We start from the raw sequence: 72,089 nt of genomic DNA, 5'->3' as shown, positions 1-72,089 counted from the left end.
TTCAGTGCCACTGAATGAGTTTAGCTCCGAAGGTAGATGTTGTATGGAAATCCCTGGAGAAACAGTTTCTTCATTTCATGCTTACAAGGGACTGTGGGGCAGAGGTACAGTCTGTTACAACCAATGAGCCCACACCTACCCTGAAGGGCGAGCACCTCAGCTTCCACGACTGCTCCCTCCTAAGCCAATGGAGGCTGCCAATGGCTTTGGTCGCACGGGCACTTGAATTAGGAGCTGGGCTGAGACCAGACGGGCAGCAGATTGGCTATAAAACAATGTGATTACTTTCAGCTATGATAGGATTGGACCATGGGAGCTGCCGGTGAGCCTCTCGATTTTATCCATTTTCCATATGAAGGTCTGGCTAGCTTTTAAAATTTTTTCCTTAAAGTATTACCTTCGCATTAATATTGTCTTTTTGAAAAAGTTTTATAACTTGTCTCATTTGCAGTAAACTTCATTTATGTTCTGGGGATGAGCATAATAATGCAGAATCAAATGGAAGGTAAGGATTATAATCTACCTCCAGGGCTCTTTTGAGTAACAGTCAAGATATATAGAGGAATAGGCTATTTTCACCCACAGAATTCATGCCCTGCTGGAAACAATATGAACTGGGCAATAACGTTCGCAATAACTATTTGTATTTTGGACATGTTCAATGCATAGAGATTAGAGAAGAAAAATATATTCCAATTGAGCAGCCCACAGCCATTAAAATAAAGTATTCTGTCTGAAAGTTGGCCTGAACTATTCTCCTCTATCTTATTTCCCCCAACGGCCCAAAAATCTAAGAGGGCAATTTAGAAAGTTAAGCTGGAGAGGGGCTAAAGTGAATTCAAGATCTTATGAAATAAATATTACAGGATACATGGACAAAGAAGCATGGGTGTGCTCTCATCAAGATGTAATTGTTTGTGTCCCAGAGAGAACATGACTCTTGCCAGCTTGAAAAGACAGCATTGGGTGTTGGGGGTCCATGAGCAGTTTTCTGAGGAGAGGATTCACAACTTCATCAGGCTCCCATCCGTGGATATAGTTTATTAGGTTATGAAGCATTGTTTTAGCAAAGTATTGAATTTTTCACACTATGACAACATCTGCCTTTTGGTCCTTTAACTAGGATGTCTGAAGGTTTAGATTCCCCAGGGCTCTCAATTGCTTCTAGGAAGAGAGTCAGACCTGGATCTGGGGTGAACAAACTATACCATGGGAGTAAAATGATCTCAAATGAGGCAACATATGTAAACTTCTCAGGCTGCTGTTGAACACACAGAAGAAAATGCATTGGATGGTAGCTGGTTGCCCTAAAAAAAAGTTTATCTCCTCATCTGATGAGCAGGTCACTCAGAGACACTTCCAAGTCTCATTCTGACTCTCCCTGGACAAAGTGCAAAGAACTCAAGAGTGAGGATGATTTCTCCTCCCAGCACCTCCAGCACTCTCCTGCCCAGCGATGGCGGCCCCATCATCTGCTGGATCTTCCAGGGCATCTTTCTTTGTTTCACTCATTACTTGGTCCAGTTTAAATCCCCCCAAAGTAGTTGAAGACATAAAACTTTGTGTAAGGAGCAGTTTCACTGGGTATTAAGACACAGCTAGAGTATGAAGACACAGATCAGCTATAGTTGATCTGAAACTATAGACCTCTCAGAGCATTTATTGACAGTCATGGACAACTGCCACAGAAAAGTGCACACTGGCCTCAAGTAGACCTTATAATGTTTAGGTGGGTTACTGGATCCTCACAGCCCATCTCTGAGTCCATGGTTCTCAGATTAAGAAGCCCTACTCTAAAACACAAATGCCATACGATATCACTTGTATGTGGAATCTAAAATATTATACAAATGAACTTATCTACGAGAAAGAAACAGACTCACAGACGTAGAGAACAGACTTGTGGTTGCCAAGGGGGAGGGGGTGGGGGAGGGAAGGATTGGGAGTTTGGGATTAGCAGATGCAAACTATTATATATAGGGTGGATAAATAACAAGGTCCTACTGTATAGCACAGGGAACTATATTCAATATCCTGTGATAAACCATAATGGAAATGAATATGAAAAAGAATCTATATCTCTGTCTATCCATCTATCTATATAACTGAATCACTTTGCTATACAGCAGAAATGGACACAACCTTGTAAATCAACTATACTTCAATAAAATAAATTTTAAAAAGACAAGCCCTACTCTAGAGCAGGAGTTCTCAACCTCGACACTCACATTTGGGGCTGGAAGAGTTTTTGTTGAGGGCTGTCCTGTGCATTGTGGGATGTTTGGCAGCGTCCCTGGTCTCTACTCACTAGATGCCAGGAGCCCCCTCCCTCCATCTGTGGCAACCAGAAGTGTCTCCAGACATTGTCTCTCCCCAGGTGAGAACCACTAGGGTGGACACATCCCAGTGGGACTCTATGAAATCATAATGTCGCCAGACTGTCTAGATTCACAAGGGGAACAGGAGCCCGCGTTCGTGTGATATTTTTACCTTCATGCACTCACTTAGCTACACAAACACCCAGTGAAATAGTGGCCACCAATGTAATAAGCAGCAAGTTCAGGTTTAAAGCCGAGTCTTCTGTTGCCAAATCCAGTGCTCTTTCCAGATGCACGATAAGGTAATTGGACTATAATTCAAAGTTCTAGTGGGGGGTCTGGCCCTTAATCAGCCACGTAAGCCCTTAAATTGTCTACGACTCAGGCTTGCGTGGCTCAGCTGCGTAACATGAAGGGCACCTCCGCCTGCTTCCCGGCAAAGTTAGAGGAACAGACTGCTGAGTGATAGCAATTAAAGACGACTCACACCAGTTTAAAGGTAAGGTGTTATTAAATTGAAAAGTATCCATTAGTCTATAAGAATTACATGGGCATCGGCGCTCTGAAATCTCCTTTATGAATAAAATCTTGAAAAATGATGATGCTTGTGGAATATTAAAAACTGAAATGGCCCAGGGATTGGCTGTCATACATGGCATTAATTTCCTTTTGTATGGTACTGTAGAGCAGGCATATTCAAAACCGGTTGTTCTGTGTTCCAAAAAGAAGCCACTGTAAGAAGAAATAAAATGAGCTAACAATAACTGACTATTATTTTTTTTTGTCGATTTCCAAACCCTTCATTGGATGTGCAGCCCAACAAGGATGCTATTTGAGTAGAATAAAAATACCCTGACTTGAATCTGTAAAGAATTATAAATGAGTTACGTCTTGCTCTTGCTTAAAAGCAGAAAGCCCACATGACTCTGAAAAATGGGTGTAAAGGAAGATGAACTGGTAGTGGTGGGTCTTGGCTACAATCACCTCACTGCTTGTTATGGAGCCGCCAGGGACAGTCACCCCATCATGAAGGTAATTGGTTCTTCCCCACAAAACGTGTGGGAGGGAGGCAGAAGAAATCACATCCCTTGTTAGCTTCTGGGATTCAGTGATGCAGGGCATCAGCAGCCCATCCGGGCATCAGCAGCTGTCCGGGCATCAGATGTTGGTCCCTCATCCTAGGGCTGCGGCATCTTCACAATGATAATTGGAATAATTCTTATTCAGTTGCTCTTGCGGGCCCATGAGGACAGAAAAATTATGCTTAGCCCCAGAGGTCACTTGCTTGGCTAATTTTTCACTAATTATTTCTTAGTTTCTTCTTTTTTTTCAGGACAGAGGGAAACAAAGCGTTCTCTTCTAGGGTTTTATGAAGAAGGGTTTAGAGCCTTTACAAAAGTGCAGGATTCATAGGAGTAGGGCTTTTATTTTATTTTTTAAATTTATTTATTTTATTTACTTATAATTTTTGGCTGCGTTGGGTCTTCGTTGCTGCGCGTGGGCTTCTCATTGCAGTGGCTTCTCTTGTTGTGGAGCCCAGGCTCTAGGCGCGTGGGCTTCACTAGTTGCAGCACACAGGCTCAGTAGTTGTGACTCGCAGGCTCTAGAGCACAGGCTCAGTAGTTGTGGTGCACGGGCTTAGTTGCTCCATGGCATGTGGGATCTTCCCGGACCAGGGGTCGAACCTGTGTCCCCTGCATTGGTAGGCGGGCTCTGAACTACTGCACCACAAGGGAAGTCCCAGGACTGGGGCTTTAAAAAAGAGGTCAGGACATATACGGTACACTGAAATTGGTCAAGACAGCACCACGCCTACAATATAATTTTTTAAAAGATGAAACTTGGCAGGGTGAGGCACGGCAGGTGAGGGATGATAAGTGATAGGGTGAGAGTAGGCGGACTTGGTCCAGAGATGGCTATGAGGCTAGTTAGGTAATAATAAAAGGACCCTGAGTGAGGCTGGATTCTGAGGTTTATTGAAACACAGATGGAGAAACACTTAGTAAGAACTAGCTAGTCTGAGCATCGCGCAAAGTGGACTGAGCTACTGATAGCTCTCATAAATTGCTATTTAAGACTTAACAACCCGGACTTTGCTACTTGTCCTGTTATCTGATTAGTGTGATTCTGTTGTTGGAAGCACAGGGTCAGAAGGAACCTGTAAGGAGTGAGGGTGAAGAGTTTCCTCCTAAGGGAATTGATGGTCTTGCTATCACTCACCCCGGACGGGTGCCTATCCCAGGGCAGAAAATGTGGTTGGAAGTAAACATAGGACCAGAGGGCGAAGATGAGTCTCTTCATCTCCCTGGGACCAGGGGTGAGTTTGGCACTGTGATGGGTGTGCAGCCGCGTGGCACTCAAGGTGGTGGAGACGGGCCGGGGGAGTCAGGGCCGAGGAGATGGGGTGGGTGTAAGTTAACCAGCGTCAGTCTCTTCTGCTGTTTTTGAAACTTCAGTAAAGTCTGATGGAAAGCATCGCAGGATCAAGTTCTGAGAAGATAAGAACTGTTTTTCCCCCACGTCATCTTTTGTGGTATTCACCCTCTATCCATTCCAGCAGTGACACCCACTGCTGCGAGGTGTCAGACACACCAAGAACAAAGACGTCAACTGAATGTTTGAATACGTTTTTTTTCACTGATAACAGAGGTGCCGAAGGCTGAGGATTTCTATTGCCAAGAGTTAGGCTGTGTGGATGCTGAGAAGGATTTATGAGCCTCCAAGGCTGCGACAAGTCAAAGAGAATGTAGGGTGACATTTTGGCAGTGCTTTTACCCAAAAGATAAAAAAGATCAAGCAACCGGTGGGAGGAAAGGTTCTAGAGCAGAGCACGGCCAGAGCGCATGTGGCAGGGGTGCCTCGGGAAGGCCCCTTCTCCCTGACCCTCTGGGCTAAGCACCAGGGGAAGAGAGAATAGCCCCCCAGAGGTTGGGGGCATCTCAGCAGTAGAGGCTGAGAAGCAGCAGGTCTTGAAGTAAAGGAGCAGCCTGCAGACAAGGTGTGGCTTGTAGAAACACATCAGGGGTTTTCAGCAGAGAGGAGCTGGACGTGTACCTCTTCTTTGCTCCAAGCCTCTCCCAGCTCCAGAGCAGTTAGAGAGTAAAGTCGATTGTGTTATTTGCACCCTTGTGCCTGGATCCCAGTGATACGAGGACATCAGTCAAAGCCGCAGCTGATAACCTTTATTGTTGCAAGCCAGTGGGATTTTAGTGGGGAGGTTGCTTGTCACAAGCTAATGCAGAAAGCCCATCCCAAAGCTTTCCAAGCCCACAAGAAGGACAGGGAAGGACTGGTGGGCAGGGGACCCTTGAAGAGGCCTTGTGATTCTGAGCAGGGCTAGGATGACACAGAGAGACATGGGTCGACCTGAAGACCAAAACACAGTAGAACATGGGACCCTCAGCGGTAGACCAAGCACGGGAGGATTCAATGAAGAAATGGATGGGACGTTGGCCATGGATGCAATATTGAACGGAGCCGAATAAAGAAGAAATGAATGCTCCCTGCTGTTGAAGCCACAGTGGTTCTTAGATTATGCATGGGGGAAGGTGCTGAGAAGGGAGAGGAAAACATCCCCAAGGATGTACACAAAATAGAGCGAGGAATCCTTAGAACATACTCTCTATTCATTCGGCAATAGCAAGTTTTCTGCCATCTGCGGAAATGGGGCTCAAGAGCTCCATTTATAGAGAAGTCAAGTCTCCCTTTTATACACTTGACTTGGTGACTATGGAATTCAGACCTGCGTGTGTGTGTGTTTTGCGCTGTGGGGATGAATCCCATTGGTGGCAGAGAGACGCAGACAAGAAAGAGGGTGGCGTTGCGGCTGCGCTCCTGGGGACACCTCTGACCTTGAGGCCACGGAGGCCACGTGCAGGGGTAGTGCCTGATCCATGTTCCCGGGACCCCTCACATCCCTGAGGAACGTCTTCAGAGACTAATTTCTAGCAATCAAGCTGCTGGGGCGGGTGCCACAGTTACTCATTGTAATCCGGTTTGCACAGGGACGGCAGCCATGCTTTATCAGGGGGTCTACTGAGCACCACCCACTTTGAATACAGAGAAGGTTTGCATCTTCTGGCCATTTCCTCACGTATGCAAGACATTAGAACAGGCTTCGTTGTTCTAGAACTCAAGCTCCATTTCAAGCCCCATTCTGCCCGATGGCAGAAAATGTAGTCTTAGGCAAGGACAGCTTTTCTCCATCCCTTCAGGCGTGAACTTCCCTCTGGGGTGGCAGTGGCCACAAGCATATCCCCACTTTGGAACCCTCTCTGATACGTCTCTCTGGGTTCCCTCACCACTTTTCTGCACATCATTTCTGCAGCCCTCTGCCCTCTCCACAAATTGTCTTTCTGGGGCAGGAAAATTTTTCAAACAATCCACCTTTCTTAGGGCACAGAAGATTCAGGGGGCTGTCCTGTGTCCTCTGCACCCAGACCCACCCAGCTACAACTTGACCTACATAGCTACCCCACGGGCATGCCCAGACAGGGAAGACGCTGGGTGGGGCAGGGCGGGGGGTGGGGGGGACTGGGGCCTCGATTGCTTCGAGGTAAAAAGGAGTCTGTGTGTGTATGTGTGTGTGTGTGCGTGTGCGTGTGTGTGTGTGTGTGTGTGTGTGTGTGTGAGAGAGAGAGAGAGAGAGAGAGAGAGAAAATCAACTAACACGTCTCAAAATAATCTTGCCATATATCATATCATTTAATCCTCACTGAAATGCCATACGGAAAATATTATTACCCTAATTTTACAGAAGAGAGAACTGAGGTTCAGAGATAGTAAATAGCATGTAAATAAATAGCGTGTGACTAAGTAGCATCTAAATAGCTCGTAAAGGTGGTCGATGGTTCATCCGGAGCCCAAGCGCAGATGTGTCAGATTCCAAAGCCTCTGTGTTTTCCACGTTAGCACATTTCAATTGTTCCCTTTCCTGGGAACTTTTCTTCCATGTTCCGGACAGGGTGCTGGTGTCTCATCTTCCTCCTCCTATTACCTTAGCTTCACCGGCTAGTAGATCGAACGTCCATTGCAGAGCTTACTACAGATGCCGTCAGAATGGCCAACAGGCTGCTCCGGGGAGGAGGACTGAGGATTCTCTCTACGGGGGTCACGTGTATTTTCTGCTTAGAACCTATAGCCCATCCTATAGATATATCCTGCAGGGTCCCATCAGCGACTATAACCGTGCTCCCATTTCGTAGCCCCAAACGTGTCCTAGCTCCCATCGGCGTCTGATGGTACACACAGGGGCATATCCAAACCCGGCAACCTTTCACTCTATAATCCATCCATTAGGCAATACTTTCTCCTGCAAGAGCAAAAAGACCATCTTAGGTGTGTTTTCGAGTCGCTGACACTGAGAGTAAATTGTCGCCTTGAAAGCTCTGGGGCACCCCAAGATGCCACCCGCCCGTCTGGAGCAAATGCGCACATTTACAGATGCCTGTGGTTTGCCTAATTACTTTTTCACAAGCCCTCAGAAACTACTGAGGGCTTCAGCTGCACCATGCGTGTGGTTTAATGAGGTTTCCGAACTCCGTGTTATGAAATTGTCACCAGTTATTTGTCAGGAAACAAGCTGCCTTGTGAATAGAGCAGACTTAAAACTTGGGGTACCCACATTTTAATAATAATTCTTTGTAATTACAAAAACATCACATGACTTCAGTTACACGCAACAGATATTTTCTGGGCATTTGTTTTTCATGCACCTGAGTTTTCCAGGTTTTGTGTTCCTCTGAGCGTCTTTGAGGGATTGAACGTGACAGGCACTGCTACCCTCATCCTTAAATTTGAGAAAGAAATAATGGTTTTCTCATGGAAATAGAGCTCTCCAGTTGATCAATGTTGATTTTCTTTCCTTGAAGATGGATTAACTACTGTACGCTATTATGTTTACCCTCTTCACAACTCATAGTATTTTATCATAGTCATTGCATTCATTTTTTTCTAAAGCGTATTTAATGTAAGTACTATCATCCCTTGGTTATTAAAGGGATTGATTGGTTATTAAGGGGGTGATGATCTGGTGAGTGGATTATTCTTGCCTTTGGCTGGTAGGTTATTTCTCCTTCCTTCTATCTCTTTGGGCTCCTTGCTATGTAACCCCGCTGTTGCTAATTACAAGTTCTCCACACCAGCTGGAGCATCACTACGGCCTCATCCATCCCTGCCCAGGTCTGATAACACCCCTGTGGCCAGGGGAGCCTCCCATCCCCTGGAGCCACCAGGCCTCCTCTCAGAGTCAGGGAGCTTAGTACCGGGGCCTCTTACCCGCTAGCAGGTGGGGTTTGGAAATAAACTTCTACCAGGGTTTGTCCTCAGGTCAAACTGCCTGAGCTTATTCAACTCTCACGATTCACAAAGCCCCCGTGTAGAACTTCTCCAGCCTTTGGGGGAGGGATATCTCGCTGTCCATATTCCTACTCCAGGAATCTCCCGGGTTTCTCTGTTCTGCTCTAGGGAGAATCCAGTCCATACTCCGGAAAGTAATTAAGTTAAATTACTAATACACGTTCACTGTACAACATTTGGAAAATGCAGAAAAATAAGCACACACAAAACAAGGGTAATGTCATGACCCAGAGATATCCCCAGTTTTTAATCTCCGTGTATATGTCTATGTCTATTTTATGAAAAGGGATTATATCATAATACTGTTTTGTTAACTGATTTCTTAAATTAACAATATCTTATTATTTTCACATTGCTAAGTAATGCATCATACGACTGCATCATTACTTACTTAACAAATCTTCTAATGCTGCCTATTTAGAGTGATTTCTTTTTTTATGACAGATAAGGGGCAATATAAAAAGATTTCCAAGGATATGGATGTATATCTTATTATTTCCTTATGATCAATTTCTAGAATTGGAATTGCTGTGTCAAAAGGTAAAGTGAGGGCTCTCTTCTTGACCTGGTTCTACCAGTTCTGCTTCCCACTCCTAGGTTTTCCTAGTCCTGTGTTTGTCAGTTCTGATACTCAGACCCCCTTCAGCAGAATTAGATGCAGATTCTTTTTTTAATTTTATCTTTTTTGGGGTATGCGGGCCTCTCACTGTTGTGGCGTCTCCCATTGAGGAGCACAGGCTCCGGATGCGCAGGCTCAGCGGCCATGGCTCACGGGCCCAGCCGCTCTGCGGCATGTGGGATCCTCCCGGACCGGGGCACGAACCCGTGTCCCCTGCATCGGCAGGCGGACTCTCAGCCACTGCGCCACCAGGGAAGCCTTAGGTGCAGATTCTTGATTGCCCCACCCCCGTGACAGGAGCTGCAGATCGAGTCTGCATACCTAACCCACGGCACAGTTTGGGAACAGGAAAATCAGGCTCCTCCAACCCGTCTCATGTGACTAGGAACCCTGTATGTTAAAAATGTACTGGGCTTTGTTTTATTTTTAGTTTTTATAAATTTATTTATTTATTTTTGGCTGTGTTGGGTCTCTGTTGCTATGCGTGGGCTTTCTCCAGTTGTGGCGAGTGGGGGCTACTTTTCGTTGCGGTGCGCGGGCTTCTCATCGCGGTGGCTTCTCTCGTTGTGGAGCACAGGCTCTAGATGCGGGCTTCAGTAGTTGTGGCACGTGGGCTCAGGAGTTGTGGCGCATGGGCTTTGTTGCTCCACAGCACATGGAATCTTTCTGGACCAGGGCTCGAACCAGTGTCCCCTGCATTGGCAGGTGGATTCTTAACCACTGCGCCACCAGGGAAGTCCCTGGGCTTTGCTTTAGTCACATATGGTAAGATGGCAGACGTGGAAATGAGTGTCACGAAGAAGTTTATACTCACAGATCCTTAGAAAAGGATGCACACCAAGCCACCAGGGTCACATGGGGAAGCACCAGGACCCATCCAGAGACAGAAGAGGACTGGAGAGAGCATGGCCCAGAGTCTGTATTGGGGTTTCCTTGGGAAGGAATGGCGAGGCGGGGTAGGCACACTGAGTAGACTTAGAATTGGACAGTTTGAACAATTTTGGCAGCCCAGGGGCTATAGGGGTGGTCACTAGCTGTCTGCTACCTGGTCCTGGACTAACTCAGGGCGAGGGGACTGTATGATGACAATCTCCTTTGGAAATAGGTATTTACTAGAATTGAATTAGAATTTTGCTAACCTCTTCAGACTTAATTACAGCTCCACCCTCCCAGATTTCCTAATGACTAGCCCTAGAATTCAGCTTCTAGTAACGCCCACCAAAGTCTCCTGACGCCCAGAATAGTCCCTAAATGAGCCTGCCTCCCACTGAAACAAGATCACCAGGACTCTGCTGAATTCTCCTCTGTGTCAGTTCACCCAACATCAGGCACAGCAAAGCTGAAGCACCCGAGCCCAAAACAGGTTAGCTTAGTTCAATGTTCTATATAGAGAGGTCTGCTTGGGGAGAGGCTGAAACTCTTGGCGAGATAATATTTACGAATTAGCTGTGAATTTCAAATATCCCTGCATCCATCTCACTTCATTAGTATGGAATCAAAAATTATAATTATGGAGTAAATGTTTTTCAAAGAGGAGAGAAAAAGCGTTTTTGCCACAATCCTTGTTATTTCTCTTTTGTAGGGAAATCTAAAATTGGACCAGAAAAAATGGGACTATGAGATTTCAAAACTCTCCTTGTGACGGGATTACTACATATTATTATTTCTATTCATAGTTTCATTGCTTCTGATAGAGCTGTTATTACTGGAAACAAAAACACAACAATAACCCTCTGAAATCTTTTCCAGCAAATTCTCTAAATAGGTAGGCATCTTCCTACTTCGTCTCAGTTCTTTTCTAGGGGGTCAGCTAATTTTACCTTTTAAAACCATTGATATTCAAATCCACTATTTCTTTAATATCGAGTTGCTTGCCAAGAATTGTCCAACCTCTTCTTGAGCACATAAGTGAAAATGTCCTTATCTATTGTTAAGGAAGCAACTGTTCTCTGTGATACCCACTGAGGAGGTGGGGACGACTTGCCCGCTTCATCAGCATCCTTCTGTTCATGGGCCGTTTGTTCCTGCCTCACCTGACTCTCCTCAGATGTGTGCAGGAGCTGTAAGTTCCCTGTGGCATCAGCCTGCAGCCTCTGTGCCCTTCCTCAGCATGACAGCCCTGGGCCGGGGAGAGACATCCTTAGCACAGCTGCAGGGAGGTTTGGTCCTCATTAGCCCTCCGAAAGCTGCCAGCTCATCCGCCTGCCCTTCCATGGACAGGCAACAGGTGACATCCTGCAGCAGCCGTGGCGCCGATAGAACTCCTTGCTCTGGGTCACTGTTGTCACCTGGCGTTTCACTGGTGTTGATCACGTGGGCACAGTTCGCCTTACTAAGACCCTAGGCATCCATTGTGCATTCTGGTCTAGCCCTGCAGGCCAGGCGCTGGGCTGGAGCCATTTTCCACCTCACTGCATGGAAATCAGGGCAGGAAGGAGCAGCAGAGACCCACTTTAAACAGTCTCTCAAAGCTAGGTTTGATGTAGCAACGTCATTGTCAGAGATCAGCTTCTCTGGTCCCTTTATGCACCAATGGAAAGTTCTGGAATGGTCACCGCAAGAAAGCTTTTCTCTCTCCTAGCCCCTGCCAATCATTGTGTGGATCCCTGGTGTTCTTCTAAGGCGGGCCTCCCACCGCTGGCTCCCTCTGTCCCTTTGATGGCCAACCTGGGTGTAGATGCCTGTCTATTCCAGCTGCCCTCCTTCTCAAGACTTTTTCTAAAATGTGAAATGCTGAACTCTAGCCAGCATGATGCCATCTCATTTTACTTCAGCCAGACCCCAATACTAAAGCTCTGACAAAGACACTCAGACTGTGTTTTAGAAATGAGAGGAGGAAATCCAAGTTTTAGAGCACCACGCAGGAGTGAACGTTAGCTCTTTGCAAAGTCAGTTTGGACTTGTACTTAGAATGGATTGAAAGACAATACAGACTGGATTCAGCTACAGAAAATGGTATGAAAAGTCCCAGACTCAACTTTATGCAGAATATCTAAACCTCACAGAGAGGGCTTCTAGTGGGATTTTCCCACTGCTTATAAAATGTGTACACTAATGCCAAGAGAAAGAAGACAAGTGGGACCACCTCTTCTGTCCGATGGGATAGCCCATTTCTTCACTCTCTTCTTGATAGTTGGCTCTGCAAACACCAGCATCATGTCAGCTGCTGGTTCTACAACGAGAAACGCTCTGTACGGATTTCAGTGGCAAACAGGTAATCAATCGTCCACGGGGGCAAAAGGGGGTGCTCTCCGAAATCTGCACATGACTTGTTTCTCTGTCTCCTTTGAAAGAATATCCGTGTTCAGAGACATCTCGGGTCTCATCTGCAGCCTATGTGGAAAGGTACACACGTGGAAACAACACATTTTCTCCAAACATGTGACAAAACTAAGTGATGCTCTGGGGACTGTGCTTGGGAGGGAAGGAGGGAGAGAGCTGTTCCCCGGGAGGCAGTTTGCTGAAACATTTCCTTTCCTGTTCTGTGGCTTGGGAGAAAGAGGAAGCAAAAGCCAGATTGCAGGAGGAAGCCTTCTTTTCTGGAGCCCGCTTGTTTGTCAGCCTTGCAATGCAGAATAATGTTTGTGACTTGGGGTAAGAAGCAAAGGCTGGGACATGTGACTTTTGCAGGCGTCTTTGGGTGGGTAGGTGGGGCTCTCCAGGGCTCTTTGCCCCCTGTTAGTGCCTTAAAGTTTGTCATCTTTGCCACCCAACCCGCCTGGCCCATCAGTCTTTTTTGATCTGAAGTCCTTATTATTTTATATTTTGTTTGGTTGATGGCTGTCTCCACACTCCTGGGGAAGCCGTGCTAAGGAATTCCGTGTCCTGGACTCCAGGAAATAGGGCAGGAACTTGCATTTTGCACAAAGGGTTTGAAAATGAAGCAAAAACAAAAACCCAAAACACGTATTTCCTAAAACTTTGCGGTCATGATGATTTCCATTACTGTAGCATATGTCAATTTGTTTCTTTTTTCTGTAAACAACAATAAATGTGTTGGAGAACCGTGTCATTTCTAGCATTGTTTAAAATTTTTCAAATTCAAAAATGGTGGGGGCTTCCTTGGTGGCGCAGTGGTTGAGAGTCCGCCTGCCGATGCAGGGGGCACGGGTTCGTGCCCCAGTCCGGGAAGATCCCACATGCCGCGGAGCGGCTGGGCCCATGAGCCATGGCCGCTGAGGCTGCGCATCCGGAGGCTGTGCTCCGCAACGAGAGAGGCCACAACAGTGAGAGGCCCGCGTACCACAAAAAAAAAAAAAGAAAAAAAAGATGAATATTTAAGCAATTAGATGGAATTGATGATACATATTTTGTCAGATGAAAGACGTGTGATTGAGTAAATGTGGTTTTCTCTAGGCAGTTGGTAAAGCACAACATTTCTAGCTGGGGAAAGCAGAGTCATTCACATCCCATGGTACCACCGCTGAGCGCAGTTCACTCTCTAGCCCAGGGCACATTACGGGGTCGGGGTGCCCACTTAGTAACTGGGGCTCTCACTCGGAGCTTGCAAATGAACACTCAAGGATGAGCTCCATCAGGTGGCTGGAGGCATGGGCTCAGGTGTGAGTGACGCACAGTTTGCAGCCAGAGTTAAAAAGTTTCATTCTAGGTCAATTACACCTCCATTAAAAAAAATTATAACCCAATACACCGGTAGGATTATGGAAAGAGTGAATGATGTTTGACTTATAAGGATGAATACCTAGAAGCTGGTAAAAATTTTAAGTTCTTAAGTTCACAGAAATCAAACTGAAATCATCCTTTCGTGACTTTGAAGGTGTAATCATAGCAACATAGTCTGTTATATGTTTTTAATGTCCAGGAAATAGTCCTTTGTGTGTTGTCAAAACAATCCAAATAAAAAACACTACAGTCGAGTTAAGTGTGATACGCTTTCTATGTATTTGTATTATTTTGTTTTGTTCCCACACATGGGGCAGAACGTATACCCAGAATAAAAATGACTGATACTTTTTAAGGATTTAGTTTTAAAAAAAAAAGAGTTTCAAAATGTTCAGCAGTGGATAGGAGAGACTCGCGTTTACAGCATCTTCATATCACCCTTCTCCCTTTCATGTTTCCTGATTCTCTCTAAATTTGGAATTGTATAAAGACAAAAGACGGAAACAAGCGGGTATGTCTAATAACTGGGCTGTATTTTAACAGGTTAATTCTCCACCAATATCTGGGCTGCCAGTCTAGCTGCTACCTGGTTTCATTTCACAAAACAGCCCCCAGGAAGATCCTTTCTAAAGACAAAGCAGAGTGGCATCTTCCAGCAGAAGAAGGAAAGACCAGTCTCTCAAAGCTGCTTTTTCTATGGACAATGTAGCTACAATCAGAAAAATCGGAAATACCAGGCAGGATTAAGAAATCAATAAATTTTTCCCCTTACAAAAGAGCCTGTGATTGTGAACAGCTTCACATGGCTTAATTTTTGGTCGTGTAAATGGAATTTAAACTGCAGGCAATAAATCAGGGACACCTTTGATTCATTATAGGTAATCGAGAGGAAGCTCTTCTGATACTCAGTGTCAATGGAGTCATAGCTCCAATTTCCTTCAAACTCTACCATCAGTCAAAAGAAGGGACTGGCCCCCGGTGGGGTGGGGACAGCACTGGGCAGTGGGTCACTGCCACCCTCTGTCCAGAGCCTCCTGGGAGCCAGGCACTTACAGATCCATTTTACTGCAGCCCCTGTGGTAGATGGCGTAACCCTCCGGGGTGCAGGCAGCGTGACCAGGGCAGTTATTTACCGTCCGGGGGCCTCGTACGCCTGTACAGGTAGCACCCACTTTCAGCTCATCCTGAAGACTGCTTTCCCCCTTCCCACTCCCACCCCCCACCCCGGGCCCCCAAAACCCCTGCTGCCATCTGACTGCAGGCCGTTCCACCAGCCCAGATGTGTGGTCCAGTGCCCACCCTTCACGCTCACCATGCAAGCCTGTCTTCCTCATCACAGAGAGAGACCGATGTCACTCAGGTCGTGTCCGCTGCCCTCCCAGTCACATAGGGCCATCCTCCTCACGTGCACAGGGGCTCTCGTGGCCCTGGGCCCTTGCACTGACCCTCGGTCTCTTGGGCTCTTCACCAGCCTCCCTCATGCCACACCATAGGTTCTTTCTTGGGGATCCTATGGCTTTTCCTGCCATTTTAATTTTTGTCTTTGAAAGCCCAGGCTGTGCTAAGGTTCCTGCCCATTTTCTTCCAGGCAGTTCCACAGACTAGCTTAAGTTCCATTTTCCTCTGAGATGCTTCTCTGCTTCTTCCCATTTCTACACGTTCATATCTGTGACAGCGCAAAACACCTTGATAGTGTTTTGCAGTTACAACCAGCGGCAACTTTTTGAATTAATGCTGCGCTAGATAATGGCACATTCTACAACTGATGGCATCTTAGATTTAATAAAATACAGCAAAGGGAGGCAAAGAAGATGCAAAGCAGTGCCCAGGGCAAAGGGGCTGCCCCTGTATCATTGGTACAGAGCCTCCAGGCCCCAACACAGCGGTCAGGTCAGGAAGACGAGCTGCCACCCGTCCCCAACCAGGGCACAAGAACCTCTGCTTGGCAACCAATATTTCCCCTTATTTCCTTAGGAATTGTGAGCCTGTGAGTCAAAGGCTTTCATAGCTATCATCACACAAAGGGGGAGAGTTGCTGTCTAGACATAGACTATAATTACTAGTATTATTTAAAGTCACTGAAATGCCTGAATGACAGAAAGGAGCAAAGGGTCTCCTATAAGACAAAAGCCCTACAATGGGCCCCAGCGAACGCCTCCCTGGAGGATACGCACCTACTCCAGGCTTTGTTGGGGGTAGGGTGTGCCTGGTAAAAAGAAGCTGCAGTGGATATAAACTGTAGGCAGTATTTCTTTCTTTTTTTAAGTTCTCTTAATTTGGTTTCCTCTGAGGTCAATTAAAATCTTGAAAAGCTTCTGCAAGGCAGCACGGGTGCCCACAGAAGCCAAGAACTTGTCAGTAAGTCATTATATTTGTGCAACTGTCAACAGATCCTACCTACCGCCCCTCCTTTTATACTTTAAGAAGTACAACTTATGGTTCATTCTTAGATCTACACTCGTCAAAGCACAGTATTTGGAAAAAAACCATAAGACTGTGGCAGTGTTTATAAACAGTGCAAGCTTTTAACAAAATAATCCGGCTTCCAACATTTTCTATTTAACCACCTTTAATCATACTTACCAACATGTTTGCTCTTCTTACTCACATCCGTATCCTTTTACTGTTTCTCGCAACTGCAAAAATACCCTCCCTCCTGGGCAGGATGGAGGATTTGGATGTGGGCTGGGGAGACGCCCAGACCACCAGAGTGGTCCTCCATGGAACCCTGGACTCGCCTCAGCCGTGGCTTCCCTTCTAGGCCACGGCTGTCACCTGCTCCCATGGCGGGCAAGGCCATCTTCCCTGGACAAGCCCAAATCTAAAAAGACATAGGTTGATCTCTGGGGGCTACACACTAGCCATACTCCTGCCAGGGGGCTCTGGTTCCAACACCCAAGGTTGTCCCTCTGCTTCCACTCTTATACTTGGATATTGGACCTTGACAGGCTGCCTCAGCCCATCTGACTCCTGGACCTCAGCCCGTTTGACTTTCCCACCTCCATTTTCAGGGCCTGGGTCTCTCTTTCCTGAGCCCCAGCTGGTGGCTTGAGTTCTTCATCCATATCCGTCATCTTGACATCTTGGCTTGGATGTCTACTATCCTGACTCTAACTGTACAATCTCCTCCCACGGCCAGACACATCCATCTCCCGATCTTCTGCATCTCATTAGTGGTCCTATATTCATTCCATTCTTCAAGCCAATATACTAGGACTCATATTTGATTTGACAGTATTAGATCCTTGGGTCTCCCTCTCCCTTCTCTGCTCCCTCCTCTCTCCTCCCCTCCCTCCACCCTCCTCCCCTCCCTCCACCCTCCTCCCCTCTCCTTCCCTCTTTCCCGCCTCCCCTCCCTCTCCCCTCCCCTCCCCCTCCCTTCCCCCTCCCCTCCTTCCCTCCCCCTCCCCTTCTTCCCTCCCCTTGCCTTCTGTGCAGCCACACCACATGGGCATTCTTGCTGCTTCCCCTGAGTTCTCCGGCTCCCTGTGCCAGGCCCCTCATCCTCCAGGACAACCACGTGCCTCTCACCTTCACCTCCTTCAAATGTCACCTCCCAGTCAGGCCCTCTGAACCAACCTATTTAACATTGTGACCCAGCTCCATCCTATAGGGCCTTCCCCCTCTCTGAGCAATGGTCACCTCTCAAAACACGGTGTAACTTACTCTTTATATTCTGGTAACTGATCATCTGCCTCCTTGAGAACATCATCCCCCTAGAGGCGCGGCTTCTCTCCCTCTTGTTCACGACACATCCACACACCCCGTATAGTGCCAGCATGTGGTAGGAGCTCCATATATATTTGCTGAGGGAATGAATTCAACAAATCCACGTCCTGAGGAAGAGGGATGTGAATGACCAACACCAGGAAACATTTAGGTAAATTTCCAGGACACATTTTGAAATTTCCAATTTCATAAAAGGAATCCAATGGGGATCCAGGAAGAAGAAGAAAATATATAAAGGGGGCAGGGGGAGCATGTCCCCTGGGTCATCAGTGCCAGACCATAGCGGGCCATGCAACATTCAGCGGGACAGAACAGGCCACCAATCTTATGTAAGAAGCCAAGTTTTCCTTTGGATATAGATGCAGCAGACTGTCCGAACCAGGCAAGAACCCAGAGGAGCTAGCACCACCCAGCCATCTCTTCTTGCACAAGTCTGCTGAGAACCGCTCATAGGAAGGACAGGCCGTGCTTGGCTGTGCGCCATCTCTGCTTCCCGAGAGCTGTCACAATGCCACTTCAGCCCCAGGCCACAAGGCTGTCATCTATTGAGTGATGGATCCCCCTGGGCCAGGGCTTTTCACCTCCTGCCCAATGAAAACCTGACACCCCCATTTAGGAGATAGACGGCCCCATTTTATACATGAGAAATCCAACGTGGACCAAGTTAAGCTACTCCCCACAGTACACAGGGGTAGAACCAGGATTTCAACCCAGGCACAGTAGCAACCCAGGCCTTACACTACATTGCATTATAAACATTAACCTGGCATCTATCAAACTGCTGGGTCAACAGTACCCACTGGCCTCCTCATAAAGCTGAGAACTCCATCCTGCAAAAGTAGTTTCCAAATCTCTGTTTTTCTGCTTTTCCTACAGTTCAAGAAAATGTCAGAAAGCAGAGTCCCCTCCCACAATCAATACAAAAAGTATTGGGACCTTCCATCCGGAAAAGATAATACGAATAAAGGACCTCATGAATACAATCTTTACTATTCTGAGTGTCATGGATAAAGTTGATGTACTTTGAAACTTGAGACCAATTAAGAAATAAGTAGAATGGTGGTTACCAGAGGCTGGTGGGGGATGTGGGGTGTTGGGGAGGTGTTTTGGGGTGTTCACTTGGAACTAGTAGATAAATAAGCCCTGGAGAGCTAATGCACAACATCATGATTATAGTCAACAACACTGTAGTATAAACTTCAAAGCGGCTAAGAGACTAGCTCTTAATTGTTCCCACCACAAAAAATAAATGATAATTATGCGATATGACAGAGGTGTTAGCTATGGTGCTAATTGTTTTGCAACACACAAATGTATCAAATCAACACGGTTTATACCTTAAACTGACACAATGTTATATGTCAATTATATTTCAATTAAAAAAAATGAAAGAAGAGGAAGGGGTCTTAACAGTCTATGATAAACCTTTAATGTTCTTACTCAGAAAGGTGAGAGTGGGAGGGAATGAAAATAGATTCAACCTGTTTGGACTCTGTGAGGAATCTCATGCCCTAAAAATCTATTTCCCATGTGAGGATGAAATCATGGACTTGGAATCAGAAAGACCTGCATTTGAGACTTATCCCTTATTTAAACATGTCTTCACTTACCCCACACTCTCGCTGTCAGAACAGAGCAATGATTTGTTTCCCTCTGCTCTGAGGACTGGCTTCATTTAATTTGCAAGGAATTATTTGCCTCTGTTTCTGTTGCTACTTGATAAAGAAACATTGCATCTTTTAAGACATGGTTGGAAGCTCAGACAACAAAACAATAAAGAGAATAGAAAAATAGCAAGAATGAACTAGAACTAATTAGACTTGAACCTGACATCACTTTCCATAGCTAACGCCATATATTAGTGCAAAAGGGAGAATAACGGTTTTTCATTTACCTTCATATTTATGTTCATTATGAAAAATCACATAACATATTTAGGGAAATCCTTGGTTTAAGCCAGTGTATAAAAAGCTTTTTATTTGAAGTATATTACACTGGTCTGCTTCTGAGCAAGTAATTTTTTCTGCATAAGGAAAATATTTTTGCAAAGAAAATATTACAAGCACTGTTCTTTTTTATTTTAGAATTATATATTTTCAAATAATGAATACAATATCTACTACTGTTCCACAATATTCTCATTATTTCTATATCATCAGAGAGTATCCTTCTGGGGGTAAAATTTCAGAAATTACCAGAACATGGAGGAACACTTTGTTGTACCGTCATCCTTTAAACACATTTTGTTGAGTAAGCCACAATGGAATTGGGCTTATTTTTGCTTTCCTTAACTGCATCTGTATTGTGAAATGAGGTTTGCATCTTACTACTTCTTACTGTTGCATTCTTTAAAAAATTTTTTTTAAATTTAAGCTTATGAATTCTATTATAAGCAGCATAACTAAAATGAGGTAAGACATCATTACTCACAGCACTCTGGTTTCTCAGGTGGAGAACTCCACACCTCCTGCCTGAGAAGGGAGAACAGATAGATACACAGCCGACCCTGAACTTGTCCCCAGAGCCACCACTCTGGATGCAGCCTGGCTCCCGTCAGGACTTCAATCCCAGACTCATCTCCACATCACCTCCCCGCAGCCAGGGCCATCAGGTGGGTACCTCAGGCAGCAGCTGTTCTTAAAGGCTTTGAGGGCCATAAGTGCCCAAGGACCTATGACCGTCATAGGCTCGTGGGGCCGTTGGGGAAGCCTACCCACATGCCCCAGCCTTTGTTGTCCCCATCATCCCTGAGGGAGCCCCTGACCATGCCGTGCTCAGAGTCACCCTCCAGACAAACACAAGTTTTACAACTTCCTCTCTTGGCCAGACCTGGCTGATGGAAGCATGCCAGCAACACGGGGTGGGGGAGGTCCAGAGTCAGCAGGGTGCCCCCCTCAGGGTGCTGTAGACATAAAGCAGCCGCTAGCCACCGTGGTTTTTCAAATGTCAAATTATTAAATGTAAAAAAAGTTTAAAACTCAGTTCTTCAGTTTCACTATCTCACATACACAACAGTCACACATGGCCAGCGGCTACCATATTGGACAGCAGAGAGTGTGGAAGATCTCAGCCATTGCAGAAAGTTCTCTTGGGCAGCTCTGCTCTAGAAAGCATCATATTTCTCCCAGCTGTTGATTCTGGGTGAGGAGTCCCGCTGGGTCAGCCTGAGTGGAAGAAATCCCAATCGTGTTCTGGCTCTGTCACCAACCTGCTATGGATCAGGGCAGGTCACCTCCTTACCTGTGAGGGCTTCCTGGAATTAGATTTTGGTTCGTAATAGAAGAAGGGCAGACCTCACATGACCCAAGGGTCCCAGGTTACTTGTCTCTGCTGTGGCATTTTGTAGAATCGCTTTTATTGAATGTTAGTTTTGCATCATGCTTTCTACTTATGTAAGGACAATCACATACAATTCAGTACTGTGTTCATTTTGGGGAACATTTGAAAAATTATATTACATAGTATTCTCTTTATGAGACCCAACTGGAAAATTTCTCTCAAGTCTCAGGACCAGGACAAAATGTGTTCCACATAAGCAAATAGTGGGCATTTAGGTTTCAAAACAACGTGAATATTGTAACTAATCTAATTTTCCTCTTTGTTTTCACAGCAAGGAGGCTCAGAGCAATCGCATTAGAAGCAGTTAGACTGAATCTTATGGTCTACATTTTTCTTCCTAATTGTATCTCTAATAAAAGCTATTGGGAAGCCATCAGAATATTTTTGGGAATGAATTGGAATAAATTATTTTATGAATTGAGGGAAACATATGTTCAGAACCCCCGAATCTTTAAACACATCATGAAAATGCATAACCTAAATCCGTGCTAAGAGAATCCATCTACTGGGAAGATATCCTTAGAAAGACATCTTCTAACCAGACTTGACCTTGGATTTGGAAATTCGGTAGACATGTATTTCTGGAGTATAATAAAAGACCAAAAGATATTAGGGGGCCTGAAGTAAGAAACTCAGATGTTCTAAAGACTGAAAAATGAAAATACATAACTGTTTTTAAGAAGGCTTCATTGCTGTTGTTAAAAAAAAAACAAGTTGGAAGTTTCCAAAACTGTCGTATTAACAGAGTTCTCACTCCTCCCACGTTAAGCATGACTCTATAATCGAAAAACACCTCTTGATGGAAGAATAAATTAGTAAAAGTAAAAGCATCTCACCTCTCAAAACACTTCCATCCTTTTTTTGTTGTTTGTTTTGATCACTGTCAAAAGTATACTTTTTATGTAAAATCATATTTTTCAAATAAAAAAGTGTCATAGAAAACTAAATAACTTTCCACTTGGAGTTGTATTGTCATGGTATCAGACTTCATGAAAAAGGAAAAATAAATGTCCTGGAATCAAATTTGAAAATCCAGACTAGAGTGTACCCAGATATAGTCTATAAGGATTATCTGGACATCACTGGATTTGTGTGTCCTTACAGTACAGAGCCCCCAAAGAATCTCCTAAACAAACACACCTGTAGGGTTCCAACATGAACATGTGCTCTGTAGTAATCATGTAACAGGGATTGTTTTCAAGAAGAAATGGTATTCAGCCTCATACTGAAGCATAAAAAACAACACTGAGTGTTCTTTTCACTAAACATCTGAGAGTCTCTTCCTTCCATATGTATCACACAAATATATGATCATTAGTATATCTATGTCTTCTCAATCATTTTGTCAAGTAAAAGGCACAATAAAGGAGGATTATTTAAGTAATAATAAATGCTGTTTATTGGGAATTTACTATGTGCCAGGCACTCTGACCCTCATTCCTGATGGATTCTCTTATTAACAAACTGTGGGGTAGATACTGTTTCTGTCCTCATTACACAGTGGAGGAAACTTGAAAGTAATTTTTCCAGAGTCCACAGCCACGCAGCAATGGATGGGAACCCCAAACTGAGATAGCTTGGCCAGGACCCCGAAAGTCCTCTGCAGAGGGGAGGGGACCTGGCTGCAAGTTAATGGCGGAGCTGAGAGAAAACCCAGGGAGAGGGACCCAGATCTCAGCAACCCTCGCTTCGAGAGCGCTTCCAAGCTCCTTCTCCACTGCCCAGAGAGGATGAGAGGGACCATGTCCTTGGAACAGGGGGACCCAGGACAGATGGCTTCCCCAATATCTGGGAGAGAGAATTCTGACCTGGCTTCTTATCAGCTAATGGTGAAATTTTTCATTTTGCTTCTCCCTGAAGAGAGGACAAATTTGTTTTCACTTACACATGGCTAATTTGCCTGTAGTGTGTTTACTAATCATCATTCTAATTATCAGAATATTCTGACACCAGATCATGGTGACCCCAAGAGGCTCAGGTCTCCTGTCTCTCTGCTTCCAATTCTATTAAACAAGGACGGATCAAAGCCTTTCTTATCAAAGTACCTTTGATTATGACTGCAACAAACAGACACTGAGCTGCCTTGATATCCAGCTTAAATGGCCAGGCATTGTCCACTCACAGCTCCATCCACAGTGAAAGGCCTCATCCAGACACAGATTCTAGACAGAACAAGTAAGACATCCTATTTGAGACCAACACGCTAACATTCACAAATAATTAAATACTAACAACTGGCTGGGCATCTTTGTATGGTTTGTGGTCACTTCAACTTAAAGATGCCTTAGTAACATATACACACTACTATGTATAAAATAGATAACCAACAAGGACCTACTGTAGAGCACAGAGAACTCTACTCAATATATTGTAATAACCTATAAGGGAAAAGAATCTGAAAAAGAAAAAAGAAATATATGTATGAATTGCTGTGCTGCATACCTGAAACTTACACGATATTATAAATCAACTAAACTTCAATAAAAATTTTTTAAATAAATAAAAAAATTTGTAGTGCTAAAAAAAGGATATATAACTGTGAAGTTGTAAAAGAAAAAAAAGAAGATGCCTTAGTTATCCGTAGAATGAACATAGGTGGACGCATCCTCCTTTCCAGGTTGAGTAGAAGTGGCTGGAGTGGAGGGAGGGTGGATCAGATGTTTCCCCTTATCTGGAACAAAAGCATCTCAGCTTGAAGACTGAGGCTCTGCAGTCTGCCCAACCCTGTACCTCTGCCCCAGGGGATGCGGTTAACAGGATGGGACCACCTCCTTGATGAGGGAGGATGCCCAGCTGGGCTTGCCCAAACCCTGGGTCCTGGCAGCTGCCTCCTACCCTATGAAGACTCTGGCCAGCCTGCAGGATTACTGGGTAAGCAGCCCCAGAGGAGCTATAATTCAAGCATTTTTATGATATTTTTCAGCTCTCTTGGGATCCCCCTCACCATATTTAGACGTTGGCTTTCATTACTCATTCCATGTGAAAGTAAGTGACTGCCTGGATTTCGGTTTAAGATTACAATTGCTGTTTATAAATCTCATTGACCTATTCTTGTTTGTAAATATGCATATAGCTTGTTTAGATACATTTATTTGATTAACACACTTGGGTTCCCTTTATATGTGTTACTTTACATTCTCTCTTGAACGTGAAGGAAAATAGCGTTCCCTCGTCTCCCCCTCTTTCTTTCGCTCTGGTCCAAAGGCAAACAAAACTTGGCTCTCGTTGACCAGCTACTGGGCACCTGGGCTTGCTGATATGATTTCCCATCCCCTCATCAGCCCCCACCTCCCACCCTCACCTTACACCGGCTGTTTAAAGACAAGTGTGTTGACAAACATGCCCTGGACTTTCCGTGCGTTCGTGTTTTGTCAAGTCCAGCAGGTTTGCCGTAGAGCAAGGTGTGGGATGATGAGCCAATGTAAACAAGAACTAGGGGTCCTAAGAGGGTCTTCTTGAGGGTTTGCCATCCAAGGGCCCTCAGCAGACCCGGACGCTCCTTCCAAGCAAACGGGCAGATCAAAAGCAAAATGATCAAACAGAGTCTTAACAAAGACCTTGAGCTCAGTGTGGTGAAGTGTGAATTGCAGAAGCTCTGCTTCCCGGTCCAGCTCCCCGGGGAGTCAGGTACAAAGACAAATTTTATTGCAGTAATGAAAAAAGCCATTGATTTACATGGTTCTGGAAATGCATCCAGCCAGATGAAAGAACACAAAGGAAACAAGAGATAACACGCTCTCCTCCCAACTCCTCCCTCCCCCTCCCCTCATGGATGTGGATTTCGGGGAAAATATGATTTGTGGATGAGGCAGAGAGAGGGGCTGAACATCAGATGCTGCCTGGTCCCACTGGTGGAATCGTCCAGCTGGTCATCAATATGGGCCGCATGGCAGGGGGACAGCCTCTTGCCAAGCCTAGCCATCCTCATCCCGGCCTTAGCCTATGTTTTTGACAATTACTTGGATAAAGATATAAAATGCATGGAGAGTGTATATTTGTCTTTTTTTCCCCCCTGCTGGGCCTGTGAACCTCCTTCTTGTGTTTGGAGAATTGCTTACAGAACAAGCCCTGCTGGGAGCAGGGCTCACCTTCGACACCTGATCCTGAAAGAACCAGACGCCTGTGTTCCCGGCCTTCCTTGCTGCTGGGGGGTGGCGAGGCGAGCTAGGACCAGCCGCTCGGCCTCACACCCCCCAGCTCTGAACCAGAGGATGGGGGCTCAGAGCAGTGACTGGGGGCAACCCCTGCTGGTGGCAGGAGATGGGCTGCATTGTTAGTTCCAGGTTTCTGGGCCGCACTGGCACACCCACCGTAGGGCCACGTCCCCGGTCCAGGGCCAGAGGCTGGGGAAGCTGTGCATCCAGGCACAAGGGGCAGCCACGTCCTCCCAGTGGGGTTTCGTAGGCTGCTTTGTGATGGCATCTTTCCTGCAGCTCAGCCCGCCCTTTCTATGCCTTGGCCCATGGTTCTTCTGTGGCCTTCCCGGTGAAACTCTGAGCCACCCCAAATCTTTACAATCAATTACTTCTCTGCTCGCATCAGCCAGAGTTGATTTTGTTGCAGGCAACTAAGAACATTGACTTTGTGGCATCCTTTCCAAATCTGCTGTCCATTAGATGACAGAATTGAGAAGAAAAACGTCCTCAGGAATGCAACCTATTAAGAGGACATCAAGCCGGGATAGCTGTGTGACCCTACAGTTGGGCCCAAGAGCCAACTCCGTGAGATCAGACTGCAGTTGGAGACACTTCTCCAGCCTGAGTTGGAAAACACAGACACTTTGAAGAAACAGAGGGACACCCTCTGGGTCGATTAAAAAAAAATTTTTTTTTTACCACATTGCTAGTCAAATATAAAGAAACATAAAATTAGGTATAAACGCCTTAAGATCGTGGCTCATTTACAGTTATAAAACCAAAATAAATTTACAAATTAATTACCAGCAGAACTACAAAAGCAATAACATTAAAATTAACATCATTAATTTAATGCGAGAGGCGATGATGTTTTGCTGAAACTGGTTCATTGCTCACCACACGGTTCGGCACCAACCGCTGAGGCTCAGGGGGCTTCTAGGCGGGGACGGCCCATCTGCAGCCCTGAAGCTAGCAATCCACTGAGCCCTGGGTGCCCTCACATCCATCACTCTTCAGCTTCCTCTGGATCTTCAGCAAGAGGGTTCTCTCCAGGCAGCTGGGCTTCTGTCTCATTGCTCTGACTTAATGCACTGAAATTCCTTCTTCCTCCAAATCAATCCTTCCTTAACCGAGTCCTAACACCCTGGCATTGAACTCACTGGCCCAGCATCAATTCAATATTGACCCTAGTCAAGCCAACTGAGGCTAGGAGGCAAGATCAAATGGTACTAAGATGATGGTTCCCTCAGCATGCATGTTCACAGTGCGGGGCCAGATACCACTTCAGAGAGTAAAAGCACATGGTGAAGCCCTACTTTTCATTCTGGTGCAAATGTCATGGAAATTAGGATGAGTACCCATCAGGGTCCATGTCTGAGGATGTTCAGCGAAGCACTGTCTATGGTGGCAGGAGGTTGGAGGTGACCTAGTTCCCTTCACTGGGAAGGTGACCCGTGGCAGGTGCATACTGTGCTCTACTGTGCAAAAATTAGACCCCATGGAAGTTCACGTATCAACCTGCATGAACCTAAGAACCATGGTAGAATGAGATTTAAAATACTATTTACGGGCTTCCCTGGTGGCGCAGTGGTTGAGAGTCCGCCTGCCGATGCGGGGGACGCGGGTTCGTGCCCCGGTCCAGGAGGATCCCATGTGCCGCGGAGCGGCTGGGCCCGTGAGCCATGGCCGCTGAGCCTGTGCGTCCGGAGCCTGTGCTCCGCAACGGGAGGGCCCACAACAGTGAGAGGCCCTCGTACAGCAAAAAAAAAAAAAAAAAAAAATACTATTTACATTAGCTAAAGATACCTAAAAAAAAAAAAAATGCATTTTGCAAGAAGGCATGCAAATACAAAGATGCATATTACGTTTAAATATTTGCCTGTAACAGTATGACAGGAAGGGTAGTGAAAGATGCTGATAAAAGAGACTAAATATGAAAACAACCAAACTTACTCACTCACTCACTAGCAAATGACAGTACAGCCTTATATGGGTCAATGATAATGTCCATGAACAGTAAGGCTTAATAAACGCTTAAGTCAACACTCTGTACCCAAGGCAAAAAAGAAGAAAGAGAGAGGGGAGGAAAAGAGAAGGGAGGGAGGAAGAAATGGAATGCTGATACTGCAGGGATCTGCCACATACGCAGATTACAAACTTTCTGGTAAAAATCTTATTTCACGTGATGAGAAAAAAGTCTTTTGAAAGTTGCAATTAGAAAATCTGGCTTTAAAAGACAATAAGAATATTGTTTGATACAGAGTGATGAACAGCTATTAGGATTTGGGTAGTTCCTCCCAGAAGCCTCCTTCTGTCCCACAGATCCACATCTTTAAAAGTAACCCAGGGGCTTCCCTGGTGGCGCAGTGGTTAAGAATCTGCCTGCCAACGCAGGGGACACGGGTTTGAGCCCTGGTCTAGGAAGATCTCATATGCCACGGAGCAACTAAGCCCGCGAGCCACCACTACTGAGCCCACTCGCCACAACTAGTGAAGCCCACACCTAGAGCCTATGCTCCACAACAAGAGAAGCCACCACAATGAGAAAGCCCGTGCACCGCATTGAAGAGTAGCCCCTACTCACCACAACTAGAGAAAGCCCACGTGCAGCAATGAAGACCCAACACAGCCAAAAATAAATAAATAAATTTATATATTAAAAATAATGTAACCCAGCCATTACCCTGACTCCAACTTATCCAATGCAAGTCTCCCAAGCGTGATTTGAACGTAATGAACATGGCGCTTTTCTTTACTGCATAATAAGTTTGCACACAGCTTTATCTTTTCAAGCCAGAATAGGCTATGCTATTTCAGTTACATTTGAGTGAAATACCCAAGTCATGATTCATGAAAACATTTCATTAACTGATTATAGATCTTGTCGCTTCAGCGGGGGAGCCAAGAAGAGTACTCTGACCTGAAAATCCTTCAGTGGAGGTTGAGTGACACACCAAGTGTTAGAATTCCTTGTCCAATTTCTAGTAAGAGAGGCTAAGAAAGTGACATTTCTTTCTAACCAGGCATCGACCACATATTAAAAAGGGAGGTGAGTTCCATAGCCATCTTGGGATACACGAAAATTCTTTAAGACTTGGCAAATACGTTTTAAAAATAGTGGCTTTGTGTCCACAAGAATCAGCACCTGTTGATTCTTTATTTTTTTTCCCATCTTTATTGGAGTATAATTGCTTTACAATGGTGTGTTAGTTTCTGCTTTATAACAAAGTGAATCAGTTATACATATACATATGTTCCCATATCTCTTCCCTCTTGCATCTCCCTCCCTCCCACTCTCCCTATCCCACCCCTCGAGGCGGTCACAAAGCACCCAGCTGATCTCCCTGTGCTATGTGGCTGCTTCCCACTAGCTATCTATCTTACGTTTGGTAGTGTATATATGTCCATGCCTCTCTCTCGCTTTGTCACAGCTTACCCTTCCCCCTCCCCATATCCTCAAGTCCATTCTCTAGTAGGTCTGTGTCTTTATTCCTATCTTACCCCTAGATTCTTCATGACATTTTTTTCCCTTAAATTCCATATATATGTGTTAGCATACGGTATTTGTCTTTCTCTTTCTGACTTACTTCACTCTGTATGACAGACTCTAGGTCTATCCACCTCACTACAAATATCTCAATTTCGTTTCTTTTTATGGCTGAGTAATATTCCATTGTATACATGTGCCACATCTTCTTTATCCATTCATCTGATGATGGGCACTTAGGTTGTTTCCATCTCTGGGCTATTGTAAATAGAGCTGCAATGAAGATTTTGGTACATGACTCTTTTTGAATTATGGTTTTCTCAGGGTCTATGCCCAGTAGTGGGATTGCTGGGTCATATGGTATTTCTATTTGTAGTTTTTTAAGGAACCTCCATACTGTTCTCCACGGTGGCTGTATCAATTTACATTCCCACCAGCAGTGCAAGAGGGTTCCCTTTTCTCCACACCCTCTCCAGCATTTATTGTTTCTAGATTTTTTGATGATGGCCATTCTGACTGGTGTGAGATGATATCTCATTGTAGTTTTGATTTGCATTTCTCTAATGATTAATGATGTTGAGCATTGTTTCATTTGTTTGTTGGCAGTCTGTATATCTTCTTTGGAGAAATGTCTATTTAGGTCTTCTGCCCATTTTTGGATTGGGTTGTTTGGTTTTTTGTTATTGAGCTGCATGAGCTGCTTACAAATTTTGGACATTAATCCTTTGTCAGTTGCTTCATTTGCAAATATATTCTCCCATTCTGAGGGTTGTCTTTTGGTCTTGTTTATGGTTTCCTTTGCTGTGCAAAAGCTTTGAAGTTTCATTAGGTCCCATTTGTTTATTTTTGTTTTTATTTCCATTTCTCTAAGAGGTGGGTCGAAAAGGATCTTGCTGTGATTTATGTCATAGAGTGTTCTGCCTGTTTTCCTCTAAGAGTTTGATAGTTTCTGGCCTTACATTTAGGTCTTTAATCCATTTTGACCTTATTTTTGTGTATGGTGTTACGGAGTGATCTAATCTCATACTTTTACATGTACCTGTCCAGTTTTCCCAGCACCACTTATTGAAGAGGCTGTCCTTTCTCCACTGTATATTCCTGCCTCCTTTATCAAAGATAAGGTGACCATATGTGCATGGGTTTATCTCTGGGCTTTCTATCCTGTTCCATTGATCGATCTTTCTGTTTTTGTGCCAGTACCATACTGCCTTGATTACTGTAGCTTTGTAGTATAGTCTGAAGTCAGGGAGCCTGATTCCTCCAGCTCCGTTTTTTGTTCTCAAGATTGCTTTGGCTATTCGGGGTCTTTTGTGTTTCCATACAAATTGTGAAAGTTTTTGTTCTAGTTCTGTGAAAAATGCCAGTGGTAGTTTGATAGGGATTGCACTGAATCTGTAGATTGCTTTGGGTAGTAGAGTCATTTTCACAATGTTGATTCTTCCAATCCAAGAACATGGTATATCTCTCCATCTATTTGTATCATCTTTAATTTCTTTCAGCAGTGTCTTATAATTTTCTGCATACAGGTCTTTTGTCTCCTTAGGTAGGTTTATTCCTAGATATTTTATTCTTTTTGTTGCAATGGTAAATGGGAGTGTTTTCTTGATTTCACTTTCAGATTTTTCATCATTAGTGTATAGGAATGCCAGAGATTTCTGTGCATAAATTTTGTATCCTGCTACTTTACCAAATTCATTGATTAGCTCTAGTAGTTTTCTGGTAGCATCTTTAGGATTCTCTATGTATAGTACCATGTCATCTACAAACAGTGACAGCTTTACTTCTTCTTTTCTGATTTGGATTCCTTTTATTTCCTTTTCTTCTCTGATTGCTGTGGCTAAAACTTCCAAAACTATGTTGAATAAGAGTGGTGAGAGTGGGCAACCTTGTCTTGTTCCTGATCTTAGTGGAAATGCTTTCAGTTTTTCACCATTGAGGATGATGTTAGTTGTGGCTTTGTCATATATGGCCTTTATTATGTTCAGGTAAGTTCACTCTATGCCTACTTTCTGGAGGGTTTTTATCATAAATATGTGTTGAATTTTGTCAAAAGCTTTTTCTCCATCTATTGAGATGATCATATTGTTTTTCTCCTTCAATTTGTTAATATGGTGTATCACGTTGATTGATTTGCGTATATTGAAGAATCCTTGCATTCCTGGAATAAACCCCACTTGATCATGGTGTACGATCCATTTAATGTGCTGTTGGATTCTGTTTGCTAGTATATTCTTGAGGATTTTTGCATCTATGTTCATCAGTGATATTGGCCTGTAGTTTTCTTTCTTTGTGACATCCTTGTCTGGTTTTGGTATCAGGGTGATGGTGGCCTTGTAGAATGAGTTTGGGAGTGTTCCTCCCTCTGCTATATTTTGGAAGAGTTTGAGAAGAATAGGTGTTAGCTCTTCTCTAAATGTTTGATAGAATTCGCCTGTGAAGACATCTGGTCCTGGGCTTTTGTTTGTTGGAAGATTTTTAATCACAGTTTCAATATCAGTGCTTGTGATTGGTCTGTTCATATTTTCTATTTCTTCCTGATTTATTCTTGGCAGGTTGTGCATTTCTAAGAATTTGTCCATTTCCTCCAGGTTGTCCATTTTATTGGCATAGAGTTGCTTGTAGTAATCTCTCATGATCTTTGGTATTTCTGCAGTATCAGTTGTTACTTCTTCTTTTTCATTTCTAATTCTATTGATCTGAGTCTTCTCCCTTTTTTTCTTGATGAGTCTGGCTAATGCTTTATCAATTTGGTTTATCTTCTCAAAGAACCAGCTTTTAGTTTTATTGATCTTTGCTATCATTTCCTTTAATTCTTTTTCATTTATTTCTGATCTGATTTTTATGATTTCTTTCCTTCTGCTGACTTTGGGGTTTTTTGTTCTTCTTTCTTTAATTGCTTTAGGTGCAGGGTTAGGTTGTTTATTCGAGATGTTTCCTATTTCACAAGGTAGGATTGTATTGCTATAAACTTCCCTCTTAGAACTGCTTTTGCTGCATCCCATAGATTTTGGGTCGTCGTGTCTCCATTGTCATTTGATTCTAGGCATTTTTTTAATTTCCTCTTTGATTTCTTCAGTGATCACTTCATTATTAAGTAGTGTATTGTTTAACCTCCATATGATTGTATTTTTTACAGATCTTTTCCTGTAATTGATGTCTAGTCTCATAGCGTTTTGGTTGGAAAAGATACTTGATACAATTTCAGTTTTCTTAAATTTACCAAGGCTTGATTTGTGACCCAAGATATGATCTATCCTGGAGAATGTTCCACGAGTACTTGAGAAAAATGTGTATTCTGTTGTTTTTGGATTGAATGTCCTATAAATATCAATTAAGTCCAACTTGTTTAATGTATCATTTAAAGCTTGTGTTTCCTTATTTATTTTCATTTTGGATGATCTGTCCATTGGTGAAAGTGGGGTGTTAATGTCCCCTACTCTGAATGTGTTACTGTCGATTTCTCCTTTTATGGCTATTAGTATTTGCCTTATGTATTGAGGTGCTCCTATGTTGGGTGCATAAATATTTACAATTGTTATATCTTCTTCTTGGATCGATCCCTTGATCATTATGTAGTGTCCTTCTTTGTCTCTTCTAATAGTCTTTATTTTAAAGTCTATTTTTTCTGATACGAGAATTGCTACTCCAGCTTTCTTTTGGTTTCCATTTGCATGAAATATCTATTTCCATCTCCTCACTTTCAGTCTGTATGTGTCTCTAGGTCTGAAGCGGGTCTCTTGTAGACAGCAAATATCTGGGTCTTGTTTTTGTATCCATTCAGCCAATCTGTGTCTTTTGGTGGGAGCATTTATTCCATTTACATTTAAGGTAATTATCGATATGTATGTTCCTGTTCCCATTTTCTTAACTGTTTTGGGTTCTTTATTGTAGGTCTTTTCCTTCTCTTGTGTTTCCTGCCTAGAGAAGTTCCTTTAGCATTTGTTGTAAAGCTGGTTTGGTGGTGCTAAACTCTCTCAGCTTTTGCTTGTCTGTAAAGATTTTAATTTCTCCATCAAATCTGAATGAGATCCTTGCTGGGTAGAGTAATCTTGGTTGCAGGTTTTTCTCCTTCATCACTTTAAATATGTCCTGCCAGTCCCTTCTGGCTTGCAGAGTTTCTGCTGAAAGATCAGCTGTTATCCTTATGGGGATTCCCTTGTGTGTTATTTATTGTTTTTCCCTTGCTGCTTTTAATATGTTTTCTTTGTATTTAATTTTTGACAGTTTGATTAATACATGTCTTTGCGTATTTCTCCTTGGATTTATCCTGTATGGGACTCTCTGTGCTTCCTGGACTTAATTAACTATTTCCTTTCCCATATTAGGGAAATTTTCAACTATAATCTCTTCCAATATTTTCTCAGTCCCTTTCTTTTTCTCTTCTTTTCTGGGACCCCTATAATTCGAATGTTGGTGCAATTGATATTGTCCCAGAGGTCTCTGAGACTGTCCTCAGTTCTCTTCATTCTTTTTTCTTTATTCTGCTCTGCAGTAGTTATTTCCACTATTTTATCTTCCAGGTCACTTATCTGTTCTTCTGCCTCAGTTATTCTGCTATTGATCCCATCTAGAGTATTTTTCATTTCATTTATTGTGTTGTTCATCGTTGTTTGTTTCATCTTTAGTTCTTCTAGGTCCTTGTTAAATGTTTCTTGCATTTTGTCTATTCTATTTCCAAGATTTTGGATCATCTTTACTATCATTATTCTGAATTCTTTTTCAGGTAGACTGCCTATTTCCTCTTCATTTGTTAGGTCTGGTGGGTTTTTATCTTTCTCCTTCATCTGCTGTGTGCTTTTCTGTCTTCTCATTTTGCTTATCTTACTGTGTTTGGGGTCTCCTTTTTGCAGGCTGCAGGTTCACAGTTCCTGTTGTTTTTGGTGTCTGTCCCCAGTGGCTAAGATTGGTTCAGTGGGCTGTGTAGGCTTCGTGGTGGAGGGGACTAGTGCCTGTGTTCTGGTGGATGAGGTTGGATCTTGTCTTTCTGGTGGGCAGGTTCACGTCTGGTGGTGTGTTTTGGGGTGTCTGTGGACTTATTATGATTTTAGGCAGCCTCTCTGCTAATGGGTGGGGTTGTGTTCCTGTCTTGCTAGTTGTTTGGCATAGGATGTCCAGCACTGTAGCTTGCTGGTCGTTGAGTGAAGCTGGGTGCTGGTGTTGAGATGGAGGTCTCTAGGAGATTTTCGCCATTTGATATTATGTGGAGCGGGGAGGTCTCTTGTGGACCAGTGTCCTGAAGTTGGCTCTCCCTCCTCAGAGGCACAGCACTGACTCCTGGCTGCTGCACCAAGAGCCTTTCATCCACACGGCTCAGAATAAAAGGGAGAAAAAGTAGAAAGAAAGAATTAGTAGAAGTAGAAAGAGAGAAAGAAAGAAAGAAAGAAAGGAGGGAGGGAGGAAGGAAGCAAGGAGGGAAGGAAGGAAAAAAAAGAAAGGAGATAAAGTAAAATAAAATAAAGTAAGATAAAATATAATAAAGTTATTAAAATAAAAAAATAATTATTAAGAGAAAGAAAAAAAAATTAAAAAACAACAACAACAACAAAAAAACGGACGGATAGAACCCTAGGACAAATGGTAGAAGCAAAGCTATACAGACAAAATCTCACACAGACACATACACATACACTCACAAAAAGAGGAAAAGGGGAAAAAAATCATAAATCTTGCTCTCAAAGTCCACCTCCTTAATTTGGGATGATTCCTTGTCTATTCAGGTATTCCACAGATGCAGGTACATCAATTTGATTGTGGAGCTTTAATCCGCTGCTTCTGAGGCTGCTGGGAGAGATTTCCCTTTCTCTTCTTTGTTCTCACAGCTCCCAGGGGCTCAGCTTTGGATTTGGCCCCGCCTCTGCGTGTCGGTCACCGGAGGGCGTCTGTTCTTCGCTCAGACAGGACGGGGTTAAAGGAGCCGCTGATTCGGGGGCTCTGGCTCACTCAGGCCAGGGGGAGGGAGGGGCACGGAGGGAGGGGCACGGAGTGCGGGGCGGGCTTGCGGCGGCAGAGGGCGGCGTGACGTTGCGGCAGAGGACGGCGTGACGTTGCGGCAGAGGACGGTGTGACGTTGCGGCAGCCTGAGGCGCGCCGTGCGTTCTCCCGGAGGAGTTAACCCTGGATCCCGGGACCCTGGCAGTGGCGGGAGGCACAGCCTCCCCGGAAGCGGGATGTGGATAGTGAGCTGTGCTCGCACACAGGCTTCTTGGTGGCGGCAGCAGCAGCCTTAGCGTCTTATGCCCGTCTCTGGAGTCCGCGCTTTTAGCCGCGGCTCGCGCCCGTCTCTGGAGCTCCTTTAAGCAGCGCTCTTAATCCCCTCTCCTCGCGCACCAGGAAACAAAGAGGTAAGAAAAAGTCTCTTGCCTCTTCGGCAGGTCCAGACTTTTCCCCGGAATCCCTCCCGGCTAGCCGTGGTGCACTAACCCCTTCAGGCTGTGTTCACGCTGCCAACCCCAGTCCTCTCCCGGCGCTCTGACCGAAGCCCGAGCCTCAACTCCCCGCCCGCCCCGGCGGGTGAGCAGACAAGCCTCTCGGGCTGGTGAGTGCCGGTCGGAACCGATCCTCTGTGCGGGAATCTCCCCTCTTTGCTCTCCGCACCCATTGCTGTGCACTGCTCCGCGGCTTCGAAGCTCCCCCCTCCGCCTCCCGCAGTCTCCGCCCGCGAAGGGGCTTCCTAGTGTGTGGAAACTTTTCCTCTTTCACAGCTCCCTCCCACTGGTGCAGGTCCCGTCCCTATTCTTTTGTCTCTGTTTTTTCTTTTGCCCTACCCAGGTACGTGGGGGGGTTTCTTGCCTTTTGGGAGGTCTGAGGTCTTCTGCCAGAGTTCAGTAGGTGTTCTGTAGGAGTTGTTTCACGTGTAGATGTATTTCTGGTGTGTCTGTGGAGAGGAAGGTGATCTCCGCGTCTTACTCTTCCGCTATCTTCCCGGAAGCGTCAACACCTATTGATTCTTAACTCCAAGGCATAAAATAAGCTTGTTATGGTTTGGCATTGAATTGAGTTGTCACCTTAAATGAAATCACAGTAAGGAGATAATTATTCTCAATTCTGCAAATAGATGATGTGACATCTCTCGGTGGTATGAAACAGCTACTATCTTGAAACTACTGTCTGACCATCATCCTAGGTGAGGTCAACCAATCTGCGTGACTGTGAGTTATTCATGATACAAATTTTTGCTTCAAAATCTATATGCTTTCCCAAATTTTGCAGTTAGCCAGGGCCTTGGGAGTTTCTCTGCTCAAAAGGCTGTGAGTGGGAGTGATGGGTGTCATGTGTGATCTGAGGAACTGAAGACCTAGAGTGAGTTTCCCGCTCTCTCAACTCCCCACTACGATGACCACAGAGCTCACCTGTGAGGTGTGCACTGTTCGTCAGACGGGTTCTCTGGGGGATGATGAGGGGCAAGCTCCCCAGACACCTGTACTGGGTGAGTAGCACGGATAAGAAAGAAGCTTCTGCTCCATTAAGCCACTGAGATCTGAGGGTCACTTGGTCACTGCAGCGACCTAGTCTATACAGACTAATATTCATATATATATATATATATATATATATTTTTTTTTTTTTTTTTTTTTTTTTTTCAGTACGCGGGCCTCTCCCTGTTGTGGCCTCTCCCGTTGCGGAGCACAGGCTCCGGATGCGCAGGCTCAGCGGCCATGGCTCATGGGCCCAGCCGCTCCGGGGCATGTCGGATCTTCCCGGACCGGGGCACGAACCCGTGTCCCCTGCATCGGCAGGCGGACTCTCAACCACTGCGCCACCAGGGAAGCCCTACAGACTAATATTCATATTGAATGACTTAATTAACAATAACCTAATTTATCACATCTTGGCAGGAACAAAAACAAATTTAAAAGATAACTATCATTGGAGTGTTAAGCAAAAACAAAAAAATTTAAAGAAATTTTTTAAATTCAGAGGAAGAATATCTGGAGGCTGTATCATAGGATGAGGGGAAAAGTAAGTGATCCCAAGAGCAAGTGCTCCTAATTCAGAGGGGGTGTCAGTGGGCTATAGTGTTAACAGAAGAAGGTGGATAAATTGGGTGATTGGGAATGACATATATACACTACTATATATAAAATAGATAACTAATAAAAACCTACTGTATAGCACAGGGAACTCTACTCATTGCTCTGCAATGATCTATATGGGAAAAGAATCTAAAAAAGAATATATATATATATATATATATATATATATGTATCTGATTCACTTTGCTGTACAGCAGAAACTAACACAACATTGTAAACCAACTATATTCCAATAAAAATTAATTTTAAAAAATTAAATTAAATTAAAAAAAAAAAACAGAAGAAGGTGGGTTGTGAGCCAAGCCTTGTAATTTAGGCCCAATTTGAGAAGCTAGAGCAAGGAAGTGAGGAAATATCTGAAATTAAGATTGGGCCTGGACTGATTCAAGACAGTGAAAAGAGAGGTGTATTTAGGAGAATAATTGGAAATACAATTTGGAAGTATTTTAATACCGTGATGTGAAGTCCACTGAAAGTCAAGCTAAGGATTTTGTATTTATATTAAAGGCAATAGAGAGTAACTTGGCTTTTCAGATATTCGACTGGAGAGAGAGAAAAAGAGACAGAGAGAAGCAGGGAGGGGAGGTGTGACATCAACTCACATCAGTGTTCAGGGTGGATTTCAGAGCAGACTGAGGGGAAGTTGGGAGACCTGTCTCCAGGCAGAAGGTGCACTGGGTTGTGATGATGACCAGGAAAAGGAAAGGAAAAGCCTCATGAAGAATTTACAGATATTGGTGAGTGAGTAGATGCAGAAAGCAAACGAGAAGGATGGCTAGCAAGTCATTCATTCATGCATTCATTCATTCAGCAAATACATACTAAGTACCCACCATATGCCAGGCACTATTCCAGGCACCTGGAACACAGCGGCAAACAAAACCAAGTCCCTGCTGTTATGGGATTTAAATACTAGTAGAGAGATGCAGACGATAAGCAGATAATAAGGCACCAGAGGTTATGTCGGGGGGGGGGGGGGGGGGCGGGGAGAAAATAAAAGAACTGGGTGAGGGATAAAGAAGGACAGAGGCAGATCTCCCTGGAAACCTGAGGAGCATCTGAAAAAAGTAAGGAAGCAAACGTATTTAGGAAAGAGAATATATAGACCACCTAGTTCTCTTTAGGTAATTACTTCTTGGAATAGGTATTCCATGCACATGCAAGAAAAGTCAAAAAGTGCAGCGGGTGCACTCTGGAAATTCAGTCTCCTTCCCTCCCAGCACCACCCAGTATTCCCAATACGGAGGAATGAACGCATAGAAATAAAGTGTTAACTAGTCATACGTCTACCATTGACATAATTGTTTAATCCTTAAATATTACTATGGCTACTGAGCTAATAATTGAAAATAAACGAGAGCAAATTAAACAGGAAAGTTCATATCACATCTAAACATCACAGTACAAAAAGGGAGCGTTGAAACGTCTCCATTGAAAACAGACGTTATTTTCAGTAATTTCTAACATGACTTAATCAGCAGAATTTCAATATGATATTCAGATTAACTTAAATTTCCTTTACTGTGTCTTTTTTTGACTAAGATGTAAGCATCTGAGAGTGCTAAATATACTCCTTGAGGGATGAATTTTAAAGCAAATCAGCTCTGGCGAATGAGTCATTGTGTGTGACCACAGGTCTGGATGTTTAATTGCTAGCATTTTGTTTGCTGTTCTCCTTTGCAGAAGTTGTGCTTGGTGTTTGTTCCTCATTCCTTTCTTTGTCTCGGTCCCTTTTCGTTCAGAATCAGAAACAAAGATTGTCACTTCACAGGGAGAAAGGAAGCAAGGAGGTCAAACCACAATAATACAGAGTCTATTTCAAAATTGGAATTAAGTGTAGATAGGGGCTGATTTTCCAAATGAGTCTGTCTCCTTTTACTGCTAGTATAAACTAATAGCTTAACCAAGATAAATGTTTAAAATATTTATAACCAGCAAGCCTTACATATTTTTTGCAGTCAGGTAACTCTTATTTGTTCGTTAAAAACAACTATCTTTTATCCTAGTTTACGTTATGCATCATATTTATCTTAAAGTTTTAAATTCATTTAAAATGAAATGTTTTATTTTTTCTCCCCGCAAGTCCAAAATAGTGGGATTTTAGTGTATTAACTTTTCCAGGAATTTGCCTTTTTGTCTCTTTGTAGTACATATATGTGTGTGTGTATATATATATATACACACACACACACACACACATATATATACATATACATATATATTTAATTACACAAAGATATGTGTTCATTATAGAAATAATAGGAAATACAGCTTAAGTTTTAAAACATTTAAAAGATCTGAAGGTCTGAACTTGAACCATCAGGTGAATAATCAAGATTATTTATAATGAAGATATTCATAAGAGATATTAAAGTTAGACTTCAGTTCATCCCCCAGGATTTAGTTAGGTAATTAGAACACACAAATTTATCACCCACCTTCATTTCATTTAAAAATGAATGCATGGGGGGCTTCCCTAGTGGCGCAGTGGTTGAGAGTCTGCCTGCCGATGCAGGGGACGTGGGTTCATGCCCTGGTCCGGGAGGATCCCGCATGCCGCGGAGCGGCTGGGCCCGTGAGCCATGGCCACTGGGCCTGTGCGTCTGGAGCCTGTGCTCCGCAGCGGGAGAGGCCACAGCAGTGACAGGCCCGTGTACCGAAAAAAAAAAAAAAAGAATGCATGGTGACTGTGACACTCAAAATTGCTATTAGTTTTTTTCTCTACTAACCAAATAGAGAAGATATTGACTAATTCAACCCACAGCTGAACTATACCTAACTAGTCAGAAATAAGAGGTTTAAATTCCATTTGTAAAATATCCAAAGGAGAAGACTCCCAGTTTTCCCGAATCACCTGTTACTAAATTCCTTCCTGCTCTGAATAGCTTTACTGTAAAGAAGCCCTTCACTGCAGTTAATTCAAATCTCTTAAGCCATAACTTTAACTCTACTTCTTCTCCTGGGACCAGTTGTGTTTGACTCTATCACCTGTGATGTTCACTTCTCTCCAGGCATCTGTCTTGATTTCTAGGCTGTTTTGGTTTTCCCTTGCCTGTAATTCACTTGTGCTCATTTGTTTGACAGGGACAACTGTTTGAGTTGTGTACTTGTAACACACAAGGACAAGTACACACACCCTCAAACTCAATTTCCAAAATGGTTATGACCAGTGGGGGCACTTTTTGGTAAAAATTTGTAAAACCTTCTGAAAATTACCTAAGAAATGCCAAATTCATTCTTACTGTAAAAGATTAAAAAATATAGAGTCAAACACCAATACTTGCTCTCACCTAACTTCACTCACTTCATATCCAACCCTTTCACTGTCTATACTTTGAGTCAATTCTTTGGCATTCTGTCAGCCTGTGTTGACTTTTCCCCCCAAGATTCAATTTGGCCTTATTTTCTCTGTCTGTGTAGCAATAGAACAAATACAGATCCATAGAATCAAAATACAGTTAATCATCAATAGGAAAAAAGTCTTACATCTTCTTATAGAGGCTGGATACTCAGATCTGGTCACTGCTACTTGACCAGCCATCTGAGTCATACCAGTGACTGGTGTCTAGTCGCTGGTAATCCACCAGGATACACTCAGACAGAAGAGTTTGATGGACATCCTCAGCAAAGCTCCACTTTATCCCCCCACAGAAAGCCCGACTTAACCTCAACAACCTTTCACAGACCTATTACTTTTAAATGGTCTTTCAGGGCATTAAAGGGCCCACTCACTAGCTGAGTGACTTTGGGAACCTCGTTTATCATGATTAAGTCAGGTAGTCGTATTAAACCACTTCTGAGGGCTTCCCTGGTGGCACAGTGGTTGAGAGTCCGCCTGCCGATGCAGGGTACGCGGGTTCGTGCCCCGGTCCGGGAAGATCCCACATGCCGCGGAGCGGCTGGGCCTGTGAGCCGTGGCTTCTGGGCCTGCGCGTCCGGAGCCTGTGCTCCGCAACGGGAGAGGCCACGGCAGTGAGAGGCCCGCGTACCGGGAAACAAAACAAAACAAAACACTTCTGAATTTCTTCCCTGCTTCTAAATTCTTTTATATCCTTTATTTTCTTCAAATAAAAGGCTAACCTAAGATAATTATATTAGCAAGAATATTCCCCCCAAAATAGCAAGCATTTTCCACTGGGAATTTTCTCCCTGTTTTCCTATTTAAAATACTGGTTGAGGCTAACACACCGTTGTGAATCAACTATACTCCAATAAATTTTTTTAAAAAAGAATACTGGTTGAGAGACCTTGACATCCACAACCTAGAATGATTCCTATTCCAGGATCAGAAAGAACCAAGGTATCTTCCCTGAACTATGAAGTCCCTGGCAGGAAAATTTTTCAAAAATCAAGTTCCACAGATGAGGCCAGGCCATAAAGGAGAAAGAAAAATATATTGCAAAAGAGACCAGAAATAGACTGGGTATGAGAGTGGGAAAAAAATATAGTGTCATGGGGTAGAGAGTTGGAGGCTTTTTGAGTTCTGTATTGGTTATCTATTGCTGGGATAACAGTTTACCCCAAAGTTAGCTGCTTGAAACAACTAAGAGTTATTTTCTCTTACTCTTTCTGTGGGCCGGGGAGCTGGGAATGACTTAGCGGGGAGTTCTGGCTTAGGGTCTCTTATGAGGTTGCGATCAAGCTGTTGGCTGCGCCTGCAGTTTCTGAGTTCTTGACAAGGGCTGGAGGATCCACGTCCAGGCTCACTGACATGGCGTTGGCAAGAGGCTTCTCTCCGTGTGGGCTTCTCTGCAGAGCTGATCACAGCACGATTTCCACAAACCAAGTGATCTCCAGGGAGAAGGCAAGAAAGAGATCAAACTAAGAACAGCGTCTTTTATAATGTAATCTCAGAAATGGCATAAAATCACTTTCACCTTATTTTTCTGGTCACAAACACCATCCTAGTGCAACGTGAGAGGAGAGCATACAGGGTGTGAATGCCAGGATCACCGGGGCCATCCAGGGCTGGTTACTTGGCTACCACACCTCCCATGTCACAGCCCCTCTGTTTGGAGATGGCTTTTTGGCATAAAGGAAAGAAAAACTCAGTGTGGACTTTTAATATAAACAAAAGCTTCACAGAGTATGAGGAGCTAAGGTCAGACTCAAAGGTCACTAATGCTAGAGGCTAGGGGAAGTGGGCAGGGTTGCCTGCATAACGAAGTTCCTAAATGTCCATCGACAGATGAATGGATGAAGATGTCATATCTACAATGGAATATTACTCAGCCATAAAAAAAGAATGAAGTAATGCCATTTGCAGCAAAATGGATGGACCTAGAGATTATCATACTAAGTGAAGTAAGTCAGACAGAGAAAGACAAATATCATATGATATTACTTATATGTGGAATCTAAAAAAATGATACAAATTAATTTATTTACAAAACAAAAACAGACTCACAGACATAGAAAACAAACTTATGTTACCAAAGGGGAAAGGTGGTGGGGGAGAGATAAATTAGGAATTTGGGAGTAACATATGCACACTACTATATAAAAAAGAGATAACCAACAAGGACCTATTGTATAGCACTGGGAACTATATTCAATATTTTGTAATAACCTATATGGGAAGAGAATCTGAAGAAGAATATATATATATATATATATATATATATATATATAAAAAACTGAATCACTTTGCTGAACACCTGAAACTAACACAACATTGTAAATCAACTACACTTCAATAAAAAAATAGTTAACAGTTAATCAGAGCAGAAGTTGTCAAACTGCTTCTGGAAAAGGCCAGATAATAAATTTCTCAGGCTTAATCTCCAAAATATGCAAACAGCTCATACAACTCAACAACAAAAAAACAAACAACCCAATTGATAAATGGGCAGAAGACCTTAATAGACATTTCTCCAAAGAAGACATACAGATGACCAGTAGGCACGTGAAAAGATGCTCAACATCACTAATTATTAGAGAAATACAAATCAAAACTACAGTGAGGTACCACCTCACACTGGTCAGAAGAGCCATCATTAAAAAGTCTACAAATAACAAATGCTGGAGAGGGCGTGGAAGAAAGGGAACCCTCTTACACTGATAGTGGGAATGTAAATTGGTACAGCCACTATGGATAACAGTATGGAGGTTCCTCAGAAAACTAAAAATAGAATTACCAAATGATCCAGCAATTCCACTCCTGGGAATATGCCCAGACAAAACTATAAGTTGAAAAGATACGTGCACCACTATGTTCATAGCAGCACTGTTCACAATAGCCAAAACAACCTAAATGTCCATCGACAGATGAATGGGTAAAGAAGATGTGGTACATATATACAATGGACTACTACTCAGCCATAAAAAAGAACAAAATAATGCCATTTGCATCAACATGGATGCAACTAGAGATTATCATACTAAGTGAAGTAAGTCAGAAAGAGAAAGACAAATACCATGTGATATGACTTATATGTGGACTCTAAAATACGGCACAAATGAATCTATCTGCAAAAGAGAAAGAGACTCATAGACTTAGAGAACAGGCTTGTGGTTGCCAAGGGGGAGGTGGGGAGGGAGAGGGATAGAAAGGGAGTTTGGAGTCAGTAGACACAAACTATTACTTTTAGAATGGATAAACAACAAGGTCCTACTGTATAGCACAGGGAACTATATTCAATATCCTGTGAAAAACCAAAATGGAAAAGAATATTAAAAAAAAAGAATGTATATATATATGTATAACTGAGTCACTTTGCTGCACAGTAGAGATTGACACAACATTGTAAATCAACTATACTATATACAATTATTTTTAAATTATTAATTTAAAAATAAAAAAATAGATTTCTCAGGCTTTGTGGGCCATAAGGTCTCTGTTGCAATGACTCAACTCTGTCGTCATAGTCTAAGAGCAGCCACAGATAGTATATACAAGGATGAGCATGAAGGTGGACCAATAAACTTTATTTGTGGATGCTGACATTTGAATTTTAGTAATTTTCTTGCAACACAAAATATTATCTTTTTATTTTTTAAACCATTTAAAAATGTAAAAATTGTTCTTAGCTCATGCGCTATACAACTGTGGGCCAACTTGGTCCATGGCCTGTGGCTAGCAGATCCCTGAGGCAGAATGAATGTGATGGTGAAGCTGAGTGAGACCTGATTGAAACAGGAGTAATATAGCACAGTGCTGTTTTCCAAGATAAGTTTTCATCTTAATAATATGGTGAATACTTAATGCTCCTCATTAAGTAATCAAACCTCAAAATATATACGATCCCCTGAAAATGCTTATAAGCAACTTTAAACTCCTGATGTTTTAGTTAATTGGAGGAAATGGAATCAGACCAGATATATAGGAGACCAAGATTTAACTCAAAATTTATATCATCTTTTAAAAACAAAAATCTGAAAGTTCTTTTTTCTTAGCACTTGCTATGTAAATATTTCATTTGATCATATTTACTTGTTGAGAATCCTTTTCCCATCCTTCAATAAAATAATTAAAAAATAATTTGACACACGATTAAGAGGATGTATACAATTTAAGCCAAAGGTATTTCACTAGGGAAAGCAAAGACAGCCATAGGAATTTGAGATTAGGAACTAATCTTTAAGGGACTGAAATTGTGAGACCAATGTGACTCCTAAACAATAGACACTGAATTCATGAAACGTCATTAGTAAAACTGTAAGTAACAGAAGGGCCGGACCAGGCCCTGAACATTATCAAGTCTGCTGTGATGGGTCAGGAGAAAGTTAGTGCTGAGGTCTAAACTCTTGCTCTTTTGAATTTTATTTCATCTGTTAAAAAGATGAGGAATACAATAAGGACAAATTATTTTGCATATTATTTGTGTTTTCCAAATTGGAAAAAAAATGGAATCAGTCTGTTTCCTTTAATGATTACTTAGATTTCATTTCAAGAGCAGGCTGAATGCAGGTCCCTTTAATACAATAATAGGACATAAGCCATCCACTGGGCAGTCTCTTCCTAACTGCCAGTGGCCTCAAAGCACAGCCTTCTGAGCTGTTGCCAGGGTCACTCAGCTGAGAAGAAGTGTCCCTGAACTGGCCAGATCACCACATGACCATGCCGTCCATTTCTTGATCTCATGCATGCCCTGCTTCCTAGTTCGTCCAGCCATTCAAACATCTATGTTTGAGTTTCCGTAATTTTCCCGGCCCCAAGCTCCGCATAAGAGAGCTTCTACCCAGTGCATATATGACTGAATCCCAGCAAGGCTACGTACGTAGCCCCTCACCTCTAAAAATTTTCCTCAGTTGTACAGTCAGAGAAACTCAATCTAACCATTTCCTCTGACATTTATAATAATAAAATACAGAGCCTTTTTTCATTGATTTTATCTTTGTTGTTTTCAAATGTAAGTAGCAGCCAAAGCTAAAAAAAAAGCCCAATAGCATATTCTTATACTGATTAAGAAATGAACCTAATATTTATTCTACATAAAGAGTTGCTAAGTAATAACTGTATTATTAAATTAGAAAAACAAAATGGTGCTTTTAATATTTGTCTTTTAATCACCTCCAAATAGGATGTTGCGTATTAAGGAAAATACATTTCTGATCACTGTATAGCATCCTTAGTTCAGAGAATCCGTGCTCATACATGGACAAAAGCACTACCTGGATATGATGCGCAGGGCTGTTCTCACTTCTCACGTCCGGGAACCCAGCGTGACATCTCAAAGGCATGAGAAAAAGTGCCAGCTAGAGTAGAGGATGCTGTTCATAAACTGTACAACCGTTGTCAGTGGTCAGAAGGAGTTGTTTTCGTCGGAGAGACTATAGGAATGCCCCAGCGAGGTCTGATTCTTTACTGATTTCATTTGGGCAGAAGACACACTGCCCTATGAACCACTGCTTTCATTCTTAGGAGGGAGCGCAATTAGTTAGAAAGGAAAGAAGTGTACGCCCTGAAAGACAGATCATAAGAAGGGACATTCCCTTGCTTGAACTACTAACCATCCGTTAGAGATCTAATAAAAGTTGGCACTTGTTGTGATGTCTGAGCTGGGGTGAAGCATGGAAGGCGGGCCCCTGTGTCATCGCTGCGTGGGACGCTCTCCGTTTTCCCATTCAAGCCTGAGAGGTCATTAACCAACATTCTCTCTCTCAAATCTCTTTCCGCCCGACTCTGACCTCTGGAAAATTAGGTGTGCTAATGCTTTAGGACATTTGTCAAAATGGTAGTTCGAACTGATTTAATAAGAAAAGATGCATATAATTTTAAAAGATTTCTTTTCCATGTGTGATATATTTACTCATAGTCATAACTGAATGAGCAGAAGAAGGAGTGTCATTCTCAAGCAGGGAAAGAAACGCTTTTAGGATTAGCAAAAAGAGATATAAATGGTAAGCACCTAATTGCACATCAAAGAGACTTATACGATCTTATTTCCTGTCTTGCCCATTCTGAGTGGAAATCATGTAGATGAAATCGAAACTTCAGCATAAAAGCAATAAACCAATGCATGAATATGCAGTGCCTTATTTACATCCAATTCAAGTCAAAAATGATTTAATGATAGGGATTATGAAGAGTAGTTTTTCTGGGGCGAGACTAGTGAGGTTGAACATACAATTTCAATTCCAGTCAGGAGGGAGAAGTTTTAAACTCTTCTTAATCAATACAGAATTTTCCCTATGTATCAATACCTAAGACAAGCTATTACAGGTGTTGGGAAAACTGGACAACCACATGCAAAAGAATGAAACTGGACCTTTTTACACCATACACACAAATGAACTCAAAATGGATTGAAGACTTGAACTAAGACCTGAAACCATACAACTCCTTGCAGAAACCATAGAGTGTAAGATCCTTAACATCAGTCTTGGTGATGATGTTTTTGGATTTGACACCAATCAAAGACAGCAAAAGCAAAAATAAACATGTGGGACTACATCAGCCTAAAAAGTTTCTGCACAGCAAAGGAAACCATCAACAAAATGAAAAATCAACCTACCAAATGGGAGAAAATATTTGCAAATCATGTATCTGATGAGGGGTCAATATTCAAAATATGTCATATAACGTAATAGCCAAGAAAGAAAACAAATGATCCAATTTAAAAATAAGCAGAGGAGCTGAACGGACATTTTTTCAAGGAAGACATACAAATGGCTAAGTGCTCAACATCACTAATCATCAGGGAAATGCAAATCAAAACCGAATGAGAGATCGCCTCAAACTCGTTAGAATGGCCATCACCAAAAAGTCAAGAGATAACAAGTGTTGGCAAGGATGTGGAGAAAAACCCTTGTGCACTGTTGGTGCAACCTCTATCGAAAACAGTACGGAGGTCCTTCAAGAAATTAAAAATTGAACCACTGTGTGATCCAGCAATTTACTTTTGGGTACATTTCCAAAGGAAACAAAATCACTATCTCAAAGATATATCTGCACCCCCATGTTCATTGCAGCATTATTTACAATAGCCAAGACTTAGGAAACAACCTAAGTGTCCATGGATGGATGCATAAAGAGGATGTGATATACATATATAGTGGAATATTATGATTATGCGGCCATAAGACAGAAGGAAATTCTGCCATTTTAGACAACATGGATGCACCTTCAGGGCATTACGCTAAATGAAATGATAGATAAAGACAAACCCTGTATGATCTCACATATATATACAGGATCATAAAAAAACAAATTCACAGGAACAGATTGGTGGTTGCCAGAGGCAGGGGTGGGGGGTTGGGGGAAATGGTGAAGGGGCTCAAAAGGTACCATCTTTTAGTTATAAGATAAATAAGTCCTGGAGATGGAATGTAGAGTACGCTGACCATAATTAACAATATTATATTGTATATTTGAAAGTTACTAAGGGAGTAGATCTTACAAGTTCTCATCACAAGAAAAAAAAGTGTGACTTATTTTGGTGATCATTTTGCAGATATACATATATCCAATCATTATGTTGTGCACCTAAAAGTAATACAACATTACGTGTCAATTATACCTCAATAAACCCTGACAGCATAGGAAGTCCTTTCTTTGCCTGCTAATCTGTCTTGAAGAGATTAAATTGCCCAGGTGACAGATTTGCTTTAGCTTCCATGGAAGCTTACTGTGCCCAGGTTAAAGAAATCTTCTACGGGGAACCTAAGTTTTCAACCCATTAGAGCTTAGAGTGATGGAGTAGATGTGTACTGAGAGTGATGGTCAAAGAGTCAATCCTACTTTTACCCCTTAGCTTCTGCACCCATGAAGTCAAGCTATCTTTATACCAGCCAGTAATTCAACACATATACCCCATCCTGCAAGACAGCATCCCCAAGCTCATGCTGTTTTGGAACCTTTAATAAGCCATTCCAACATTCTTATTGCTTCCAGGTAATGAGATGTATGGGAGAGCCCACTGCATTCCGTGGTCACGTGCCCATTGTCACATATCTTTGCCATCAAATGGGTTCTTTGGGGCAAGACAAAGCTTTTTGGATTCTGTGCCTATAACTGCATCATTCTGTAAGCTCGCAGACAGTGGTGCTTGCAGATGCACTGCAGGTGTGCATTGCAAAGAGATAGACGTCACTTCTAATAAGGACAAATCACTCCTCCTTCCAGAGTTGAACGTGTCCAGCGTAACTGACTGTATGGATGGCAGCTCAGACATATCAAAATAGAGCTCCTGATACTCTCCCTCAAACCTGCTTTCCCTCAGTCGTCTCCCTCATAATTAATGGCAACTCCATCCTTCTGGTTGTTCAGGCCAAAAACCTCAGGAAAAGCATTTTCCTCGCATTCTACCTCTGACCTGTTAGTAAATCATGTTGGCTCTGCCTTCAAAATACATCCAGAATTCGTCCTCTCCTTCTCCATTGCCACCACCTTGCACTTACCACTGTCAACTTTCACCTGGATTATTGGAATAACCTCCTAACTCATCTCCCTGCTTCTGCCCTTGGCCCCCTGAAGTCTATTCTCAACCCATCATCTGAGTGAGCCTGTGAAAGCACAGCTCTTATCACATCATCTCTCAGTTCAAAACCTTCTAATGGCTCCCAGCCTCACTCAGAGAAAAAGGCAAAGTCCTTACAAGGGTCCATATATCCCTGTGTGACCCGAGTCCTGGTAGCAGACAGGCTCTAAGGTGGTCCCGTGATCCCCCGTTCTGGGATGCCCTGCCCTTGAGTGTGGGTGGGGGCACCATGACTGGTTTCTAACCAACAGGATACAGAGAAGTGTTGGATGTCATTCTTGTAATTACATTGTTTTGTGCAACATTCTCTCTTGCTGACAGACTCTTTCTCACTCTCCCGCTGGCCTTGAAAAAGCAAGCTGCCGTGTAGTGAATGGCCGGTGGAGGGGCCATGCAGAAGGGAGTTCTATGCAGCCCTAAAAGTTGAGGGTGGCTTCATGGACACCCAGCAAAAAAAAACAAAACCCTGAAGCTTGCAGTCTTACAGATGCAGGGGAATAGATTCTGCCAACAGCCCAAGAGAGCTTGAAAATGGATGCTTCCCTAGTTGAGCCTCCAGATGAGAACACAGCCCAGCTGACACCTGGACTATTGCCTTGTAAGACCTGAGCTGAGGACCTAGGTAAGCTGCCCCTGGACTCCTGACCCAAGGAAACTGTGAGCTAATCAATGGGTGTTTTTGAGCCTCTAAGTTTGCTGTAATTTGTTATGGGACAACAGACCATTGATGTAGCCCTGTTACTTCTCTGACATCCCTCCAATACTGTTCCTTCATCCACACTGCTTGAGCTACACAGGCCCCCTTTCTGTGTCCCAGATGAGCCAGACACAAACCCATCAGGAGGCCTTTGCATTCGCTGTGTTCCCTCAGCTTGGGATGTTCTTCCCCAAGATACACACATGGTTTTCTGCCCTCACTGTTTTTACATGAAAACCATCTGCTTGGTAGGCGTTCCCTGGCCACCTTATCTAATATTTCACATCCCTCCCTCATATCTTAACTTCCTTCCCTGCTTTAATTTTTCCTCCTTAGAATTTATCACTCTCTAACTTATGTTTTAATTATTTATCTTGCTTCTTGCCTTTTCTCTCCACCAGGACAGGGATTTGTGTCAGGTTTGCTGTTGTTATTATTATTACTTTGCGGTACGCGGGCCTCTCACTGTTGTGGCCTCTCCCGTTGCGGAGCACAGGCTCTGGACGCGCAGGCTCAGCAGCCATGGCTCACGGACCCAGCCGCTCTGCGGCATGTGGGATCTTCCCGGACTGGGGCATGAACCCATGTCCCCTGCATCGGCAGGCGGACTCTCAACCACTGCGCCACCAGGGAAGCCCTGCTGTTATTTTTTGTACAGTGAATCCAGTCCCTGTGGGTGTGTGATTCTCTTCTGCCACATTCAATGCTCGGCAGTGGGTACCAATTCAGAGGATGTTTGGGTTTAGCCAGGGTTGGAGTACAATGAGGAGATGGGGGCCCATGGGCTCTGTGTGTTTTCTGGGGACTAGTTCTGGTGCTAGATCATGGAGTCTAGGAGAGAAGTGGGGCATGAAGGTCTGGGATATGGCTTTGTGAGTGGCTGGTTGAAGTCAAGTGGAATAAAAGATTACTGGGTCCAAAAGACTAAGGAACTGGGAGGCCAAGGTATTGGATAAACCATTTCTTAAATTCTGAAGTCTCCAAGAATGCTGACTGGGTTAAGAGTGAAGTGACTCAGGTCATCTAAGAAGAAGGGAACATACAGAGAGGTTGGCAATTGAGAGCCCTGACCTTGGAAAGTTCAAGATGGAAAAGCAGCCTTCACCCCAAAGCTGAGGATAGTAGGACCCCATGGAGTAGCCGAGTTCCTGTCAGAGCAAGGATCAGAAAACTACCAAGTCCAGCCTGTCCCCTGATTTTGTAAATAAACTTCTACCGGAATACAGTCACGCTTGTTTAAATGCTTCCTAGGCTGCTTTTGCGGTAGCATGGCAGAGTTAAGTATGCAACAGGTGCAAGAGACAGTATGGCCCTTGATGCCTGAAATATGTACTTCTCTGTCCTTCACAGGGAAGGTTTGCTAATGCCTCAGTTAGAGCAAGAAGGGGAGTGGAATATTCAGGCGAGTAATTGAAGATACTCTGGGACTTTGTTGACGGTGGACCATGAATTTCAAAGGGACCTTTGGAATGATGTGGGAGAATGGAAAGGGTAGAGGGTGAGGTCAGACTAAGGGCATATTCAGGACAACCTGGCCAGTGATGGTGATCTGGAGGCTTGGACTTCCAGCAGTGACTGAGGTAGCCGGGGAGGTGGGAGGCTTAATGGGCTGAACCCCAGGATGCTCCAGGTTGGGGTGGCTGCCCGTGGGTGGAGGTGGCAGCTGGTGGAGCCAACAGCAACCGAAGACCTTGGAGGGTTGACTTGCCCTCGGCTGACGCAGGGGACACGCAGCCGTGAAGGCCTGCGTGGGCTGGACTTGTTAGCCTGTGGTCTGGGGGCAGGGCAACCCCTGGAGTGCAAGCACTGCCCAGTTCCTGGACGGGTGCCTGGAATATAGGTGAAGGAGAGGAAGGAAGGGGGGGACGGGGAAAGGCAGGGAGGCAAGCAGATGAGCCACAGGAATAAAAGTTAAGATGATAACTCTGGGTTACATGCATTAGTTCTAGAAATTCATAAACCAGATAAAATATTAACATGCTTTTCATATTAAAACGTGTCATATGACCCGAGACAATCAAAGTAAGAAATCTTATTATCAGTGCTAAGGCCTCTTCGGGTCCTAAAAATCCGTGGTTCAACAATAGCAAGATACACTGTGTATCTTTTTTTTAATTGCAGTATAGTTGCTTTACAATATCATGTTAGTTTCAGGTGTACAACACAGTGATTCAGTTATACACACACACATATATATATTTATATATATATACAATATATATGTGTGCATATATATATATATATATATTCCTTTCCAGATTCTTTTCCCTTATAGGTTATTACAAAATATTGAGTATAGTTCCCTGTGCTATACAGTAGGTCCTTGTTGGTTATCTCTTTTAAATATAGTAGTGTGTATATGTTAATCCCAACCTCCTAATTTATCCCTCCCTCCACCCCCCTTTCCCCTTTGGGGACCATAAGTTTGTTTTCTATGTCTGTGACTGTCTGTCTGTTTTGGAAATAAGTTCACTTGTATCATTACACTGTGTATCTCATTCCTTCTTAATTTAGTATTCTTCTAATCAACTACCTACAGCCGTCACTGGTGATTAGAGCGCTTCTTTAAAACTTACCTGGATTCTCGTGTCAAAACTCTTGCCTCCTAAATGAGTAACACATGGCCGCTGGCGAGCCCTGGCGGAACTGCTCCCACCCCACCCCCCACCCCGTTAACGACTTCTACCTGCCTCAGCCACGGGCAACCTTCCTCACCTTCCATCAAAATAATGACGGGGAAGACATTTCTTCTCCCATCTCTGCTCCACTCTGCTGGGAAGATCCACGCCCCGCAGCTGCAATTCCTCCTCTTTCCCAGCATCCCATGAGGATGTATAGTTTTGTTATAGCCTCAGAGAAACTTAACCCAAATTCCCAGTAGGTCAGGGCCAATTCTAGAACATTGCACCAGTTAATGACTGCATTTTAATACATCTTTTCATAAGAGCAGAACAACCCTCCTCCTCTTTCAGTCTGGGAGCTGCCTGCCTGATTTGCATACTGTTAAATATTTCTCAGCTCGGATGCCTTTAGCAAAGGTTTTTTTCCGTGTAAACTTCCTTCTACCAAAGGGCCACCCCTAACAGGAGAAATAAAAACAAGATTCTCAAAAGAAGATTTAATAGCAATTCCACGCAGAGCTGATCTGGTTTCATCATCGAATCCTTGACATTCCACAGGGAAGAAGCCTAATTGAAGGGTGGAGAGGGAAGGAACTCTGATAGCCAAAAGTTCTGAGAGCCAGAAATGAAATCTAAAAATAATATTTGTCAATGTACCCAGAGGCTATTGCATGATGGGTGCCCACAGGAGAAGGGCTCCAGGCAGCTGCCTCTGCCTCTGCCTCGGGCTGCTTATGTTGATTCGCCAGAAATAGCAACAGCAAGCGTTCACCTAAGGCTTCTGCCATCATCCTCCCAGCTACAAATGGAACTCTCAACCTGAGGATCAGACCGATTCTTACAAAGAACGTCTTCTGTCTCCTTTGTGGGCAAGTCTGAATTTTGCTGCAGTGCTCGGTCTGTTTTCTTTGGAATCAATGAATTTCTAATATTCTTCTAGCTGCTGTCTCTTGTGTTACTACATTTATTTACTTCCTCCTTTCCGTGTGCTTTCTCTACTTTTCCTGCCTTTATTTATTCTTCTTTCTCTGGGCTCTGGAACCCCAGAGGAGGAGCAATTCCAATATGGGAATTCTCGGGAAGACTTCACAGAAATGTTTAACATTCTAGGGAAAGGAAACAGTACAATCAAAGCCACTTGGTATGTTCTGGGACCTATGAGCAGTTTATTGTGGCTAAAGCAACGGCTACATCAAAGCTCAGTCAGACTATGAACCTTTGTCCTAGAGGCAATTGTCAGCCACGGAAGATTCTATGCCTGTGACATGACTGTTGGAACAATTAATGCTATAGAACAATTAATCTTTATATCACGGAGGTCTGCAATAATTATCTATGCCTGCACAACAAATTATCCCCAAACTTGAAGACTTCAAAGTTACTATCTTATGGTTTCTGTGGGGAGGAATCCAGCACAGCTGGTGTCAGCCGAGATGGAGGTCCTCTCAAGGCTAGGCTGCGGGGATCCAGTTCCCAGGTAACTCGAGGGGTTGTTGGCAGGCTCAGTTCCTTGCTGGCTGTTACTTGGATGTCTACCCTGGTTCCCTGAGGCTTTGCTCTGGGTTTCTCCATGGAAAACCCACTTCCTGTCAGCTTCTCCACAGAGCAGCTCACAATATGGCAACTGGCCCCATCAGAGAGAACAAATGCGCAAGCAAGAGAGGGACGCCGAGACGGAAGCTGGAGTCCTTGGGGACCTGCTCTCAGAAGGGACATCCAATTCTCCCGATTGTGGTGTCTTCTGGTCATTAGAAGGAGGTCCTTAGGTCCAGGCCCCACTCAGGGGAAGGAACTACACAAGGACACAAATACCAAGGGGTGGCAATCATGGGAAGTCGCCCAAAATAGGAGGAGAATCTGAAGACGGTGGTGTCCGTCACTTGCGGCACAGAGGAGTCAATGCCCTCCAGCCAAAGCCGCCAGGAGCCCGCTTGCAGCTGAACAAGCTAATCATTTATTTAAGTGTTGCAAGGGGGAGGCCACACCCCGGGGGAACCTCACAGTGTCTCAGAAGGTGGAGTCAGATCCGGCTACAGGGTCTGGGCCTCGGTTGGGTGATTGGAAGGCATCTAAGGAAGCAGAGCTCACTGTGGCCTGGGTGCTGTTGAGAGCGGGGGCCCTTCTGTGACTGGGTGTCTCAGTGAATCTTACCCACAGGGAAGAGGGGACTGGGAACGGGATAGAGCTGTAGGTGGTGAAGAAGAAGCAGTCTCTCATTTTGGCTGGGGTGGGGGCGGGGAGGGGGTTTGGTACTTTGTGGTGTCACCGTGACCTTGCTCTTGCCTGTTCTTTGGCAAAATTATGAAGTGGCCTTGTTTTGGCTCCTTTACCAGGGTCTGAGGCCGTTTACTCTAATGAGAGAATGACAGGATCAGCCAGGAGCGCCAGGCCAGCTTCAGAGTGTCAGGGGCTGCCCTTTCCTCCTTCTCAGTGGTCAAGTGAAAAGAGGCCATTGATACTGCAGTTAAGACAAATGGTGGTTGAGAACATGACTCTGCAGCTAGACTGTCTGGATTCAAGTCCTGACTTCACTGTTTACAAGCAATAGGACCTGGGCCCATTAGTGAACCTCCCTGGACTTCAGTTTTCCAAACTTAGAGCGGAAATGATAAGAGTGTTTATCTCATTGGCTTGTTCTGATGATTCAGGAGTTAACATACATGTCAAGTATCTAGGACAAAACTGGCATATGAGTATCATCTGTAATCCTTGAAGGAGCAATTCTGTCAGAGTGGCAGAAGCCAGAAGCCAGGCTGCAATGGCCAAAGATAAATAGCGATTGATGAAGTAAGTTCGTTATGTGCCGAATAGCCCTTCGAGAGGGATCCTGACAGAAAAATCTGGAAATCACACAGATAGGGAAAGGGAATTGGTTTATCCAAGGTCGTACAGAGCAGTGCTTCTCAAAGTGTTAGAAATGCAAAATCCCCAGCCCTCCAGGTGACTTTTTAACAGTTTTGCTAAAATATAATTGACATACAGTAAATCGCATTGACCTAAAATGTACAATTTGGTAAGTTTTGACACGTGCACCCAACATAAAACCATCACCACAGTCGACAAATTCATCACCTCCTGGTAATCCCTCCCTCCTGTCCCCCCACCATCCCCAAGAGATTCTGATGCTAATGTGTGAGAACCACTTTGGTCTCGGGACAAAGCATGTCCTTGGGAGGACCTGAAGTCATGGTCCCCAAAATAGTAATAAAGATGAAATTGTAACTGTGAGGAAAGGAAGAAAATGGGAGGTAATTGGCAAAATCAATGCATGGGAAAGGCAGCCCCAGGCTCACAGACCAGGTGAGGATTGTCAGACTCAAGGCTGTGAACAGAGCACATACTCAGTTCTCTCACTGGGCAACAGGGCCGGGGGCAGTGGGGACGTAGGACTTTTGGAAGGTCACTGTCTCATACTTCTGCTAGGAAAGTGTTTCAACTCCAGGTCTGTGGTCATAGCACATCCCTGTCAAGAACCCTTAATGGGGACTTACCTGGCGGTCCAGTGGTTAAGATTCTGCGTTTCCACTGCAGGGGGCGTGGATCCGATCCCTGGTCAGGGGAGTTAAGATCCCTCATGCTGCACGGCCAAAAATTTTTAAATTAAATAAATAAATAATTAAAATAAGCCATGGCTTCCTCTTTAAAAAAAAAAAGAAAAGAAGGAAAAAAAAACCCTTAATGGATTCCTTTTTCTATAAGATGCAGTAAAAACAGACAGACAGGAACAAGCTGCAGCAGAGCCATCTCAGCCTGGCTTTCAAGCAGTCTGACCCCAACCGCCCTTCCAACACTATCTTCCCTCTTTCCGCTCCAGTTAGCTCTGGTCGCGTCCCAGGGGGTTGCTTCCTGTTCTGCCTAATTGCTCTCCTTTTCCTCCCTTCAGAGAGCACATCCTCCTCTGCGGGTCCACAGCCCGTCCACTGAAACACTGCTGTTTCCTGAAGCCTCCCCCGGTGGCACACCTGGGATTACTGTCTTTTTGCTTGGAATGGTTATATCATACATGATGGCGTTCTTGTCGAAAGTGGCAAATTCTTAAAGGCAAGGATTGTGTGCATCTCATCTTTGTGTTCTAGCACCTGGCATGCACTGAAACATACACTGAATGTTTGCTGATGAAATGGATGGATGAGCCAATGAATTTGCCCAGAATTCTTCGTCTTTCATTTATATGGCTGAGTCAGGGTACCAGGGTTTCTCAAGCTTGGCACTTTTGACATTTTAGTCCAGATAATTCCTTGGGGTGGGGTTCTGTCCTGTGCTGTTGGGTCTTTAGGAGCATCCTGGCCTCTGCTCACTAGTTGCCAGTAGCATTCCTTTCCCATTGTGACAACCAAAAAAGTTTTTCAGACATTGCTAAATATCCCCTTTGTGTGTGGTAAGGGGAGGGTTTGGGGGAGTAGGATAATTCTGTTTGAGACACTTGAACATTAACTCCCCAGGTGTTCCTATTAAATATTCATTAAGAAAAGGATAGTGGTAATCTAATTCAGGTCAAGGACAGAAGGAAAGTGATTAACACTTGGAAACCTCCTAAGTCCTAGGAAACTCCCTACATGTTCTAAGTGGCTTCCTTCCCCCATCCCCCCCCATTCCCTCCCCGTTCCCTGCTACTTAGTACTTTATTCCGATAGACCGTCCATCAGTTCCTTTTAACAGCAAAGAAAAATATGTCCTGAACCAGAGTAGTGAAGCTTTAAGAATGGAATGACTTGGGCTTCCCTGGTGGCGCAGTGGTTGGGAGTCCGCTTGCCGATGCAGGGGACACGGGTTCGTGCCCCGGTCCGGGAAGATCCCACATGCCACGTGGCGGCTGGGCCCATGAGCCATGGCCGCTGAGCCTGCGCGTCCGGAGCCTGTGCTCCGCAATGGGAGGGGCCACAACGGTGAGCGGCCCACGTATGGAAAAAAAAAGGAAAGACTTCAAGTCAGTTGGAATTTTGAATAGGATACCACCGTGTCTGAGCTATGCATGTACCTCTTTACCTCCTCATCATGTCCACTGTGTATGATCTACGACCATCTGTTCTCAGGAACTGAAGATGCTAAATCACTTCCCCACATTTGTTATGAGATAAAACCTTTACCATCTTGACTTCATGTGGACAAGTTCTGAAAGTGAGAAAGTCAGGAAGCATGTCATACTCCATCTCCCTGAGCTCTCTAGATGTTTACAACCTTAAGTGTTTCCCCCTCCATCTTTTAGATGCAGTCTTAGTTTTAATACATTTTCTTCCTTATTATAATATGATCTATGGTGTTCATTTTGCAAGTCTAATTCAATGGACCATTTGCTAAAAATGGGCTACCGAAACAGAAGAGCGTCATGGAACCCTAAGCCTCTGTCCAATCAGGCTAAGCCCTCAGCGTACCTCCTGTGGGTACCACTCACTGCCCCATCATTTCCCCCTCCCCTGCTATAGGCAGGTGGCTGCCTCTCTCCTTCACAGCCTCTTCTTTCCACTTCTCCCCTTTCTTCTCCATCTACCTCACGCTGACATTTTCCTTTGATCCTTTCATGCTTTATAGACCCTTTGTTTCTGTTCTCACACTCAGCTTCTGTCTGTGCTGTGTGCTTCAATTTCAAATCCCCGGGAACATAAGCTGTATATCACTGTTCCCCTCCTTAAGTCACAACAGCAAAGAAAAAAAAAAAGAAAAAGAACTCATCTTTCTGCCTGAGCGAAGCCTTATTCATGCAGTTAGTTGGTGGGTCTATTGCTCAGTACCAGCTGGAGCGAACCCTGGACACGATCCTCTTAATGAGAGAACTTCTGATGCAAGTAAAAAGCATATGCTTGTAGGGAGTAGCCTGGAAAATATGGTAAGATACCCACCAGTAGGAAAATCAGATTTCATCATGGTATTCTTATTGTTTTGATAACCTCACAATACTTAGCTTTCCATAAAATTCTAGAATGTGTCCTGGAAGCAATGACATTGGATTTATGTATTAATTTTGAGTGTGTCTCACACAAATGGGAAATATCTTTGATTTGGGTCCTTAACAATCAGTGAGAGATTCAGCAAGATTGCCTCTAGGAAGTCGGCCCCAGGGTGAAGGATTCTGCCATTCTAGGCAGGTCACTGCGACTTACATCCATCTGTTTCTTTCCCTCATTGTTAGGAGGAGCATCTATGGCTGTAGATAAACAGAAATGGACATATAACCAGAGGTGTGGATTTGAGTGTACCTATAATAGCTGCTTAACAAATGTTACAAACAAGTTTGGGGAACAGTGATCCATGGTTCCTTCCTAGAAAAGCATTTAGTTCTTTCTGTCTGTGGTCCTCTGTTCTCTTTTGAACTCTTATTGACTCATCAATGTTCCCTGATTACCTGTGCAGCCTGCAGAACTTAGAAGGAAAGACAGTCCAGGTTCTTACTCCCAACTACCAGAAAAGTCTTTCCAAAACAGAAAAATGCTTATTTATCTCTTCAAACCCCAGGGAAAGTTGAGAACTTGACAGACAAGCAAGTTGAGAAAGGCAAATGTGCTTTGCCTAAAACTGAAAGGTGTTGGCAACTTTTGCAAAAATGGAATTAGAGACTGGAGTGATCAGAGAACCAGAGATAAAATATGGAGACCTTATTAATTCCTCCTGAGTGGATCTTCACAATATGGTCTCAGTATTTCATTTGATATGAATTCCCTGAATAACGAATATACCCAAATTCATGTTGCAGTTCAAAATGTATTTTCCACAGCCGTATACAAATAATCTTGAGTATCCATAACTCTATTATTTTTCAAAAAAAAGAATATATTCTTCTTCATGCTTTTATTAAAGACATTTTAAAAACCAGGCTGCTTTTTTTTTTCAAATTTATAATTTCATAACATAAAAGGAGTATGCTTCTGTAAACGATACCTCATCTTTTTTTATAAATTTATTTATTTGTTTTGTTTTTATTTTTGGCTGCATTGGGTCTTCGTTGCTGCTTGCGGGCTTTTCTCTAGTTGCGGTGAGCGGGGGCTACTCTTCGTTGTGGTGTGAGGGCTTCTCATTGTGGTGGCTTCTCTTGTTGCGGAACACAGGCTCTAGGCACGCGGGCTTCAGTAGTTGTGGCACGTGGGCTCAGCAGTTGTGGCTTGTGGGCTCTAGAACGCAGGCTCAATAGTTGTGGTGCACGGGCTTAGTTGCCCTGCGGCATATGGGATCTTCCCGGACCCGGGCTCAAAGCCGTGTCTCCTGCATTGGTAGGTGGATTCTTAACCACTGTACCACCAGGGAAATACTCCACATCTTTATACTGACATTGACATTTCTCTTCCTGAAAAGAGGCACGATAATGCCAATAATATTTTAGCCTTTCTCCCTTACGAACTCAATGAATTCATAAAGGTAAATGTCATAAACAGAGATCAGCAATCATATAGTATATATTACAGGGGATTTCATTTTGATCTGGCGAGAGGTATTGCTTTGCAGTACTTTAAAGATTATTATAAAAATATGGAGGGTTCTTGTTTTTAATATTAACTCTTTAGCTAATGTAACATTTTCTGTCTCTATTCTCTTACAGCTTTTCTCCTTTTTTATTCTCTGAATCACATTTGTTGTGACTGCATCTCCACTGGATGTCCACAAATGTATTATCAATGTTTTTCCCCATTTTCAGTCATAATAGATCCTTGAATTGTAACCTTTTGGGAGATAAGATTCACCAGTCCATAATTTCAGGTAGTCTTCATGATATTCTGAAGTAAAAATATGGCAAATTGTCAGATCTGGAAGTGAGACAGGCTTCTGACAAAATCCAACACCATTTCATTATATAAAAAAACCCTTGATAAACTAGAAACAGAAAGCAACTTTCTCAACATGATAAAGACCATATCTGAAAAACTCACATCTAACATCACAGGTAATGGTGAAAGTCTAGGTGTTTTCCCCCCTTGGTCAGGAGCAAGGCCAGGGTGTCTGCTCTCACCACTTCTATTCAACCTTGTACTTGAGGTTCTTACCAGGGCAATTAGACAAGAAAAAATAATTTAAAAGCATCTAGATAGGAAAGGAAGATATACAGCTATCTTCATTCACAGTTGACATGATCTTGTATATAGAAAATCCTAAGGAATCCACTTTAAAAAAGCTAGTAAATTGGTTCTGCAAGGTTTCAGGATAAAAGATCAGTATACAAATATCAATTGTATTTCTATACACTTGAACGATCTGAAAAAGAAATCAAGATCTAAATAATTGGAAAAATATCTTGTGTTCGTGGATCAGAAGACTTAATATTGTTAGGATGGCAATACTCCCCAAACTAGTCTACAGATTCGATGCAATCCCAATCAGAATCCCAGCTGAATTCTTTGTAGAAATTGACAAGCTTATTTTAATTTTTTTTTTTTTTGGCTGCGCCAAACAGCATGCAGGATCTTAGTTCCCTGACCAGGGATCGAACCCGCTGCCCCTGCATTGGAAGCGCAGTCTTAACCACTGGACCACCAGGGAAGTCCTGACAAGCTTATTTTAAAATTTATGTGGAACTGCAAGGGACCCAGATTAGCAAAAACTATCTTGAACAAGAAGAACAAAGTAGGAAGACTCACACTTCCCAATTTCAGTGCTTACAACAAAGCAATATTAATTAAGCCAGTGGTGGTACTAACACAAGAGTAGACATAGAGATTAAGAGAATAGAAATTAGAGTCCACAAATAAACCCGTGCATCTACTGTCAATTGATTTTCAACAAAGGTGTCAAGATTATGGAATGGCAAAGAGCATTCTTTTCAACAAATGCTAGTGGGGAAACTGGATAATCATATGGAAAAGAATGAAGTTGGGATATATAAAAAAAAATAACTCAGGGCTTCCCTGGTGGCTCAGTGGTTGGGAGTCCGCCTGCCGATGCAGGGGACATGGGTTCGTGCCCCGGTCTGGGAGGATCCCACATGCTGCGGAGCGGCTGGGCCCTGGAGCCATGGCCGCTGAGCCTGCGCGTCTGGAGCCTGTGCTCCACAACGGGAGAGGCCACAACAGTGAGAGGCCCGCGTACCACACACACCAAAAAACCCCCCACAAAACAACAGCAACAACAACAACAACTCAAAATGCATCAAAGGCCTAAGTGTAAGAGCTGAAACTAAAAAACTCTTAGAGGAAAACACAGGGACAAATCTTTTTGACCTTGGGTTTGGCAAAGGATTCTTAGATATGACACCAAGAGCATGAGGGACAAAAGAAAAAATAGATCAATTGTGCTTCATCAAAATAAAAGCTTTTGTGCTTTAAAAGACATTATCAAGAAAATGAAAAGGCAACCAACAGAATGGAAGAAAATATTTACAAAGTATATATCTGAAAAAGGACTTGTATCCAGAATATATAAAGAACTCTTGCAATTCAATAACAATAAGACAAATAACACAGTTTAAAAATGGGCAAAGCATCTGAACAGACATTCCTTCAAGGAAGAATATAGAAAATGAATAGAGTAGTAGAATTTGTCAGTGTGCCCTCACAACCTGTAGGGAAGGAAATATGCTGATTCTAAAGACTATTAGGGAGTATCTTAGGAATGTTCCTAGGATGAACAAAGAACCATTCTTCTTGTTGCATAGTTAGATAGCCCCTAATTACAGCCAGATCTATCTGTTCTTATTCTATGTTCACTAATCAGTCTGCTGATCCAACAGATGACTAACAACCAACTCCCATCTGAGTGGCCCGAGAGTCAGGTGCGAAGGACCACAAACAGTCATCCTATTAGATACAATTCCCAAGATCAATTAATGGATGAATATGCTCATTTCCAAACCACTCAGTGAGCTGGATCAAGGGAATTGATCCCCTAGAGTCTGCTAATCTTAGATGACTAATAAAATAAATGCACATTCTACATGTGTGGCTCTCATTCAAGTTCAGGTATATCAAGACATGGGGCATAGGGGCTTCCCTGGTGGTCCAGTGGTTAAAACTTCACCTTCCAATGCAGGGGGTATGGGTTCGATCCCTAGTTGAGGAGCTAAGATCCCACATGCCTTGGGGCCAAAAAACCAAAACACAAAACAGGAGCAATATTGTAACAAATTCAGTAAAGACTTTAAAAATGGTGCACATCAAAAAAATCTAAAATAAAAAAAAAAAGACATGGGGCATAAACAACCAGTTTCTTTTCTCTCTCTCTCTCTCAAGCTTTTTTTTAATCCCCCCAACTTCATTCATTTCCCATTCACTCAGGCTCAATATCTTAAAGACTTTCTTTGAATTCTCTACCTACATCCTATTCTAACACTCATCAGAGCCAATGGATTTTTCCTTCTTATCCTTTCTCCCACCTAAGTCTAGCCTTGAGGACAGCATAATTAGTGGGGGAAAGTACCAATTGTTGTGCCCACTCATCCCACCCCTACTCCCACGTCAGTCATTCATTTGTTCCCTAAGCGCCCCCTGTAGATCAGAACTAGACAGGAGATGCCCATCGTCACCAGGGAACCAGGAAAAGACAAGGCAACAAAAGCAGAAAACTCTTGATTCTTAAGTTCAAATCCTTGGGGTAATGCTGAGTCAGATCCACATCTGTGACTCCCCTACCTAGACTGAAAAAAAAAAGAATCTCCAGGCTGAAAAAGAGAGAAATGAGGAGATTGGTTGGCAGAGAAAAAGAAGTAGAGTTAAACGTGAGTGTGAGAGTGTGCCATGCCTTCTGCCTGCTCAGCATGAGTCCTGAGAGAGGACATAACCGATCTTCTTAAGTTTGGGGACCCATGAAAAGAAAGTATTTCTGATAGAGTGGGGCTGGGAGATAGCAGACAGCAAAACTCAGAGAGAGAAGTCCCTCCGCAGCCCTGCCCATCTATCCTGCCATCATTGAGAAGAAGCTGGGGGTGAGGCTCAGATGCTGTGACAGCTAGGGACAATCCACCTGGTGCCCTACGGGCTGGTGTGGATGGTGTCTGGAGGGTCCCAAAGTCTTCCAGTTCTGGAAACCAGGGTTATCTAAGGGAGGGTCTGTAGGGGCTCTCACAGTCAGAATGAGGGAGCTCTCAAAGAAGGATCCTATGGGGACAATCTCTGCTCCCAATCACTGTCCAGCCTTTGTCTGAGGGACCATGATCCCACGCCCACACACAGGACAGATGAGACGAGTGACACTGGGATCAGTTTCCACCATAGTATGGAGAAGGTTAATGTGAATGTCTCTCATGTCCTCCTGCCCCACTCCTTCCGCCCCCTCCTGAAATGGTGGAGCTCACAACCCTGAGGACTTGTTTTACCTGTAAGTGACTAGAGTACAATTCTTCAGCAAGTAGAATGGAGACTTAGCACCAGAAATTGAAATGAATTCTAGAGGATGAGGGCAGTTACGGGTTTTGTTTATGTTCTTGTTGCCCACTTGAGTAGGACCTTTCAAATCAGTACCTGCTCTCCTCATATGACTAAAATATCTTTTTTAATAAGCTCCCTGCATCCGTCTTACATGCAGCTGCCAGGTTAATCTTCCTAAATGCCCACTTTAACAGCGCATTCGAAGGCTTCCTGTTGCTTTAGGATGAAGTCCAAACTCTTCATCCCGGAGGCATGGTGAAAGGCCCTACGCCATCTGCTCCCCAACTACTTGTGAATATTTTGCTTTCTGCCATTTTCATTCAGGATCCTCTGTTTCCAGAAAGTCATCCCTCTGACCTCCAGCCTCTATGCCTTTGTTTATGTTCTTCTCCAGCTACCTTCACCATATCGTAAATGTTCTCCCTGCTTCTTTTTTTAAAAAATATGAATCTGAAGTTACCCCATCATTTGCTTAACAAACAGCTTTTACAGATCATTCTTGTAGGTTTCTAAACACACCTATCCATTTTCAGTCTGCTATGTTATAAGAAAAGTAGTGATGAGTTGCCATGGGAAACGAGAGGAAGGGGAGATTAGCCCAAGATGGGGCTGTCAGGGAAGGCTTCATAGAAGGTATGCACATGTGCTGGGTCATTAAAGCAGGTAAGATTTAGATATACAGAGATAGTAAATGTGGGGGAAGAGGAGTCTGCAAGGAAGAGATAAAACTATGAACAAGGAAATGACCCATACATTTAGGGATTGTTGAATGGTTGAATCCAGCACAAGCTGAGTTCCATTTTCTTAACTGCTAAAATATTTTTTGTCTGTACCACTTATTTTGTATGTAACTGATCTCTATAGCTATGCCGTATCATCTCTCTGTATATACCATATTAAATAAGCTATCTATCAACCTATCTATTGGAATGATTCATGCACATGACTTGTCTCCAAGTAGAAAAACATTACCTGGGTGTGGGTGGCATGTCTTAAGGATCACAGATAATTTCTGACTGGGTTGCACCACCTTTATTAATGACAAGACATGAAAAATTAAGGAAACTTAGATACTGGACCTGAGCATTGAGTTCTCTGTGGAGCTAAATGCCATTTCTTTATCATTTAGAATGTTTCTAGGAAATGAAACATTTAAAGTGACAGATGCACAGATGCTGAGACTTAACAATGATGATTACAGAATCTGAGTATAATAAAAGAAACTACAGCAGACATAGTAGACACGGAAGAGAGAACAAGAAGATCCAAAGTAAGGGTCATTGGTGTTCCAGATGCAGAGAACTAAACCAAAACAAACAAGATGGTTCAAGCATATAGCAAGGACTTTTTAAAAATGCATAACTATATGCTCCATTACTCAGTGGAGCCTCTGATGCCCTATATCATTGCTAGAGTCAGTTATTCCAGGCAGGATATTGAGCTTCTAACATTACAAATTGGACAACTGGATCTTTTTTTTTAATTAAAAAAAAAATTTTTTTTAAAATTTATTTTTGGCTGTGTTGGGTCTTTGTTGTGGTGTGCTGGCTTCTCATTGCGGTGGCTTCTCTTGTTGCGGAGCATGGGCTCTAGGCATGCGGGCTTCAGTAGTTGTGGCTCAAGGGCTCTAGAGCGCAGGCTCAGTAGTTGTGGTGCACGGGCTTAGTTGCTTTGCAGCATGTAGGATATTCCTGGACCAGGGCTCAAATCCGTGTCCCCTGCATTGGCAGGCGAATTCTTAACCACTGCACCACCAGGGAAGCCCTGGATCTTTCTTCACATAGAAAAAATAAATAGTGGTTAAATTATTTTAGAATTAATTCAAGTAAATTTTGAGTTTAATGGGATTTTGTAGGCTGATTTAGGTACAGAGTCAGTGTTTTTAGTATTGTTTCAATGTGGAAATGCATTCTGAGTGAGAAGGCCCTAACTTAGAAATAAACTCCTAGAACATAAATCACTTTTTCATTTGGGAACTATCTGTATTTTTTTTGTAATAGCTTCAGAGCCTCACAGAAAACTATACTCAGAACAGGAGTCTAGTAAACACCTGTTGGAAAAAGAACAGATGTATGTAGGTGATGAAATCTGAATTCACTTGTAAGAAGAATAGTAGTTTGTGTACTGGATAGGAAACCCTCATATTCTTCAAGTGATAATTATGAGGAATCACAAGCACAAGATAGTTACTACACACTAAAAATGATAGTAAATCTTGTCACAACAGGGCAGAGATGGTGGTTCCACCCATCTCTTGGAAGTTGTATATGGGACAAAACTTTGACCGATGTCCACAAAATGAAAGGATTCAAAGGACCTTGGAAGTGAAAGTGACTTGTGATTGCACAGTTCTCTTGGAAACTATTTAACAATTTCCACCCTTAACCTACATTTCATTCACTTATTCATTAATTCATTGTTATTCATTTATTTATGTAGTTCCAGTTACTTATTCAGCCAATGTATGAATTTTCTACTGCTACAGTTGCCAGTAACACAAATTTAGCAGCTTAAATCAATGCAAATGTATTATTTCACAGTTATGTAGGTTAGAAGTACAGGTCAGAATGAAGGCATCAACCAGCCAGGGTCTTAACTGGAGGCTCAGATGGGAGTTCATTTGGGTTGTTGGCAGAATCCGGTTCCTTACAGATATAGAGCCAGGTCCTCATTTCCTTCCTTTCTGGCTGCTGGCTGGGGGCTGCCCTCAGCACCTAGAGGTCCCCTCTCCCAGTCCTTCCATGTGAGCCTCTGAACATAAGAGCCAACAAGAAGGCATTGATTCTTCTCATACCTGGAATCTTTCTGACTTCCTGTTACCAGAATAATTCAGAACAGCACCCACCCTATCTTAAGATCCATTACCTTCATTATATCTGCAAAGTCCCTTTTGCCATGAATTGTAACACGTTCACAGGATCCAGGGATCTGGGTGTGAACTTCTTTACGGGGCCATTCTGCTTACCACAGCCAACAATAATTATTGTTGTTACAGACCTTTTTCATTTTTAATAAATTCTCTACTCAGTGAAAGTTGCAGGGAAGAAAAAAGCTGATCATTAACCTTGTTGAAACCCCACCAAGAAGTGATCTCTTAGTCACATGGTTCACGAGTAACCTAATTTTTTAGCCTTAAAAAAAATCATTTCCAACCCTTAACTATATTAGTGGCTCTCCACTGCTTACTTTGCAAATTATCAAATGTATTTTTTTATGATGGAATCATGAACAGCATAGAGAAATTGCACACAAATATATAACAAGGATATGATCTATGTAACTAATTTACTGCTAAATTTTCTACCATGTGGAGAGATGAGCATTTGCATTCACTGGTGTTGAGAAGTAAATTTCTGGAGGGTGATTTCACATATAGAAAAGCCCTAAAATATGCATATTCTTTGACACATAAATTGCCCTTCTAGAAATTTCTCTTGAATAAATAATAATGGAATGGATAAAGCTCTCACTACAAAAATATTCAAGACAGCATAACATGATAGTAAAGGATTAATGCAATCTAAATATATAAACAAGAAAATGGTTAAGTAAATCATACTTCTTTCATACAATGAAGTGTTTTCTGGAGATATTTGGAGATCTGACCTCGCAGGGGACCTCCCAGGTCAGGGCCAAACCTGGGAGAACTAGAAAGGGCTTGGATTTTTCCATGCCCAATAAATGCAGGGACAGAAGAAACATCTGCATAGTGAATCCAGACCAAGTTCCAAAATGGAGCAGGGAGCATAATTTCCCCTGTCCCTGTGTGGGACTTAGTTGTGGTGAAAGACCTCAGACTATGAGAGGTTTCCATAATTCCAGAGCAACACAGGCAACCTGCCCAAGGTTTCCGACATAGAGCCAGACCTGGGGAGACTGTGGCAGGTGAGGGTGCAGGTCCATGGGAGCTCCCTGGAGCTTTCAGGTACAACCCCAGGGTAAGGGGAAATCATGAAGTGAGATTAGTTCTTGCTCCCAGTAGACTGAGAGTTAGAAATAAAAATTAAGGTGAACTTTATTTACATTTCTTAGATACCTGAGATTTCTACACACAACACATGAACAGAGAAAGTCTAGATACTCTATAATAGTAATGGTGGTTACCCCTCTAGGTGTTACTGTTATGAGTTATCCTAACTTGATTCTTTGAGATTTTCTATAATTTCCATTTGTTAAGATAATGGAATAGGTATGAGTCTTACATGTGGAAGAAATATGATCATTCTTTATTTTCTGTTAGTCTAATATGGAGTCTAAGCACCAGCTATATAGCAGGTAATTCTACCCCAGCTATTCTGGAACTCTCTCCTACACCTAATCAGGCTTCTGGAGCGGATGCTGTATTAAGGTGTGTGAATGCCTGGGGAGAAAAGGGTCCCTAGTATCACCATGTCAGTCCACACTGGATCCCACTGTGTCATGAATGAGGTGGGAGATCTGTGGTCTTCCCATTACCCACGCCTGAAACAGGCCTTGAAAGTGTGCTTGTCCTGAAGGAGACATCACTGTGTAGCTGAGAGCACATCCGTGAGTTCTAGATTCTGCTCCCAGGAAGAAACAAATACCACCCCCTCTTGAGCCGATCCTATGAGTCTGAGCCTACTTCAATGCCAAAGACTATGACCTAAAGTTGCAAAAGATGACTTAGGTGGAAGTGTGCCTTTTATAGACGTGGTAGGTATGGAAGCCAAGTTTAATCTCTTTTAATGTTTGCACGGCATAGAAGCTTCTCTTTGGATCCATGCCACATGGGAGACTTTTCTCTGCGCTGCGATGAACTCTTATTTCACACACGAGGTCTACTGGTTTGCAGCTCTGATCAAGTGAAAAGGAATACATTCTGAGTTAAGGTGTGAAGTAGTAAGAACAACGTGAAGAAGAGGCAGAGCCCAGAGCAGGTTACAAATTCTGGGCCATTCTCTGCAAGCCTGGGTCTTTTCGTTTTGACTAAACAAATCACAGAAAGGAATTACTAAGATCCCTTTCTAAGGGACTTTCCGGCTTAGCGTCCACACAGATAAAACCAGGAAAATTAACTACACTCCACATCTGGCACGTGGCCCAGACTCTCTGTGGGAGAATGATGAGGCCTGGCTTGGGTTACAAAGATCACTGATTAGGTTTTCAGGTGGGGACAACTAAGAAAAAGCAGTAAGACAGTACACGATATATCTAATTGTGATCTTTCTTGATGCAAATAACTCCTTGAAAATAAGGGCATAGACATGTATACCTATCTTTAATTTCTTGATAGAAAAGTGGGATAAAATATATGAGAAAACATGACAAAATACTTATACCAAGGCAGAATAAAATTTATAACTGTTACAGTTTAACGGTCATCAATGCATTTAATATAAATGGATTTTTCTCATCGGGGCTAAATAGACAATAAACCCTACAGTCAGTTGGAGTCTCTATGTACACTCAGAAACTTCTTGGTTCTGCTTGTTCATTATGTGGTGTTTGAAAACTTTAGAGCAATAGGATATAAAAATGTGTCACTTTGGTCTACTTTGCCTTCAAGTCACAGAGCCTGTATTATCTGCTAATTTTAATTACTGTGGGTCAGTCCTTATCTGTGCCTTGCTGATCTTACGCCTCTAGTCATGGTCTTGAGTGACACTGGCTGACATTCAGAAGACACCCGATGTTTTCTTTTCTAGGGCTTAGAATTCCTCTACCCAGATAAGAGGGCAACAAGCCAGGAGACCCCTCCCTGGAAAGGTCTCTCTCCTCCTAACTGGGGGGCTTACTTGGCAACCGCATGTGTGCACCGCTCCTTCACTAGAACTGGACTTAACCATTGGAATTGCTTTGTTCAGTCCTGAGTGCCCATATTTTACAATCATTCACACTTTTACACAATCGCTTTTTACCCTGAGGGAGTTTTGCCCTTTTGAAAAATTTGAACCATAGTTTTATTATTCAACCTCAGAGAGTAAATACTCATGAATATTCTGCTTTCTCATATTCACATTCATTTGTGAATTCCAGAAACTTTTGGCTGTAATCCAAATGTCCCTGTGTCCATGATACTAGTTCCTCACCATTCAAAGGGACCTTTCATCTCCAGTTGGCTATTAGCAGTGAAGTCAGACTCTCAGAAGAGCTAAGAGAAAACATAAATCGGTGTTCTTTTAAGTCATTCTTGCTTCTTACTGGTGTAAGCCGTCCAGTCTGGGTACTAGAATATGACAGTTTTTGGTGAAATTTGGAACAGAGTCAAAAGGATGACTTCTTTGCTAAACAATGATAAAAAAATAGATAATTGGGAAAATAGATATACATTTCTAAGGTAATGCCCCCCACCACCAAATGAATACAAATACTTATTAAGTAAGGGATAATTGCATTCTACTGTGTGAATATGAAACTTTAATTAAACAGTTTTCTGTTCTTGGATATATTTCCAGTTTTAACTTATAAAACGAACATGGCAATGCATATTCATGATTGTTTCTTTAAAAAGTTCTTTCTTTCTTAAAAATATTAATCAAAATTTTCATATTATAAATATGACATTTGTTAAATACAAAAATTTTAAGAAATATGCCTAGGGAAAAAAATTTAAATTACTCATAATCCAGCTACTTTTAGGATTTGGGGGTTTGGAATATCTGTCTCCAGAATGCATGGTATTCACAGGTGAAATCTTGTGATACTTCACAAGGTGTAATAATAAATACAAGGTGGATAAAATTCCCCATTAAGTGGTAAGTTCCCATCATTTAAATTTTATTTAAATTCTATCAAACATTTAAATTCTATCTGTGAAGGTCATCTCTCTGTATTTCATCTCTCTGTCTCCCTAAGGTCCCTGAAGCCCGGTAAAATCTAGTCACTTTAGATGTGGTTTATGCTGGGAATGACAACTACCCTGAATATAAATAGATATTCATTAAGTAACAATGGTCAGAAATCAAAGGTCTACGAGGGCTCTGCCAATGGGTTCTAAATTTCCTGGGCTAAGATAGGGTAATACAAACACTCCAAACTTGCCCAGCCTGGCCATCGGTTTCCCAAATATCCGGAGGGAACTCAGAGCTGCTGTGACATTGCTCCCCAGGAGACAAAGCAGCTCATGGGCGCAGCAAATCAGGGGCTAATCTGTGCCCTAATTGGGGACTTCTCTTCCCTGTGGATCAAACAAAGCCAGCTTTCCTCTTCCCTCCAGCAAAATGTGTATAAAGGGAAATTATGCCTGACTTATACTAGCGTTTTTGAGAGTAAATAACGAAAGAGCAAAGGGAAAACTAATAGATCCAATGAACTTAAACCTTCAAAATAAAATCTGACAGTTTCAAAAGAAAGGCAAATGAGCCATGTCAGGTTGGGTTGGGGGCTGTGATATTCGGTCCTATCAGAGACATTTTGTTAGCATGGAAAACTCTTTGGGAATAAATAAAAAGGTAGAACTCTGCCTGGTTCAGCACTGAAACTGGTCTTATTGTCAATTTTACAAAGTTTCAAAAAAGGGGAGAATATGGTGAAACGTCCCAACATGCACTTGACATCAGGCTCTCCTGCAAAGAAATGGGCCAAGCCAAATGGAAATGATGTGTAGACCTTTTGAAGTGGAAATGAGTCACTGAAAGGGCTTCAGTTTGGATAAGAAGAGGGCAAATTATAGCAATAATGATCTAAACTGTGCTTATTGATTACAGCTTCATAACAGAACCTTACTAGCATTTGTTAGATGCTTTCACACATATTTTTCAGATAATCTTCCAAACAAATCCTGTAAAATGATGTATCCTCACTTTACCTATGGAGAAACTGACATTAGGCAAGTGTAAGTGACTTAGCTGAGGTCATAAACTCATAAGAGGCAGAGCGACCCCTGACAGTCTGCAAAGGCCGGGCAGTTATTATCCAAGAAAGCGGTGTGGAAAGTACTGTGGGCACACACCACAGACTCGGGCACAAGCTCTTACTGTAGCAAACACTGTTAATACAAGTTTTTAGACATAATCAGAAAGAATATTAAAAAATAAATACAAAATATTATCCTAACTTTATGTCAGAGTACACTCCTCTTTGGAATGATATGTGTGATCTTTACGTTCAACTTTTACAAAAGGAGAAAGGTCAGAGCTGCAGAAGGTCCAGTGATCGGGAATAAAAACAAATCTGCTCTGAGCAAGTGGTGTCTCTTCAACTCAGTGTATCCCTGAGAAGACATTGTCATCACAGCAACAAAATGAGTTCAAGTGGGGCTTCCCTGGTGGTGCAGTGGTTGAGAGCCCGCCTGCCGATGCAGGGGACACGGGTTCGTGCCCCGATCCGCGAAGATCCCACATGCCGCGGAGCGGCTGGGCCCCTGAGCCATGGCCCCTGAGCCATGGCCGCTGAGCCTGCGCATCTGGAGCCTGTGCTTTGCAACGGGAGAGGCCACGGCAGTGAGAGGCCAGAGTACCGGAAAAAAAAAAAAAAAGAGTTAAAGTGCACTGATGTTAAGTCTTGCGTGTATATGTTAACTTTGTCCTCTCTTCTGTCTTCTCCTTTCAAACATGAAGCAGATATCTGCCAGTGTTTTGCCCCTTCTCCCCAACCCTCATCCATTTCCAGCTGTGCTTCCCTTTTGGGGAACCTCCCCCTCCTGCACTTGGAGTTCATTTGCCCTTGAAAGTCTCTGCCTGTACTCCAAGGATGAGATGGATAAGCCAGTTGACCTGACAGTGCTCAGTGATTGGTTCAGAGTTGGTCATGTGACTCAGGGTGTTAGAACCAGAGCGACCTGCTTTATCTGATGTATTAGTGTCCTGTGGCTGCTGTACCCAGTGAACACAAACCTGGTGGCTTAAAACAACAGAAACTTAGTCTCTCACAGTTTTGGAAGCTAGAGCCTGACATCTGTTTCCCTGAGCCACAGTCAAGGTGTCTGCAGGACCATGGTCCCTCTAGGGGCTGCCAGCATTCCTAGA

Source organism: Tursiops truncatus, chromosome 13 (genome assembly GCF_011762595.2).
Source record: "Tursiops truncatus isolate mTurTru1 chromosome 13, mTurTru1.mat.Y, whole genome shotgun sequence".
In the NCBI taxonomy this organism is placed as follows: domain Eukaryota; kingdom Metazoa; phylum Chordata; class Mammalia; order Artiodactyla; family Delphinidae; genus Tursiops; species Tursiops truncatus.
This window is presented reverse-complemented; position numbering follows the sequence as displayed.